The 52500-nt window shown below is 38.2% G+C and overlaps 3 protein-coding genes and 1 non-coding gene across 12 annotated transcripts in view; 1 reads left to right on the top strand and 3 right to left on the bottom strand.

The window, feature by feature from the left end:
- The window catches only part of LOC124949847 (transcription factor collier), an 82351-nt gene extending 77403 nt beyond the window's left edge, over positions 1-4948 (top strand). The window contains exons 9-14 of one of the 6 annotated variants that reach the window (XR_007101178.1): positions 126-280; positions 407-533; positions 669-971; positions 1476-1727; positions 2014-2253; positions 3355-4948. Coding sequence is in view for 3 of the 6 variants with exons in the window: in XM_047495579.1 (XP_047351535.1) it covers positions 126-280; positions 407-533; positions 669-971; positions 1476-1727; positions 3355-3467 (950 nt within the window). In the remaining 3 variants the exon portion in view is untranslated. Of the gene's footprint in view, positions 1-125; positions 281-406; positions 534-668; positions 972-1461; positions 1728-2013; positions 2258-3340 lie in introns of those variants that run through there. The other 5 variants (XR_007101179.1, XR_007101180.1, XM_047495579.1 and 2 more) reach the window with 5 other exon arrangements.
- A 3472-nt stretch (positions 4949-8420) lies between these two features.
- Positions 8421-8504, bottom strand: Trnal-uaa. Its single transcript has one exon. It is a non-coding gene; the product is annotated as a tRNA-Leu (tRNA).
- Positions 8505-9381: 877 nt separating this feature from the next.
- LOC124949661 lies at positions 9382-12584 on the bottom strand. Its single transcript, XM_047495156.1, has 2 exons — positions 11503-12584; positions 9382-9985 (listed from the first exon to the last, which is right to left on the bottom strand). The coding sequence occupies exons 1-2, from the start codon at positions 11854-11856 to the stop codon at positions 9662-9664; spliced, it is 678 nt and encodes a 225-aa protein (XP_047351112.1). The 5' UTR covers positions 11857-12584; the 3' UTR covers positions 9382-9661.
- Positions 12585-17012: 4428 nt separating this feature from the next.
- On the bottom strand, positions 17013-44525 carry LOC124949576. 4 transcript variants are annotated; one of them, XM_047494856.1, is made up of 4 exons: positions 43248-44525; positions 19627-19922; positions 18470-18730; positions 17013-18292 (listed from the first exon to the last, which is right to left on the bottom strand). In XM_047494856.1, exons 1-4 carry the CDS (start codon positions 43375-43377, stop codon positions 17852-17854), a joined length of 1128 nt encoding a protein of 375 aa, XP_047350812.1. In that variant the 5' UTR covers positions 43378-44525; the 3' UTR covers positions 17013-17851. The 4 variants fall into 4 exon arrangements, with proteins under 4 accessions (XP_047350812.1, XP_047350814.1, XP_047350813.1 ...); XM_047494858.1 differs by lacking the exon at positions 43248-44525 and adding an exon at positions 39029-39120; XM_047494857.1 differs by lacking the exon at positions 43248-44525 and adding an exon at positions 37933-38988.
- Between the last annotated feature and the right edge of the window lie 7975 nt (positions 44526-52500).

Raw genomic sequence — 52500 nt, 5'->3', positions numbered from 1 at the left:
TTCTGTATCCGATCGTTCCTTCTTATTTCGTTCGTTCCATTTTACTCACGAGGGTAGCGTTATACGTATTATTATCAACGTAAAAACGACAAGGGTCTTTAACGCTTGACATCTTTTTCACACAGGTTTGTATCAACCCATACCACTTCAGACACCCTGCATAAAGGCGATATCGCCGAACGAGGGTTGGACGACGGGTGGATCAACCGTAATAATCATAGGCGAGAACTTTTTCGACGGGCTTCAAGTTGTTTTTGGATCTATGCTGGTTTGGAGTGAGGTCAGCTTAATTAAAAGAGATCGAATATCTTTGAACGTAGCGACAAGTTATTTTTTTTTTTTTTTTTTTTGTCTTTCATTTAAAAAGATTCGACGAAGCTTTATTTGTTATCTTTTTTATTTACAGATAATTACTCCGAACGCGATCAGGGTACAGACGCCGCATAGAGAGATACCGGGTGTTGTCGAAGTAACGCTTTCATACAAAAGCAAACAATTTTGTAAGGGGGCACCTGGCCGATTCGTTTACGTCTGTAAGTAATACGTCTGATTGATATATATATATATGTTTCAATTAAGAACAAAAAAGACAAGAGAGAGGAAAAAAAAAAAAGGAAAAGAAACATAGCAAGACAGAAAATGATCGTGTGTTTCTTAACGAATTGCAGCTTTAAACGAGCCAACGATCGACTATGGTTTTCAAAGGTTACAAAAATTAATTCCACGACATCCAGGGGATCCGGAAAAATTGCCAAAAGAAATAATATTGAAACGAGCAGCCGATTTAGCGGAAGCATTGTACAGTATGCCAAGGAGCGGAAACGCGGGTATAGCGGGGGCGTCGAGGAGTCCAGGAGCGGGACACCCACCGGCGCCCCCGACTTCGAGTTCGGCGACAGCGTTCAACTCGTATACAGGACAACTCGCCGTGACGGTGCAAGAGAATGGTAGTGCTACAAAGTGGACGGACGGTAAGTAACAATAACTCCAAGGAAGTTTCCTTCATGTATAACTCGTCGCTCGAAGAAAAGGAGGAAGAGACAAGCGCGAGATCAGCATCCGACGGATACATTTTGACACGACTGACAAAACATCGCCTCGACGTCTATCGCATCGATGCCGTTTCATTGCATAATACGCTGTATCGTCTCCGATTTACATTTTATATTTGATATCGCTCGTATGAGATAATTTTCGAAGAAAAAAAAAAAAAAGAAAAGAAAAATAAATAAATAAATAAATAAATAAAACACATCTGTAGATTTAAAAAAAATTATATCGGTATGGAAAAAAAAAAAAATAAAAAAAATAATTCATCTCACTTAAAGAGAACTATAGATCGATAGAGAAATAGTATCGATATAAACTATGTCAAGGATACATTGTCGGTCGTATCAAAGCGAGCCACATTCGACGTACGATGAGCGATGAGATATACTTACGAGTTCGTCTGACGGGCAGGTTTCTATTTCTAGACGGTAGTTCCGTGACGACAGGAGCCGCGGCAGGTGGCGGAGGGGGCGGTGGGAGCGTAGGGGGCAGCGTAGGTGGTAGCGTCGGGGGTACGGCCGATGCTTACAGACAAAGCAGCAGCGCCAGTCCGCGAGGGGTTGTAACCGGTGGTGGTTATTGCGGAAGTTCGGCTAGCACGCCGCACAGCCACAGCACCAACGGCAGCTATTCCGTTGCGAATCCATACACTGGAAGTCCGACTCTTTACACGTCGCGTAAGTTCTATCTTTGTTTAACTTTTCTTCTTTCTCTCTCTCTCTCTCTCTCTCTCTCTCTTTCTCTCCCTCTCTCATTCTTTTTTCACTCGTCCTCTATTTATCACAAGCTCGAGTTCTCGATTTGATTATCCTTGAAACCCGTTGATCTCACCCATGTAGCGCTTATTCACGATTATTTTACACGATTAGCAAGCACGCACACACGCACACACACACTCACTCACACAGTCATTCATTCAGTCTCTCTTTATGGTTTTTTCCTTATGTGGAATTTTCGTTTTAGCGCACGAACAATACGGCATTTTCTATACGTCCGGGGACGGGAGTGCGTTCGCCCCTGTAGTACGACCACCGACCACCTCAGTCCCACCGCACTGGTCCACACAGCACCACCTCGCTACAGCCGCCCAGTAACCGCTAACCGTCCACCATCACCACCACCACCATCACCATCACAACTACCCTACGCGCTGAGATTAAAGAGTTATCAGAGAGACATGCACGAACGACGAGACTCGAGAATGTAGGTACATTCATTTACGATCTTCCTTTTGGCCGGCATTTCTATTCGATCATATTTTTAATTGGATAATCGAATGACAGCCAATTAATAAGGGTAGTGAAAGTCGAACATATGCACCGCTTCTTTTTTTCTTTTTGCCAATTTCATTATTTCTTCCTTGCTTATGTAGGTATCTTAGAAAAGATATCGAACGAGATAACGAGCGAGTTATCTCTGCCTTTTTCGTTAATACGTTTAACAGAACGTTCGAACGTTCGACGACTACGTCATCGAAGTCGTTAGAATGATCGTTCCCGTTGGCACGTGTCTGCATATGGAATCGTGCCCCTACGTACCGTGGAAGTAAGTCGCGTAAAAGACGATGAGAAAGGCCATGAACTCGATGTGTAGGAAAATAAAGGAGAAAAAAAGAAAAAGAAATCCCCCTCCCCCCGAGAAAAAAGAGAAAAAGAGAAAAAATGAAAGATAAAAGAACACGAGAAAAAAAAAAGAGAAAGAAAAATAAAGAGAGAGAGAGAGAGAGAGAGAGAGAGAGAGACACGCACACATATAGAAAAAAAAAAAAAAAAAAAAAAAAAAGAAAGAAAGAAAGAAAAAAAAAAGAAAAAAAGAGATAAAGTCGTACAAAAGTCGCGTATCGCTGAAAATAGTAAAATGAAAGGGAAGCATCGGGTACGGTTCAAGGATAAAATCCCATTTACGTGCTTTATCCCATAAATGGTCATAGAAAATGATGTTCGCTTCTAAATCGCTCGCCTCGCGATAATCTCAATGTATACCTCTCGAAGTTTACCTTAACTTTCGTGAACGTCTCTCACGTTCTTCCTAGTATATATATATATATATTTTTTTTTTCTTCCTTTTTTTCTTTCTTTCTTTCTTCTTTCTTTTACCCTCTCCTCCCCATCCCCACCACTTTTCTTTCCTATCCTTTTCTTTACTTCTCATTTCATTTCATTTCATTTCATTTCCTTTCATTTCATTTCATTTCATTTCATTTGTCTTTCCTTAATCGTTAACCAAGACATATATTTATTCGTTTCGTAAAATATGACGGCAGAGGCGATTACTAACGTATAACCGACAGTGGGCATGTTGTAGGATTAGGAGAGGTGGTCGGCTCACCGTTCAACATGAATCCATTTGTGTTGCCAACATGCAGCCAGGGCTACTCGACCACCGGCAGTCCGCTACTCTCGTCGAACGCCAAATAGTGTTATGAGATGTAAAACTACGATGGATGAAGGGGCTGAGGTGCCATCATGGGAAGAGGACTTTGCGTGCCGAGAGATAAGGACGGATCAAGCGCGATGTCCCCTTTCCTATTAACCTCCTCCTATTTCTATTTCCTTTCTTTTCTCTTTTTCACGCACCATCTCTCTCTTTCTCTATCTCTTTCTCTCTCTCTCTCTCTCTCTCTCTTTCTCTCTCTCTCTCTCTTTCTCTCTCTCTCTCTCTCTCTCTCTCTCTCTCTCTGTCTTTCTCCCTTTTTCTCTCACAAACAACTTATTTCTCAAGTGGACAAATAACGATAAATCAATCGCGTACGATTTCCGTCGTAAGAGTCAAAGTATCTCTCGACGGCGCAAAGAATTATTTTATGATCGAAAAAATTCTCGAATTTATTTTTTCTTTTCTCTTTTTCTTTCTTTCTTTCGTTTTTCTTTTTTTTTTTTTTTTTTTTCTTTTCTTCTATCTTCTTAACTTTATTTCTTTTACGATCGTGATATAATTAACGACGAATCATACATATCGTACAACGAGATATGGTGTCACAACGATGGAATAACATCGACGTATAAAGATTTGATTTTATTATCTACTTTTTGACTTTAATAAGAGATATTATCTCATTTCGATTTTATTAGCTCTTTTCGATTTCTCGTCTTTTTCCTTTCTTTTTTTTTTCTTCTTCTTTTTTCTCGTTTTTCCATTTATATACAACTTTTGTTATAATGTTCGCAAATCAATGCGAACGAAGGATTAATCGATTGAAAAAAAATTTGTTGCATTCGAACGTCATTGAGAGATATTCAACGATACACGTATCTATGTATATCTATGAATGCAAACGTTTAAATGAAAAAGTATTGTGACACCATTATAAGGGACATATCGCTTAGCGGTTGAGCAAACAGACTCGATAGTTTTTAGAGAGCATTTTCGAATTGAACAAAATTTTATCCTCCTAGACCCCCTTTATCCAATTGATCCTTTTACTCCATCCCCCACCCCCAACCCCCACCCACCATCCTCACCTCATATCTTCCCTATAACGCTCCGAACACCCACCCACTCACGCCTACGTTTTAAAAGACTAACCGACTTATCTCGCCTAGATAGAATTGATATTTAACATATTGTAATTTGTAAATTATCTGTAAATATTGTTGCGATGTACAAAAAGACAAAACTATTTGCGATAGCTCGAGCGAGCGAGACGATTATTAAAATGCGATAATATAGGAAAAGGTTATATAGGATTGTAAATATTATATCGTAGAGAGAGAAAAAAAAAAAAAAGAAAAAGAAAAAAAGAAAAAAAAAATAAAGAAAAAAAAAAGAAAAAAAAAAAAAAGGCCCGTAGCTTATCCGTATTATAATTGTACTTAACAACGCCATCCAATTTTTTAACGAACCTATCGGCGATCGAGCGCGAAATTTGATTTTCGCGTTTCGCTCTTCGATCCTCAAACTCGAGCCAACTTAAATAATTTCTTATTACGATCGTCTACGTTTTCTCGCTGTCTATCACGTCTAATCGATTTATACAAATTCGATTGAGGGGAAAGGAAAATATAAAAAACAAGAAAACCAAAAAAAAAAAAACCAAAAAAGAAAAAAAAAAACAAAGAAAAAGATAGAAGAAAATTAATCCGACTGTGACACGAGAACGTTGGAAAGTTGGACCGAGCGCGATCTATAATCGAAGTAACAGTCGATAACGAATTCGTTTGATAAGCCACCCAAATTTACGGGACATACTCACACGAATCACGAAGAAAGTATACGATGCCATTATAAATCAATGAGAAATAAAACTTTCGATTAGCCCAGATTTTACCAATACACTTCAACGAGCACGATGATGCGTGCGTCGTATCGTTTTTGTCTGAACGAAGCGTCGCCGTTGGAATTATTATTGTAAAAAGTTCCTTTTTTGCATATCGACCTTATCGGGAGATTGCAATTTTTTATGGCGATAATAAGTCCATTGAAAATGCAATATCCTTATCTGGGAATGAACGGAACTCAGTCGTCTTGTGATCTTAATTAATAAAATATCTATAGTTCGGTTATATAATTTTTAATTCGATCACGCACACAATCACATCTTAAGTAGGACGCGTCGTTCTTGTACGCATGCGAAATTGCGCGTGTAGACATTCGAGCGTACGAGCACTCTCGTCGTTGTATATTAAAATAAATTAAACTTACATTTTTGAGAATTAAAAAGGTGGACCATATTGTGTTAGCTGACGTCATCAACCTATCTTTATCATTCATTCTTTCTCTCTCACTTTCTCTCCCTCTCTCTCTCTCTCTCTCTCTCTCTCTCTCTTTCTCTCTCTCTCTCTCTCTATCTTTTTTACAATTGTACGCGTGTATATATATATATATATATATATATGTATATATATACGCACGATACGCATAGATTATGCTCTTATCATTTATCGATCAACACATTTAATATCTCTAACATACAATCGAGGATCTACCCTCTTCTTTTCAAGATTGCTAGTAAGTATGCGTTTAAGAATTTACGAACTTCGTACGTCATAATAGTTTGATTTGCGTTATATTTGCAGAATACAAATTAGCTGACAAAAATAGTTTATTAGCTGATGATTAACATTGTTAAGTATCTTATTAAATAAAATGATAGAAATATTATAGCTGGCTTCTTTCTCGCACTTTTTATTACGATGATACTTCAAAAAAAAAAAAAAAAAAAAAAAAAAAAAAAAAAAAAAAATAATAATAATAACTTCGAACACGACGATAACAGCAACAACAATAACAACAACAATATCGAGTCAAAGATTTTACATTCAGTCTAGTTAACGTGATAATAATCGATATCGTGAAAAGGTAATAAGGATTATAGTTAATCGTTGAAAGCGCATAGTGGACGACCCATTCAGTCCCGAGAGAACGCGCATTCGATTTAACAAATAGCGAAACAGGATCTCCAAGACCACTTCGAAACGATTAGTTCACATGGTGTCCTGTTACCTCAGGCCACCAAACGATGCCGTGTATGATGTACGTTATTGTAAGGCTGTTTGCGTTATTAGATTTAGATCGGCTGGAGCACGGCACGTGGCTAGGGCTGCACGTGTCACACTCTACAAACGTTACAACGTGAGTATAATACAAAATCGTTTCTCTCTCTCTCTCTCTCTCTCTCTCTCTCTCATAGTCGGTGTATTGCTTCCTTTTATTCTCGTGCCTAGAGCTAACACTTCCCATACGTATACTCGATTGTTTTTCTCTAGAAGATTACATTGATTTTTCTTTTTTGTTACAATATCCACTTCGATAACGATAACGATAGATCATTATAAAATAATAATTGTAAATGTTGTTTATATATTAGAAAAAAAATTACGTATAGATTTAGAAAAGATTTAGAAAAAAAAAGAAAAAAAAAATTATGTTCCTCTCCTTTTTTATAATACGTACAATTTTTAGATAGGAAAGTCTACAGGTAAATGACGAAAAATACTTTTCACGGGTAAAACTTTGTATCAAGAGAGCATAAGATATACAGAGGTAGTACGAAAAAAATCTTTCTAATTATTTCAATCTCATGTTTTCCTATTACAAAATCGAATTGATAGGAATGTTTGACTCGAGCATTACAAAAAGAATATTATATTAGGAGAACGTAATGTGTAAAGAGATGGCACATATTAAAATTTTTTACATTTTCAAAATTTGCTCGATAGATAACTTATCGACCAATCAAGTCAACTGAATTACCGACATTCTACAATCTTATCGACACCGTATAATTCTCTTGCTGCGTCGGTACAAGTGATGGTATGTTATCAACACTCGTTTAAATTTGTTCTATCGTTGGTAATTTACCGACTGATAGTTGTTACCAACCTTCGTTATAAAATCTTCGTTGATTTTAAATTTATGCTCGATTGGTAATCTATCGAGCGATGATAAGCTATCGATATTTTATGTTCTAAAATCCTACTCCGTAAAATTTTTTTGCTTTGTAAAAGATGAGTTATTTATATGCTACAAGTGAATCTATAAATTGCAAAGACATAAAGATTAAGGAGGTACTACAAAAAATAATTTATACTACTTTTGGATAATGTTTTTCTTAAATAACGTCTAATTTGAGGGGAAAATTTTGGGAAATACCACGAAGAGAACATTTTATCAGGATAACATGAAGTCAACGAAAGTGGCACGAAAAATCTACTACTTCTTATTAAATTATGTTCTTCTAATACAAAGTTCGATTTGCTGGAAAATTGTTGAATGTATCGCTATTGAAAATTGAGAAAATAGCCGTTTAAATGGAAAAATCTAATGAATATAATTCATAAAATCTTTCATTCAATCTTTCAAAAGAAAATAATTATTACAACGCATATTCATATATAGGAAAGAAAGATACACATGATGTAAGAGAATATAGTTATGCTTTCTATAATATATCATAGTAATTATAATATACCATAGTAATTATAGTCTATATTTGACTACAATAAATGATATTATGATTGACACTACAAGTATTTCCTTATACGAATTCATTATATAAATTCTGTAATATGTCTATCAGAACACATATTTTTATTCACCGATTGCTTCTACGACAAATATATTTTGTATCGTCTAATAAATAAATGAAAGATCGAAATTCTATTTATATTTATTTAAATTATAAGATTTATAATTATTTAATTTCTTCGATATAGATTATAAATCAGATACGATAAAATAAAGGAGATGTTTTAAAGTTTCAATTAAGACAAAATTTATGTAAAAAAAGTATCATTAATGTAACATTAATGTAACAACAATAACATTAGAATTGATTAGATAAAAAAATATAATTATGTAAAAAAAGAAATGCATTACTTATAGTTATTTGTAAGGAAAAAAAAAAGAAAAAAAAAAAAAAGAAAGTCATTTGCCAGGTGTGGGGTTCGAACCCACGCTCCCATCCGGGAACCAGAACTTAAATCTGGCGCCTTAGACCGCTCGGCCAACCTGGCTTTCGTATTTATGTTTGCCTTAAAATTGTATTTAAGTCAATGAACTTCTAATTGGAGCAAAATTAAAATTTGTTATTGTAAATTTATGCAAAAGAAAAAAATATTTACACCATAAAATTCATATAACATATGACGTATATTAAAGACTTGTTTTAATTTTTATTAGATGTCCCGTCATCGTCATCTAGATAAAATTTTATTACTATACGAATAAAAATGGATAAATTTGAAATATTGTCGATATATCGATCGACGTGTACGCACATTGATATTTGTGATATCAATTAAAAAAAGAAAAAAAAAGAAAAAGAATATTAAACAAGAAAATGAAAGTATTAAAAAGTAGGTAATAGGAAGAAATAAATGTATAATCACGTGAATCACATTATTGTTATATTAATTATATATATTCTTCGTATAAAAAGTTCAAACATATTAGATATCTTAAAATATCTTTATCCGTTTATAACTTACAATACGAAAAGTCATTTTTAATGTTGCACGATGTACAACGTTCTCGCATATGTATGAAATAATGTCTTTCATGAATAATCCGTAGTCAATATTAAAATACTCTATGGTGGCGAAATAGTATCACATAGTTTGGGCAGCCCTTTAGGACCATTTAACTAAAACGTTAGTCCCATTTTAATCTTAGTCATTAATAAATAAATAATTTATAATATAATAAATAAGTTAGCAATGCGCGCGAAGTGTAGACAATAAATAAATAATAATAATAATAATAATAATAATAATAATAATAATAATAAATATTGATCGTTCCTGAATGAAAAAAAAAAATAATAAAAAAGAAAAATAATAATAATAATATTAATAATAATAATAATAATAATATTAATAATAATAATGATGAAATAAATTAATAAATAAATAAATTACTTGTAAAATCTATGAAAACCTAACGATTCGTAATATTATTTATATGGCGATTTTTAATGGCGACGTCTTAATAAAGATTCAACGATACCGATCACGAACACACGACGGATCCCTAAATTAATCTATATCGCCTTTTATCAACGTTCGTATCGTTTTATCAACGTTATTCTTTGTTACGAATCCTAGGAATTCGCGTCTTCACCTTCTTAAGTCCATACGCACATATATATATATATATATATATATATATATATCTAATAATTAAAAACGTGTCTCCAAGCGTGAAGATAGTCCTTGTACTTAAGTAAAACACCCCAATCACGGACGAGCCTTCTCGTGTCATCTTCTGGATCCCTTTCGATCTTACTCATAACATTTCTTTCAACGCGATGCGGCAAACGTAGAGACGGAAGTACGGCTATATTGCTTTCGACCTCGCAAAGCATTTTCATCAGATAAGATTGCGTTGCTTTTAAAGCCTCTTGAATTTTTGAAATTGTCTCGTCTTCTATCAATTCCTCAAAGGCAACCGCGAATTTTTGAAGATCCATATGAAGTTTCGGCAAATGATTGACGATCTATAATAGAAATAGAAAGGAACAAATTTAGATAAAAGCAAAAGATTATTGTAGATGAAACAATGAGATTTATCGAATTATCGAATACGATTCTAGATAAAAACGCTCGTTTCTTCATTATCAAGAAATTCTCTCTCTCTCGCTCTTGCTCTCTCTCTCTCTCTCTCTCTCTCTCTCTCTCGCTCTTGCTCTCTCTCGCTCTTTAACATTTATCAAAGTTTCTACGAGTGAACGGTTGGATAAAAGATCGATGAATGAAGCTTTGTAACGAACGAAAGAACGTGAGAGTACGTTAAAAGAGATAAAGAGGAAAAAAAGTGGTGGTAATGGTGATAATGATGGTGGTGGTGGTAGTAGTGGTGGTAGTGGTGGTGGTGGTGATGGTGGTATGCCAGTGGTGTCAAAGGCGGTGCACTTGTGTTGACGAGAACTGGGAGAGAAAAGAGCGATAGAAAAAATAAGAAAGAGAGAGAAAGAGAAAGACAGAGAAAAAGAGAGAGAAGGAGGGAGAGAGAGAGAGAGAGAGAGAGAGAGAGAAATAGAGAGGTAAATACGTAAATACATGTGTATATATATATATATATACACATATATATACATATGTGCAATAAACGTAGAAGGATAAGCACGTAGACGGGTAGTAAAACGTATTATCGGTAAAGTTGAGACTTTATCAGTACGCTTTACATCGAGGAGGCAGACGAGCGTGATTACGAAGCAGTTCGACCCGGCAAACATGAGAAGCAGTCGCACGCGGCCACACGGCACGCGCTCGCGTCGCGTCGCGTCGCGTCGTCTCGCGTCGTCTCGCGCTGCGTTATGCGCGCGCAACGTGTATATATACACACACATACACACATATACACACATAGATACACAAACTATACACAGAGAGAGAGAGAGAGAGAGAGAGAGAGAAAGAGAGAGAGAGAGAGAACCGGCGAAACGATCGCACGCCTTCCTGCTACCCTGCTACTTTATAATAATTACCGTCTCATTAAAATTTGTTATTTAACGTTGCGTTAATCAACTGCAATAGAGCGCACACCACTGGGTGTGCACGCTTTACCCAACAACTGCGATACGATTGCGAACGAGAGTATCCGTTTGATCCTTCGCGCCCTTTCGTTTAAAAACCTTTTTCCCGTTGTATTATATATATGTATATATATATATATATATATATATATTCCCCCTCGTAATTAAGTTTCGGAAAGGACCGAGTATACAATATCATTTTTTACGATAACATTAAATATTATTCGTTGTTTTGTAAATATTACGCGTTTAGATCGTCTATGATCGATAAGAAATATGCATATTAGCTTTATGTTTAATTAATGCTTTAATTCGTCGTATTATATACGAATTGATCGATATTTTCAAAGGGAATGATATGTTTCGTAGGATAGTTGCCGATCAATCAAAGTTCGTCGAATTTTTCCAAAGAGAAAATGTAATCTATTTTTATTATAACGTTTATAAATTAACATATATATTATATTGTCCTTCCTTACCGTCTGTTGACTGCTCTTAGCGAGTTTCCGGATATGATTGGAATCCTTCTTTCCGGGTACCCAATTTGGAATGTATTGATGCTCATGAACGCCGATCCTAACGCGGTCGTAAAGATACTCGTAATCACGATTGAGATAATCCTGAAGCATTAGCTGATGCTGCAATTTCAAATCGCTTAAGATCGAGTCTAATTCCTGCTGTGAATCCTCGTAAGAATCTTGTTCGATAACTTCGCCGCATGGCAAGTGCCAAGGAGGAGGAGCCGTCAAAGATCTGACGTTTCTATTCGGTGCTGCAACGGTAACAGCGAGAAGAGTTAAGAAAATCCACATCGTTCTCATTTCGTTACTCATCGTTGTTGTCCTCTTCTTTTCTTTTTATCACAATTGACACGATTTATATCTTCTTCTTATATGTATATATATATATATGTCTATATATATATATGTATATACTATCTTAGGAATTAAATCACACTATTATTTTGTCTTATCACAATATTCGATTTATTATATCGTGTTTCCTTCGATAGATATAAGATTTCGATGATTCGATCAGATCCGAAAGAAATACGTTTTATTTATTTATTTTCTTTTTTTTTCTTTTTTTCTTCTTTTTTTTATCGTCACAGAAAGAAGATATTACTCTCTTCTCAAAGAAATTTCTTTTCTAGAAATATTTTCGGAAGGGACGAAGAAATATTTCCTATACAGTTCGACTTCCCAACTCGACTCGATGTTCCCGATTGGCGTGAGATCTTCAACTGAGATTGTCAAACCCTCCTCCTTACTCCTTATATATGGGATTGTGTAAACAATCGAACATACGTACGCACGTTTGACGTCTCGTGCGGCCCAACGGCCGCTCGGCAGGGTGGCCGTAAAGTTATTGTCCATAGTTTTTCGCCGATATACGCGCGAGACGTTGAAAATCCCGAGATAATCGAAACGAAAATTCTACGAAGTATAGGATCGTTTAGAAGGATCCTGACTTACTTAATACGATCGATACAAGGATGAAGGAGACTATGTTGAGCGATGATTTTCGTTCAATTTCGTTAACCGATTAACAAATTATAATTACGATATTATTCGTTGTATCTTAACAATAATTAAATTCTTTTAACAATAAAGATAACATTTCTTGGCGTATGATCTATGATCTATGTAGGTTCTAATCGATGTGTAAAAGGAAAAAAAGAGAAAAGAAAGGGGAAAAAAAAAATATGTTACAACGTGATACTTAATCTTAAATTTGGATTTTCTTTTTTATCCTTTCTCTTTTTCGATCTTTCCAACGTTGTAACTTAGAAGAGAGAGAGAGAGAGAGAGAGAGAGAGAGAGAGAGATAACGCGCTTTCAGACACGAAGAGAGGTCAGTTTACTCTCCTTTCCGGCATTCCTTTCGCGGAAGATGGTACAAAAGTATATGGAGTTATCCAAATTTATCCGAATGACGTGTTAACATTGGCGCTTAGTAATTCAATAACTTTTCGTGGATTTCGCCCACGTGTTATAGACATATCGATTTTCTTCGAACCCATCGGTCGACCTATCCAGTCACTGGATTTTACTCTCCGTTCATTCGCAACAATCAAGTATACAATGAAATTGTAAAAAATTTTTTGGTTTAGGCATTACACAGACGCAAATATAGCGATTTGTTTGCAATATGATTCAAATGGGAAAGCCATCGAAGAATTTATTAAACCGTCGATATGATTTATTAGGATCAACAAAATGATCGAGAATCGTATCTCGAAAGATTAGAAAACGAAAGAAAAGAAAATAATATTATATACAATGGATTATGAAATCTATGTTTAATGGGGTAAATGGGTTAAGCATTGTCTTTTGTCGGACTCTTCTCATTGATGGAATCTCCAGCGTGTAATTAATAAAATTCTTGACGGACGACATTAATAAAACGAATAAATCGATAATCTGATAAATACAGAAGTACGGTCATTGTCTCGTTAAAAATTAGCAAATATCAAGGAAGGTGTGGTATCAGGATGGAAAGGAAATGACGTGATATATCATATCGTAGATATGTACGTAATATTATTATTTTTCTTTTGTCTAAAGGAAAGAAAAATGTTGATACGTTAACGTTGCATTAAATCCATGGATCCTTGTTTATCCGTATTAAGGAATATACGCTAGGAACATTTGCGTGGATTTAACGCGAAATCCGTACCGAAGACCTGACGTCAAGTAGTCAATAATTTTACAAGGGAAAGAGCTGATCTTGGTAAGTGACAAAAAATTGTGAATGAAGCTCGACGTAACACGATCGTACGTCGTCGACGGCGTTGATCGAACGCGCGTAGACACTTCGTAGGACACGAGCCATATAAGGCGATACTATAATTAGATTCTCCTGCAGATTCAACGAACTAAGATTAGATTCTCTCACGCTGGATTAGCACAATAATGGAGTATATAAAAGAGAGAGGGAGAGAGAGAGAGAGAGAGAGAGAAAGAGAACGAGGGAAAACACACGATCTTTCTTATTATTCCACGTACTCGTAGTTATTTATCAGGGTCAAAGAGAAATAAACTATCGTTATTAGTAAAATTTATATGTTCACTATATTTTCGCGATCATAATGTAATTTCGCGTGACTGATTGAGAATGACTGACTGGTTGGCTATCTGACTGACTGGCCGACTGGATTGTTGGTTGGGTGATTCTGATGTTTGGGTGCATACAACGATGCGTCGATATCCTTTATTGGCGATTCGTAATGTGCTACGAGAAAGGTTTGACGACTTACCGATAGATAAGGAATGCGATAAAAAGAGTAAGGAATAAATTGGGAGCGGTGTATCTTTATCGCGTTATCTGATCTTGATCTTTGCAGGAAGTGTATCTTCCGTTAAAAAAAAAAAAAAAATATATATATATATATATATATATATATATATATAAAATAAAGAAAGAAAGAAAAAGGGAGATGGATTAAAAAAGTTTTGCAATGTTCGTCGGACAAAATATTTTCTACGTCTTGGCGTATAAATTATCAAATTGTTTTTGTAAAACGTGATTCTTGCAAAAATGTTGTTACTGTAATCAAGGTATCAGACATCGTAGTAATATTAATGATTACTTCTTTTAACAACATGCACTCCTATTACTATTTCGGTACTCTTGTAAACGGTTTTCGAATCGATAGTCATTTTCGATACGATCGAAAATAACAGATACCAAGCTGACAATTGAATAACAAAATCCACAATAGTGCTCATTAACTTTTAATTTGACGTTATGCCTAAACTTAAGTATCCTGAGATGCTTATACTTTTCTTATCGTAGGTAACGGGGAAATAGTAGAAATTATTTCAATAAGAGGAAGAAAAAGAAAAAAGAAAAAAAAAAAAAAAGAAAAGAAAAGAACATTTCGTACTTAATGCATATCGGCCAAATATGTATATATATTCCATTATTATACTTGCCAGACTTGACGCATTATTTTCACGCGCGAACGCCTTACGCGACCTTATTGCGACATCTCGGCCATGCGACGCCGACAACTCGGATTAAACTTACATGTTTTGGCCAGACATTCGTTGTTGATAACGTACGACTCGCAAGCAACGCGATTCATGCTTTCCGCGTACTTTCGATTAAAATCGAAATCGAATTGCAGCATCATCGAAACGTTTAAAAAAAAAAAAAAAAAACGAAAGGAAGGTTAATGAATGGTGGCCAAGGAGGCGGGAGGGTTGCGGGAGAGACAAGGGAGGAAGGAAAAAAAAATTACATTTGTGCCGTACTACGGTACAAAAACATCGAATTTATTCGAGACGATTATACGCAAGTAAAAGGAAAAAAAATGACAAATAAATAATATATGCGATGGTAACGTGATATAATAAATAGATTAGAAACGTTATGTAAGTATGCTTGTACGTCGAATAAATATATATATATATACATATACATATATATATATATATATACATATATAATACGTATACTCGATATAATGCAATGGAGAAAAATAATAACTAAGAGAAAGAAAAAGAAAAAAAAAAAAGAAAAAGAAAAAAGAGACAGAAAAATTAATATATGACGGCGCGAGCGTGAAAATTCGCAAAATACCTATGCAGATCGCACTTTCGTCATTGTCGTTTCTTTTTTTTTTGTTTTTTTTTATTTTGTTTTTTTTTTTTTATTTTTTTTTTATCTTTTTTTTCTTTTTTTTTTTTTTTTTTTTTTTTATTTATTTATTTATTAATACGAAAAATACTTTCTAAAATTGTTGAGCTGCGTGTGCGCTGTTTTACTCGATCCTAAAACTTGCCTTTACACGCTACTACAAGTTACAAATACAAAGAAAAATAGATAAAATGAAAGACGAAGAAAGCGAGATAGAGAGAAAGTGTGAGAGAGAAAGAGAGAAAGAAAGGGAGAAAGAGAGAGAGAGAGAGAGAGAGAGAGAAAGAGAGAGATTGAGATAAAGTAGAAATTAAAAATATACCGAGTGTCATATTATTCACATCGGCGTCCAGGTAAAAGGGTAGATACGTATACAAAAAGCTCCGCAGAATTCTCCGCTGAGAAGTTCTGCTTTTTCTCGAGAAACAAAAATTTCGACTCGAGAATACTATTTATCACCTACTACAAAGATTATTATTTTAAAAATACGAGAAAAAGAGAGAAAGAGAGAGAGAGAGAGAGAAAGAGAGAAGGGGAAGTAGACAGACAAATAGAGAAAGAGAGAGAGAGATAGAGAGAAAGATAGAGAGATATAAAGTACACGAGAAAGAGATAAAGTTGTCATGTTCGCGGAGAAGAAAGAGATTCTATTGTGAAGACGAGAAAATAGTAGAAAAAGATAGATAAAGAGGAAAATAGTCTAACGGTTTTAAGTACGTATGGTACGCGTTCGACTATATATATAATATATATATATATATATATATATATATATATATATATATATATATATATATATGATGATACTTATATACATGCACCTATGTATAAAACGTAGGAACTCTGTACGGTCCGCGTACGCTCGGGATATCACAGCTAAACATCAAGCTTTCGCCCGCAGACGTTAAAGCTACAATAAATAAAGTTTGTTTGTTTGTTTTTTTTTTTCTTTTTTTTTTTTTCTTTCTTTCTTTCTTTCTTTCTTTCTTTCTATCTTTCTTTCTTTTTTTCTCATAAATCGTGGTATAATAATCGAGCGATTATTTTCACTTGTCTATTTATCTAACGCGAGAGAACGATGCGTTTTGATTTTTTGACGAACTTTTAAGATTTATCTTAAAGAGACTACGAACGACTGGTCTCTTTTTGTGTTTTACACTTTTTTCCTTTTATTTTTCTTCTTCTTCTTCTTCTTCTTCTTTTTTCTTTTTAATTCCTTTTCTTCTCCTTCTTCCCCTTTTTTTTTCTCTTCATCTTCTTATCTTCTTAAAACGCATCCCTCCTCAGTCTCCCGCGTTTCGACGAGTGTTCCTAAACGTGTGCGCTCTCTCGTGATTATTTGTAGAAAAAAAAAAAAAAAAAAAAAAAGAAAAAGAAAACGAAAAGAAGAAGAAAAAAAAAAAGGAAAGAAGAAGAAAAGTACGTATGGCTACGTGATTTTCAGGTGCATGCCTCCTCGACGCTATATTCTCCGATCGATCGAGCTAATCACCTTCTACTACATATAGCGTCGATCGATAAGTCTCTCTGTGCATCAACGTTATTATTAACCGCTATTATTAGTTATTACGCGTTATTAGATATAATACTGTTTCGAAGTAAATCTCTTAATACTGGTCCCCTAGTGAAAATTACGGCTGGACCGCCAGCCGAACGTATATATGTACGTAGGTATGTATGTATGTATGTATGTATGTATGTATGTATGTATGTATGTAGATAAGTTTATCATAATGTAAAATAATAGAGGAAAAATATTTTCTTTTGAATAATTCGATCGTATTTGAGTTTCTATATTAAATGTCATCTCTTTCTGTCGATCGAGAATGAAGCATTAATGCTTAAAACGTAAAGAAAATTAATGATCGTGGCGATGCAATAAATAGAAGAACATATGCAAATGATGTCAATGTGTATGTCCGTGCGTATGCGTTTAAGTATATTTGTGTGTGTGTGTGTGTGTGTGTGTGTCGTTTGTGTATATTTGTGTCTTCTGGCGGAAGGATAAACGTCTTTTTTGCGAGTGTTCGACATCGAAAGATTAATTAGTCTATAGTTTAAAAATTGAAAAGGGGAGAAAAATATTGAAAAAAAAAAAAAAAAAAAGAAAAGAAATAAAAATGAAGGTGAAAGAAAATTGGATAAGGACGAGTAAGATCACTCGAGATCATAAACTTTCGCTGACTACACTGGTCTCGCCTGTTTCTTTCTCGTCAGTCTTTTCCTTGGGAATACTTTTGGTCCTCGTGTCAAAGGTTGCGTTTGATTCGAGCCCAACGGATGTTTCCTATTGACTCGCTCTTTCTTGATCTTCGGTATTCTCTTCCCTTTAGTACCCATTCCAGTTTTTGGACCCTTCTTGTTGTTCTTCGGTCGTAAGATAAGCGGTTTTATTGTGTTAGGATCGCAGGTACCAGGTCCAGTCGCAGTGGCATTACGAAAGGCACGCGTCCAATCATTCAGAAAGGTTTGATATAATCTTAAAACGCCCCAATCTTGAATGAGCATGAGCGTCAGATCACCTTCCTTGGCCCAGTTACGACTTTCCGTGACGATGACCGCCTTGTGAGCGGTTGGTAATTGCAGTCCTAGATTCAGGATCGCTGTTTCTACTTCGCAAAGCATCTAAGTATCGAAACAAAATCGTATTATTAGAATATAATTAATTGAAATATAATTGACCGATAGAGATGTTTGTTGTTTTGGATAGAAAAAAAGAAGAAGAAAAAAAAAAAAAAGAAAAAAAAAGATAGAGAGAAAAGGAAGAAAGAAAAGAAAAGAAAAAATATTCGTATTACTTACTCGAAGAATTTCGATTTGCATGGCATCGATAATCTCGTTTCGCCTGTTCATCGTAAGATCGACGTTGATATTCGACTTTAGTCGGAACGCTCTAAGATGGTGGAACGTGATGGCGAACCTTTGAAGGGCGTCGTGAAGACGTGGAAGTGCACGCTCCGCCTTCTTACCCTTCTCGAGGCACCAGAGCTCCCTATGGTACCACTCAAGCTGCTTCTCCGGAAGCCAGTTCATTCTGTACTGCTCCTTCAGCACTTTGTACACCTGCGAACGAAAGACGAGATGCCGACTGTTTAGTCTTGACGATCGTTTCGAGGAAGATCGTCGTCGTTTATTCGATTAGTGGTAGTAGGTAACGAGAGACTAAAAAAAAAAGAAAAAAAAAAAAAAAAAAAAAAAAAAAAAAAAAAAAAAAAAGGAGGAAGAAGAAGAAGTCGAAAAAAAAAGAAGAGAAAAATTGCAAGCTCGAAAGAAATTTGAAAGAAATATCGAATTCCGATGTTCGATTCGTTCTCGCGCGAGGTAATTCTTTCGTACGAGGAAAGGAAACCTTTCGATCGATAAAATTTATTCGTGCGATAATAGAAAAAGAAAAAAGAAAAGAAAAGAAACGAACGTTTAATCCCACAAATATTTATATTGACTTAACGTGATTTCTTTTATTACGTTAGATTATCTTACGGGTTTTAACGGAGATCAGAAATTTCTTGGCATTAGAGGGAAAGAGAAAGAAAAAGAGAGAGTTGAGCATTTTATTTCATATGTATGAGAAACGAGTACGCTTGTACGCGATACCTATGGCAGACTGTGCCATTCATTAGACTTTGCATCTAAACGATCTCGTAAGAGAGTCACCGAGAAAATCGAGTCTGCTTTTCGCGACGCGACACGCGTAACGAATGTAAATCGTCGTTGCACTCGGAAAGTAGGACTTTGCGGCATTGTGCCGCACGTGCGGACTTCCCCGGCCGTAGCTTTGAGGCCGCCCACGCGATCTTAACCCCGTGCTCTCTCGATGATTAATTACAAGCCGTGGTATTCGTCAGAAGGTAACAGTTAATTGGACGATCTCAGTCGAAATAAATTATTCCAATCGTTCTAATTAATTAAATTAGATAGAGCACGTACGTAATTCGTAGATGTAGACTTTTAACACTTACCTTCGAATAGATCTCATGAATATCCTTGAGATCCTTCCTAAAGTGATTCTGAGCGACCCTAAGCTGGGTTCGTACCCTTTTCAACGCTCTATGAACGCTATGACGTTGGGGCATTTTTTTCAGAGCTGCAGCAACCGGCGTACCACATGGTTGCAACCAAGGCTCCATATTACTGTTGGATTCCGAGATGGCGGTATGGAGACCGTAGCTGGTCGGTGCTCCGGAAACCGTCCCGCTCAGCCCGGAACTCAGGAAGAAAGCGAGGCTCGTCAGAGTAGCCGTCTGTGCCACCGAATCTGCAATCGTAAGAGATTTCTACGTCAAGACTAATTATCATATATACGTTATACTGTAGATTTTAAATGTCATATTACACCTATACGATCCTTCGCACTCCAATTATTACGTAGAAACGTACATATGCCTGACAGTAGTTTCCTACCATTTCGTTCTTCGAGATATACGATCGAACTCGCTGACAAGTTACGCCGATTTACATAATTTCTCGGATCGTTGATCGATCGTACGACGACGATTAACACGTCGACTGTCAGCATTTGACACGTTTAAGTGCGAACGGTCAGAATTTTTCTTTTTATTTTCTATAGGAAAATGTCGAACGTTCGAAAGTGCATGATCGATTATTATACCGGATATATCTGATATTATCCACATAGATAAATCAACTATGACGGAGAAGGACAAAGATGGAAAGAATTTTTTCTTATTCTTCGTTATTTAATTCTTCAATAAAAATATCTTCTTTAATAATATCAATTGAAATGACTATATTCGTAAAAGAAAAAGAAGAAAGAAAGAAAGAAAGTAACTACACGTTATCCGTAAGTAGATATGTAAAAGGCGTTTTGAACTAAACGGAAAGACGACTAAGAGATGGAGAAGTAAAAGAAGAAGAAGAAGAAGAAGAAGATGAAGGAGAGAAGGGTGGGAGGTACTTCCGACTTTCACGGCGTGCGTGCCTACACTGGCAGGCACACACCAACCACGTAGGTACCTACCATCGCACCTACGCGCCAATTTAACAGCGACCAATCGTCGCCCCCGCAGTAGGAAATGGGTTGCAAATCGGAGAATCACAATTTATTGCGCAATTAAACGTCTTGCCTTACGACTTCCCTCGCGATTTCGCGTCGCCTTACCCCTTAGGGTATCTCGTCGGAGCCCTTTGCTCCCTTAACGATTCTTTTGCTTCGTTATCCTCCATGAAAGATGCCCCAAGCGAAAGAAGAACTCATACGTCCTTCTCTTGGCTGTCTACTTTCTCTCTCTTTAGATCCTCCCTCGTCTCCCTCCCCCCCCCCCTCAATCCCTACCTCTTCACTTTCAAATTTGTCTTACATTTCTTTTTTTTTCTGTTTTTCTTTTTGCAACGTTAAAACGGAATATCGAAAAATTCTATCGTAAATATTTCAAATACAATAAAACTTGTATAGAATATAATGTACTTGTATTCAAGATAAAAGTTTTGCTGAAGTGTCGCTGATAATCTTCAATATGTTCAGTGACAGATCGAGACCCCACTGTAAGCCACACATACTTATGTCGAATGATTTCTAGCTAAACAATGACATAGCTTATTACTAATCGTCAACACGTAGGAATTTGATTTATATGTGTGTATGCGTGTATGTGTAAAGGAAAGAGAGAGAGAGAGAAAGAGAGATAGAGAGAGATAGAGAGAGAGAGAGATTACAGTCGATCGAATAATCGACCATTCGATTGAATCGACGATGAGTCGATAAGCGAGACTCGCGACGATACTTCCTACCTTATCCTATCTCTCTCATGAAAAAGAAAGATAGATAGATAAATAGATAGATAGAGAGAGAGAGAGAGAGAGAGAAAGAGAGAGAGAGAGAGTGAGAGAGAGAGAGATAGAGAAAGGAAGGCCGACTGGAAGAGACCGCCTTGGTAATTAACAAACGTTAATTGGTTGACCGCGTATGCGAGTAATGCGTGTTAATTCTTGATCGTATAGGCACAAAACGAACTCGATGCGATTCGATACGATCACTGCGTGTTTTTCGCACGTTGGTCACGCGCGAACGAGCACGCGTCTCTCGTTAGACGATTCTAGTGGAGGAAAATGTTAGAGAGTTCCCAACCCCACCCCATCCCTCTTATCAATTATAAACTTTCAAATTCCCCTACGTCGTGTTATTATTAAAAAAAAAAAAAAAAAAAAAAAAAAAAAGAAAAAAAATGTATTGGATCGTATTATGATTTAAATAACAAAAAATGAGATTAGTTGGAAAGAAAAGAAGAAGAAAAAGAAAAAAACGCGAGAGAACGACCACGTTCCTTTTTTTCTTCATACATAAAAATATATATTTATATATATATATATATATATACATATATATAATTTTTCTCCTTTTATCTGAACATTTTATCTTCCACTTCGCTGGTGGCTGCATCGATCTTTCTTAGATAGTCGTGCAACAGCCTCGTCGGTATATCCTCCTACCTCGCAATAACTCACGATTCGATTAAGCCGATCTCAGGAGCAAATCCTTAAGGGAAGCCGGTCGTTTCACACGGGTGTATCTTATCGAAACCTCACGCCTTCTCTTCCTTTTTCCATCGCTTTCAGATGTCGGATTGTACTCCATTGTCGCGTTTCGTATTATACATCTGTATATACGTAAGTATATATGTACGTAAACATATACAGATATATTTCGTATATATATATATATATATTTATAAATATGTATATACATACGATATACTCACACAAACGGAACACAAAATGATACACATTGTAAACTAGTACGGGGACACTAGCGTGGGCGTGTACGCAAGCAGTGAGGCGAGCAGCAAAGGTGCTCTCTATATCGTATGCACGCTCGATCTCGACTGTATCAATTTACACTGCCGCTACCCCACTCGTGTAGCTCCCTCAGATATATTCTTTTTTATCTTCCCGCTCCTCTCACTCTCTCTCTCTCTCTTTCTCTCTCTCTCTCTCTCTCTCTCTCTCTCTCTCTCTCTCTCTCCCTCTCGTTCTTTCTCGTTTATACGAAACGTCCGTCCATCGACTTAGCTTAGCTATCTCTTGCACCTAAGTACTCTTACCTTCGATAAAGAAGTTATTGCCGTATTGCAACGTTAATCGTACACTGCGTCTAATCGAATCTGTCGAGAGTTACGAAATTCGTCTGATCCAGAAAAGTCTGGTTACTTAGCCACCGTTCTTAGTTGACTCACTCACTTGGTTGGGAAAAAGAAAAAGAAAAGAAAAAAAAAAGAATGAAAGAAAGAAAGACGGACAGACAGACAGACAGACAGACAGACAGACAGATAAAGATTTGTTCTCGCTCCGGTAACGGAAAATTCTAACGATTTATTGCCACAATAGTCGGCCGTGGTATAAGATTTATAGATCAATCCATTTCATTAAAAATGTTATACGGATGTACATATGTATATGTATGTAGAATAACGTCGTTGAAAGAGAATAAGAGGAAGAGAAAAAGGAATGAAAGAAAAAGAAAAAAAAGAAGAAGAAAAAGAAGAAGAAGAAGAAAGGTAGATTCCCTTTTTCTCTCTCTCTTTTTTGAAACCGATGAACGAAGATTGTTGGTTTTGAGTTGGTTCTCATCGATAGCTCGAGGCCCTAACAGCATTGCTTTCTGTTTTCTGGGAACGAACCCGGCTTACTCGCCACATCGGGAGTAGCGATCGCGTGGTGATTAGACTCCGCCTTCGCTTTCTTCGAGAAAAAGAAAAAGAGAGAGAGAGAGAGACAGAAAAAGAGAGAGGAAGTGAGAGAGAGAGAGAGAGAGAGAGAGAGATTGATATAATGATGTGAGAGCTTCTAAACATCAATCATTTTAACAACAAATCGTTAACACTGTATTATTGTATCGTAGGTAAGATAAAACAATTAATTAAATTATCATCGACGAACGACAAAACAAAACGAAATTCGAACTCAGATACCAGGAGCTCGATTTATTTATTTCTTTTTTAATTATTTTGTTACTATTTGTATTTTTTAGGAACAAAAGACAATCGACAATCGTCGATAGAGAAGAATTTGGATGAAGAATAAGTGAGTATCTACAAGAGGAAGAAAAGAAGAAAAAAAGGGAAGAGAGAAGAACAGAAAAGAAAAGAAAAGAAAAGAAAAGAAAAAGAAAAAAAGAAATAAGAGAATGAAAAATGAACGAGAAGAAAGAACGTTTCGATGGAGCTCACAAAAGTGCGCTCACGCACGCCCCGAGGAGATGCACTCGCTATTTCAAAATGACACACGGATCCGAAACACGCACTCCCGGCTTTTGCTTGCTCGTTCACGTCCATTTTACACGCACGAGTAGATCGTCGTTGGAATATACCTATTTCTCTTCTTCTCTTTTCTTTCACGGGGATCGACGAGGATGCGTCTACAAAGGTATGTGGGACGCGTTCTGCCACGTGACGTCGTTCTCGCGAGTATGTTCGCGTCCACGCAAAACTTGTGAAGAACTTACAGAATGGATCATCCTTCTCCTCCTCCTCCTCCTCCTTCTCCACCTCCTCCTCCACCTTCTCCTCCTTCTTCTCCTCTTCATCTTCCAACCTTCTCCTTTTCCTCCCTCGTTTGTGCACACCTACGACACATTTACGCCAGAAGGAAGAAAAGGATATGCGGAGGAGTTTTCGATGCACGTGCTAAGACCAGAAGGACGAGTCCCGGAAGAATGACGCATAGAGGCGTCGTCCTTCTTCTTTCGTTTTTTTTTTCTTTTTTTTATTTTTCTTTTCTTTTCTTTCCTTTTTTTTTTTTTTCTTTCTTTCTTTCATTTCTTCCCTCCGAAGTGAAATGAGAGAAAGTTCTTCTTTACACGCGAGCTTATTTTTTTGATATCTGTCAAGTGATTACAGCGATGTTAATCTTGATAACGATTATCTCCGAAGATAAATATTCAATTAATTTAATTAATTGCCTTTATCATCGTTACTCCATTTAAGAATATTTATGTTCAATTTTATTAATATTAATGAAATTGACCGATGAGATTTTAATTTTACAAAATAAATTATATAATCCTGCAATATCATTTTCTACCTTTCGCTAACCGGAGACTTTAACGCTTCCGTTCAGGGATGCTCCGTTGGTGGTCCATGACGTCACGGATCCACCAAACGGATCAAACTGATCTGATGAGGATTAAAACTTCGCCTGAATTTTTTCTTCTTTGGTCACACATTAACTCGTAATACGTTATGGAGGGTCGTGCGTGTTAATTTGTATTTCTCACCCCGTTTATTTCGAGGAGAAACTCCATGGAAAGTTGGCTTCGAGCCGTAACGACGATATGGATCACTGATGTCATACTGACGTCATCCATCGTTTATATCCAGAGGTGACAGCCTACCGTCGGCATCGGCGCAAGAGCTGATCGCGTACGACGGCTCTCTCCGTCTCTCTCTCTCTCTCTCTTTCTCTCTCTACAGTTTTATGTAGAAAGGGGGAGAAGGAGAGGAGGTGTCAGGGCAAAGGAATGCGCGCACGATCAGTACCGCGTTCAATGTCATCGTCGATTACGTTCCAACGATCGAACGTCGATCGTATCTTTCTTGGTAGATTCGCCGACGATAGATACATCAACTTTCTTCCACCATTGCGAAATTAATCTTTTGAAGTAACGTATGACGGATACGCATAAATAAAATCGATGGTGAATGGTACGATCAAAAGTTTTCAAAAGCACGGGAGCACGAGAAAGGTGGTGATGATTCAATACAGCAACCATCGAGCTTTCTCTCGCACGTCGTCCACGCGCCTGACCTCGGGAGGTTGCTTCGAAGTTGTCTTTCGCTATAGATCGCCTCCTTTCATGTTTATATGTGTAAAATGTATTATGCGTGTCGCGTATGCTCATTGAATCGAACAAACTCAGACAAGGTAGATACATCTGTCACTTAAGCAAGCCGCTTAACCAAAAGCAATTTTCGTTAAATTAAGAGACACGCTCGATCCGATGGACGCCTCGTAAATACGTTTTATCGAACGATAAAATCGATCGAGCGACGCGATAAAAACTATCGCGGCAAAATATTCTCTTCCTTCATGAGCACGCTCAAGAAGAGAACGAGTAGATATATTGGATACAGATTTAATATCTACGAGTATGTAGATTGTAAGTATCTTTGCATCGTGTAATATATAAGAAATAGAGACGTAGTAAACGAGCTCGTACGACTAGTCATTGATATTTACGTATACCGCGAAGAGATCGCGACGAACAGAAGAAGAAAGGAAGACAGAAGAAAAGAAAAAGAGAAAGAGAACTCGGTGCGTATTTACAAAAGAGAAAAATAGATTATGCAAACGATTGTGAAATTACCCCGTTCGGTGCAATAAAACGGGATGAAAGGAGCATTGTGATTAATGGTCAGTATATTATACATTATTCATTATACGCATTCCTATCGGTCTGGTTCTTGGCGACGAGCGATCTCTCGCGAACGCGAACACGCCTTTCGAAGGATGCGGGGGTAAATACCTGCATTAGTGAGCGTAAGGCGAATGACTTCGCAAAAGGTTACTGGTTTTTGGACGTTATCGAGTCAGCGAGACGGTGAAAGCGATTCTTAACGACTGTCAATGCGAATAAAGAGAAAGAGAAAAGAGAAAGAGAAAGATCAATTAATTATTTTATTACGATTTTCTTACAACATATAATGTCGAGCAATAAACGGCGTACATAAGTTTAAACCAATAACGAGCTTATTCTCGCTAAACGAAGTAAATTGGAGATAAATGATCATTTTGAATGATAAACGTGAAGAAAGATAAAGTCGTACGGTAGCGTATTGCACGTTAACTGTCCCTTTCGGTTCCGACAAATGTATGCAAAATTTCTCTTGGGAGAAAGATCGCGCCGGGATACGGGGAGATCGATACTCGTAAATGCGATAGCTTGAAATATACGATTAAATACACGGCACTGTTCAGGTTTAAAGAGCCGAACACAAGCCGTAGACTTTAACAACCAAACTCTACTCCTACCTGCGAAGAAATGTTTTGCCCGCGAAGAATGCAGTGAACATCGTGCGACTAACGGCAGGCGGTCCCCATTCTCGAAGGAACATAAAATTGAACTCTCGTGCCGCGGCTTATAAAGCCCTTTACGACGACGATCTCGCGCACGTAGTACGTATACAGAGACGTCAGTGAGATCTTTGGACGATTTCAGTCAGAAAGAGGGAGAGAGAGAGAAAGAGAAAGAGAAAGAGAGAGAGAGAGAGAGAGAGAGAGAGAGAGAGAGAGAGAGAGATTCGTCGCGTACCACGCCTCGTCGTCGTCCCTTTCGGCCCTTTACGATTATCTCGCATTGTGAGCCACGATAACAGCTTCGACCTCGGGTAATAAAGTACGCGAGTTCTGTCATCGCCCAGTACACGGCCTACGTCCTTTTCTCTTCTTTCTTCCATTTATCTTTTCTCGTAAGAGACGTACGTACGTACATACGTACGTACTATTCGAATACGATATTACTTACTGAATATCGAAGGTGTTACGAGTTTCGATTTGCTTCCGGTTAGACTTACAAGAATATTGATAGGATATATTTATAGGTACTGAGTATAGTAATAATAATTCAAAAGTTTTTACTACGAATGGTCATAGTAAAGTATTGCAATCGAAATGATCTAAAAGATTATGTTAACAAGGGACCAGAATTGAAGACATTGATAAAGAAGAAAAGAAATGAGACTGAAAGAGAGAGAAAGAAAAAAAAGAAAGAGATAGAGAGAGAGAGAGAGAGAGAGAGAGAGAGAGAGAGAGAGAGAGAGAGAGAGAATAGATGAGGAGCACGTGGTCTCGCAAACGTACGCGCGAGCGTGTTTTGCGTGGCCACTCGCGTGTCAGTCCGATCGTTGAACCGGCTCGCAACAATCGTACTGAATCAAAGTTGTCGGTGGTCAGGCACCAAGAGACCTGGCCCGCTCCACCCACGATCCGTTGTACGAAGCGAATATACGTAGAGATGCGTGAGTTTCTATGTGTATGATGGTTGCCTATATACGTGTAGGTAGGTAGTACGTATGAGTGTGCGTGTGCGTTGCGGGGGAACGGTCCGATACGTTCCAATGATTCGACATACGACGAAACACGTCGATCTTGATTTTGTCTCTCTTTCTCTTTCTCTCTCTCTCTCTCTCTCTCTCTCTTTCTCACTTATAACGTATCTACGAGTTTCTATCGCGAGACGACGCGCGAAGCGATCGTGTCTCGATCGACTTGACCCTATCAACGACGATTTATTCGACTTCTCTTAAGCGATATCGATTTCTACACGTTCGTTTGCCACCTTAGTAAAACCAGTTCGTTCGAAATTGAAGATGGTATCGTATATTCCGTGAATAATTTCTAAGATAAAATCTTAAAGATTAGATTTTTAATAATATAACGAAAATGATCCCATTCTCTTTGTCGTCTATATATATATATATTGTACAGACTTTACTTATTTTCACAAGCCTCTTATCACGGAGTTTGATTAATTAATGATTTGACCTTTTTTCCGCTCGACATTAACTCCTACCGATGAAAAATCGAATAATAATCGTAAGGAAAAAGGAGAGAAAGAAAGGAAAGGAAAGGAAAAAAGAACAAAAAAAAAAAAAAAAAAAAAAAAAAAAAGAAAAAAAAAGGAAAAGAAGAAAAAAACGAAAAAGAAAAAAAAAGAAAGAAAAAGAAAATAGATAGGTGTTCTTTAGCTTCGCAAGCGAGGCTAAAAGGTTCTTATCTATTTTAAAAATACGTGACTTTTTATCAAAGAAAAATATACTTTAACCTACGTGTACCGCGAGTCGTGTTTTCCCACGATGTTTAACCTATATATAACGAGGATATCTAATAAACCTCGATATTTTAATTAATGTACAAAACTACGAGCTAAATATAGAAAGAACTTTAATACCCTAATCCCTCTTGGCCTCTCAATGCCCTATCAATGTTGTTTTATTACGATCGAATGTACGATACAATTAAAGTGTCTCGGAAATAAAGATCATCAACGAAGAAAATAAAAAAAAAAGGAAAAAGAAAAAAAAAAAAAAAGAAAGGAGGAAAAAAAAGAAATAAGGAAAGAAAACTTATCAATCCTTATTTTATGACTCTCCTTCGTCTCTCGTTGATGCGTGTACATCGAAAAATTCTCGTATATCTACGAAATAAACCACTCGTTATATCTACTACTTGCTCGCACCTGATATTCTCTCGAGGGCGAGGGTAGAAGAATAGAGAAAGAAGAAGAGAGAGAAAGAGAGAGAAAGAGAGAGAGAGAGAGAGAGAGAGAGATTCAAGGGATCGATCGATCGCCGTGTATCACCATGGTTATATATTACGAACTACTCGTACGTTTACAATGTACACCTACACATATACGCACACGTGTAAGGGAACCGCGTGCATCGGCATGAATGAACGCATCGCTCATTGCGCACGAGAGCCCCGAGGTAAAGAATAGCAATCGAGGGAAGGATGGATGGCGTCAGGTGGCCAAAGAGAAAGAGAAAGATACTGCTCCTGGCAACTTCGGTAATTGGCCGGACGGCTTTTAAAATCAACACACCCCGGGCTAAAAGGGATTCTCTCTCTACCCTTCCCTATCTATCGTTCTTCTCAACCTAAAGATTTTCGCTCGTTCGAATAACTAACTGTTCGTCGTCATTCGTCATCATCGTTATATACTCGATATATTTATACGATGTCGCTCTCGAAAAGACGGAAATCTTTATTGGCATCGCCAAGGACGCGTATCGGTTTTCCAACACCTACGCGTATTAATTCTCACCTTACTCGGTGTTCTGGTTTCGTCGAAGAAAATAAAAAGAAAAAAAAAAAAAAAACGAGAAAACGAATGAAGTAAAGTAAAATAAGATTAAAAAAAAAAAAAAGAAAAAAAAAACAAAAAAGAAAAAGAAAAAGAAAAAATGAAAAGACAAAATCATTGGTTTCGAATCGATAGAAAAATCTTCGAATCTATTTCCATCTATATAAATAAGTATTTACATATATTAATCCTATATGTCTGTTAAGAGAATCGACAACACGAATAAGAATAGATTCCAAGTTGGAAACATAAATCAACTATGCTATGCGTCATCCTGCTTGCGACGCGACGTCGCGTACCGCGTGCTTGCGGTTTACTTCGGGGCACCGTAATTGCAGAACGTAGGTGGAGAGGAACGGAATACCGTGGTGTGCGGACTCGTCGTAAAGCTCGATTCACTATGGACCGTGAAATTTAAACATTGCCTCACTTTCTTCGTTGTACCACCCGCACCGCGTACGGACTTACACGATTCCACCCGCAGAACCGCGCAACGCTAATAAAACCAACGAAAGATTGGCCGGTTGCTTCTTCTTCTCTCGAAAGAAAGAAAAAGAAAAAGAAAGAGAAAGATAAAGAGAGAGAGAGAGAGAGAGAGAGAGAAAAAGAAAGAGATGTTTCGGCTTCTCGCGATTCGAGTATCTCGTCTACTTTACGACAACGAACTCGCGATATTTCTAACCGTACGATCTTACGAAACTATCTTTGTTCAAGTTAGATTTTTCAATTGATCCGTGTAGATCTGTGAATCTGAGAATCCGTGGGATAAAGGAAAAGCCCGTCGTTTAGAAAATAACACCGTAATCGAGAGAAGGGGAGAGTATCTCACCTTGGAAAAAGGAAGGCGAGAACGAAACGCCAACACGCACTACTCTCTTTTTCTCCTCTATCTCTCTTTCTCTTTCTCTCTCTCTTTCTCTCTCTCTCTTTCTCTCTCTCTATTTCCTCGAATAGATAGAAAGAGAGATTTACCGATACTGTTTAGCTTTCGTAAATCGGAGCAATTAGCGACTCGTTACGTATAAAGAAAACCCATGTGGTAATCCTAAATTATATTGCGTGGGGAACGTATTACCTCCTTCGTATCGGATTAAACGGCAAGAGTTTACTACGATCTCGTTCGATTCCGACATCGTGATCGACTATATGCGTGTATATATGTACGAAAGAGAGAGAGAGAGAGAGAGAGAGAGAGAGAGAGAACGAACGTCTATAGATCCTGCGTGTACATGAGAAAGAGAAAGAGAAAAGAAAAAGAAGAAGAAGAAGAAGAAGACGAAGAATGAGAAGACGAAGAATAAAAAGAATAAGAAAAAGAAGAAGGAACAACGAAGAGAATCGACGCGAGCACGTTCCGCGAACAAGCGTAACATCGTTAATGCCCCTTAATAACTACACGCGTTCCGATAAATCCTACATGTCGTTACGATCCGTTTATCTCGTATTTATACCTCGTAAATGGCAACGAATCGGCATTTCGTATTTCTCCTTCGACGTAATGGCTCGAAACGGAGGAGACTCTTGGCGAGAGGAGCCGAAACAGCGTGTGCTTTTCTTCCTTTTATTTAGCGATCTGTGATCACCGATAAAAAGGGCGACCGTGTTCGTCGTGGTATTATCGACGAGAAAGGAGCGAGCTAACTCGATTCTAATTAAACGAACGAACGAACGAACGAACGAACGAACGAACGAACGAACGAACGAACGAATGAACGAACAAATGTAAGTAAGTAAGTACGTATGTACATAAGTGCTATATACGTATTTACGTACGAAGGAATATTTCGTTTCTCGCGTGTAACGCGAGGACGAATAAATTTTCGAAAGCAAAAGACTTTCCGAACGATTACTCGCAGACTTCGTTCGCGAGAGATCGAAAAACTGTGAGAGAAACAGCAACCGGTAGCGACTCCAAGGGAACTCGTCAGAAAACCAGACGGGAATGTATGAAACTGAATTTATCTCTGCGGCCCCGGTTTTACTACGGCCGGCAGCCTCCATAAGTCCCTCATTCTTTCTTTCTTTCTTTCTTTCTTTTTTATTTTTTTTTTCTTTCTTTCGCACGAGCGAACGATTTACGTCGTCTCTCTCTCTCTCTCTCTCTCTCTCTTTCTTTTATTTCTCTCTTTCTATCTCTCTGTCTTTGTCTCTTATGTATCTCTGTCTTTTTCACTTCTTTACTCTTTCTCTCGTAAGTAGTAGTAAGTGGACACCGATTAACAAATTGACGCAAAAAGTAACTCCGGTGCTTCATCAAGGTTTCTATCTACCTCTCGTCATTCGTCGTTGTCGAGGGACAACTTGTATAGCTGACGCCGTATAGACGACGCGACGTTCAGATCTCATGTCTCTCTCTCTCTCTCTCTCTCTCTCTCTCTCTCTCTCTCTCTCTTTTCTTCATCGAATCCCGTAACATCGCGTTTTTAAACTGCGACGATAAAGACGAACGATACGGAACGATTTCTTTTATTTCCAGTTATAGATCGCAACGACGATAAAATCATCGACGCGAAACTGTCTTCGCTTCGTTGGAAATCTAAATGGCCGACTTTGGCCTACAGGGAGACAATAAATGCCGCTTGAGAAACGATAAAATCCATGAGAAAGAGAGAGAAAGAAGGAATGAGAGAGAGAGAGAGAGAGAGAGAGAGAGAGAGAGAGAGAGAGAGAGAGAGGTAACAGTTATTAGGATGAAAAACTTTAAATGGTACGATGAATGCGTGATCTAATTACGGGAAGTATGGACGTTAATGTGTCGGCAATCGGAATCTGAAATATATATATTTCATCGTCGCACGGGAAAGCTTTGACGCATTAACGATGAACGAAGGACGACTCGCAAGGTAACACGTAACGAATTCAATAATCATTAAGGTCCATTGGATATGTATAATTTTCATCCGATGACGTTTACGTTCTTTGATCGAGTACTGTCACGAAAGTGTTGGATGATAGTTTGAAGAAAATGCCGATGGCTATTAATGGGAAAATATAACGAAACTTACATAATTTCTCTTTTTCTTAATTCGAACGAGAACAAAGCAAATAATCTACTATTCGATTCTTTTGAACTGTTACGAGATAGTTCGATCGACTTCGACCACTTTCGACCTTTCCACGATTATCCCGAATCATGCGGTATTTCGAATATCGCCTTGATATTTTCATCCCACGCTATAATATGTAAGTAACGTATCCGGTACGTAAAACCTTTTGAGATAACGATACAACGTGAAATTTAATGAGTAAGATCGGAGGTCGTAAAAGCTTCGAAATATCATCTAAAGTGTTACGGTTAGAAATGTCAGATGAGAGAAGTCTGTTCCTAAAAATAATTGAGAAATGTTTCGAAACAACAGAACGCGCGAACGTGGAAGCTAATAAGCCGTGTGAACGTTCGTTACGACGAACGAAAGGATTCGAATATGTTCTTCTCGTCGACGCCCTTTCAAAGGGCACGTCGCGATCCTTCGATGTGTGGCACGGGGCCGGCACCACTCTGGGCGCTGGCATAATATTTTCATTTCACGCTGGAGTGCCCGCCTGTCCCATAATATGTCCGGTGAACCCTGCTGAACCCGAAACCACAGACAGAAAGAGAAAGAGAAAGAGAAAGAACATGTACGCGCGCGTCCAAGTCGCTTACGGACCTCGATCTTTTGCCCTTTCTTTTTTTTTCTCTCTTTTTCTTTTTCCTTTTCTTTTTCTTTTTTCTTTTTTTCCATTCCTTTTTTTATTTCTTTTTTTTCATTTCTTTTTATTTGCTTCGTAGGACGTAAGTCAGCCGGGCGACAACGAAAGGACGACGTAGGAAGAAACCCCTCCTTCAGAATGGGCTCCGCCGTCAAGGGCTCGGCTCGTCCTACGAGTATCCATCCTATACTCCTGCCAAAATATTCCTCTTCCTACGTCTTTCTTTTCTCTCATTTCTCTTATTCCAATACGATACGATATTTCCAATGTTAATTAAATACGCGATCGAATGAGAATATAAATCAGAACGTTCATCGAACGTTCGCCCCTAATCCACGTCGACTTTTTGATCCCTAATGATACTTGAAAACTCGTCCCGATCGCGGAGTGAAAGGGACGAAACAAAAACGAGACAAGGGACTCGCAATCGGTACAATTTCGAGACTCGTTCGATAGCGATTCCCTTTCGAGCAATTCGATCGGGCCACGGATATGTAATTTTGTGTATCGCCAAATTGCCTCTCAACTTTCTCCCTCTACCAAAAGTTATAACTACTTCTCTTGTCTTTCTTCTTTTCTCTTTCCTCCCCTTTCCTCTCTATTCTCTCTCTCTCTCTCTCTCTCTCTCTCTCTCTCTCTCTTTCTCTTGTTAAGGTAAACGAACATACGGACGAAGGTACACGAACTTCTCTTCGGTCGCACGGTTTATCATTTCCCACGGCATACATTATTTCTCAGTATATCGACCCTCTTTGCTCTTCGTGAAGCCCTACTAGAACGATTAATCATCCTCAACGTGGTATTACCTTTATAATCGGAGTCTGGTTTCGTTTATCGACCACTCGGAGGAAATGCCCGTTCATTTTCTTTCAATTTTAAACACGAGGACTCGTAATGAACTCCTAAGAGAAAATATAATGGACCGAATTTTACTAGTTAAGGTTGTACTAGTTAACGATGCCCGAACGATAAACTAACACTGCTAGTTTCAAACGCGGTGATATACCAAAGTAAAGATGAGGAGAGATGAAAAATAAAGAGAAAAAAGAAAGAAAAAGAAAGAAAGAAAAAGAAAGAAAGAAAAAGAAAGAAAGAAGAAAAGAAAAAGGAAGAAGGTTTGTCCCGACTGTTTGACTCCTCCTTCTTCCGCTCCTCTCCGCCTTCGCGAACGATCATCGGGGATCTTTTCCTTCGAACGAATATAAAAAGAGATAGCGGGAGAAAGAGAGAAAAAGAGAAAGAGAGAAAACAATCACGAAAACGTAAGATAGCGGACGCGACAAGACGACGAAGTCGTCATCTTCGTCGTTAACTCTCTTTCTTTCTCTCTCTCTCTCTCTCTCTCTCTCTCTCTTCTTTCTCTTTCGTCTTGTCTCGTGCTTTCAGCAACGAAAGACCACCTTCGGGGCGCACGAGTGTTTGATAAACCGGTTAAGGCCCGTCCCCGGATCTGTTTGCCTTTGGCTTTTGTAACTTTACTAGTGTTGTGACTCGACTCGCGAGAGGGACTCTACGCGGGACCAGAAAAAAAAAAGGGATCCGCGATGGTACCCCGAGCAAACAGTCCGTGTGTGTCCCGAACCAACAAGGCGTACGCACGCCTCTCTTTCTGCGACCCGCGTCGAACCCGACAACGATGACTGTCGATGGACACGCGGATGGAAAGCGGTCGGACTTTGCGTTTCTCGCGCCTTCCTACACCCACACGCCCTTTCGAACTACCCGACCCTTCTCTCCGATCCTCGGACAAATTCAAGATCGATATAGTTCTCATCGAAGAAAGAGAAAATTCGAAATATTTCTTTCTCTGACTTTATCCTATGTTGTTCATTCACAGAGGATCAAACTTTTTCCTTTTTTTTATGCAATTTAAAGGGATGAAATGAAAAGAGAAGAAAAGTGAGAGAGAGAGAGAGAGAGAGAGAGAGAGAAAGAGAGAAAGAGAAAGAGAGAAGCGAGTGGGATGCGAGTCGGTCTCTTATCCAACCGCATCTGCCGCTGTAACGAGCGGTTGCGACGAATGTATTTGTCATGTTACCCGATGGAGAAATTCGATAACAATTCTTTTCGCTACGCGATTTCATTGTACCTATCTTCGTGTTTAAGTCCGTCGTTATCTCCTGACGATCTAAAAAGAAAAAAAAAAGAAAAAGAAAAAAAGAAAAGAGAGAAAAAGAAAAAGAAAAGTAAACCCCGTAGAAACAGTATTCGCGAACGGTCAATTCATTCTCCGGTCTGGGCTGTCAGTTACGGCCACATCGCGATTAGATTCATCAACATTCGCATTGCCAGGTTGAATGTTCTATGCTCTTGGCTATGCGTATACATATCTATCATTAAGTAGTTATTCATTTTCCCGATCGATAATAGGACTCGTCGAAAGCTATGGACATTCTAAATGTTCCATAATTTGTCTATCGTTTTAAATCAAATAAATGTTTATACGTCGAGACGACATCGAGAAAGAGTGGAAGGAGAAACGAGATAAGGGAAATAGGAGTCACAACAAAATCGAATTATCAGGCAGGAACGAATGAAGAGGAAATCTTAGACGATTGCGATCACACCCACCCACTTCGGTTCCTAGAGCGAAGCCAAATAAACACACAGGCGTGCTATCTCTCTGAGCCCTCCTCCACTGACTCAGTTTATTGCTTAGTCATTCGACCGCTAATTATTCCATATAAACGTCGATTATATAAATGAACGATCGACGAATAACGAAGCAAAATGAAACGACGTATCGTGATAATTTCTCGAACGGGAGATCTTTCGAGATAGTCGCTCTTATTACCGAACGAATACAGCCTGTATTTCTTTTGGTTATCTATATCTGAAAAAAAATGAAAAGAGAGAGAGAGAGAGAGAGAGAGAGAGAGAGAGAGAGAGAGAGTATTCTATTTGTAGGTGGACGTGCGTTTTCCAAGATATCATTTTTTTTTTTTTTTTAATTTTTTTTTTGTTTCTTTTTTTCGTAATAAGTATCTCATATATACGCGAAGGATCGAGCTTTCGAAGAACGATTTGAAAACGATTTTAAAAAATTTTGTAAAATAAGATCGATAGAGATCGACGACGAGTCGTTCGCTACCGATATAACGTGTCTAATGAAATTCTTCAAATTATTGTGACATCATTGGCAAAGCATTCGCATATACGGTATTATGATGTCACCGATTATGATGATAGTCCGAATGCTTAAGCCGCTTATCGTAAGTGTATAACAATCATGAGTATGATTTCTTTTTTTTTTTTTCTTTTCCATTCGAACGTAAGATTTCAAATATAACTTCTCGCATTTGGTTCGTGACTGACAATTATCAACTTACTTTTAATCATTAACATTGACAGCAACATCTTTCGCACGTAAACAAATTATACGGAATGTTCGTGCGATCACTTTTCGCGAGTGAACCTCCCGGTAAACTATGATTACCGCGAGCGAGCGCGCGACCGCAAAGATAATGTCGCGAGATAATAAATTATTTCGATCGTTCTAACCGACGGCTACGTTTAGTCAACAAGATTATCGTATAATTACAATCTAGGAAGTCGAGACCCGGTCCATGATCAGGAGACTGTTTCCAACGGTCCACCAAGCCGAAGGGTGGACGTCTAGACGAATGACCGTCGATCCTATCCCGACGAAAAATAAAGAAATGGATGCTCTCTCTCTCTCTCTCTCTCTCTTTCTCTCTTATCTTTTTCTCTCTTCCAGGACCACAAAGTTCTATTTTCGAATTAATGACACTCTCCGAAGATGATGCTACGAGATTGAAAAACCTGACCAATCGCAATTGCATTGTCTAACGTCGCTCGAATTCTTTCCAATAATCGATCGAACCTGAGAAACTTGTTAGATGGACGATTAATTTTCTCTTCTTTCATTCTAATATATGCACGCATATAATATTTTGAAAAATTATTTTAATAAATATATATCGTCTATAACGAAAAATATATAAGCAAGATCGTTCGATTAATAAATTTCATTAAGATCGATTATTATATTGTTTATTTCTATTTATATCTATTGAAATCTTTCTACTGTGTGAAGTTTTATCTATTCTCGATCCTTCGAAAGAGTTAAAGAAATATCGACTTGCTAATTCACGGAACTCGATCAATAGAAACCGCGAGGGAAACGGTACTCGCAAGCCGTCGCATGGAATCCTCACGTGTCATTGCGTCATTAAAATACGTCCCAACGAAACTCGTTGTCGAACGTTGGCCGATTCCTCTTTTCTTTTCCTTTTCATTTTCATTTCTTTTTTCTTCTTTCTTTTTTTCTATTTTTTTTTCTTTCTTTCTTTCTTTCTTTCTTTCTTTCTTTTTCTCTTTTTCTCTCCCTTTGCTTCTACGTTTCTACGAAGACTATCTGTTGGACATGATTCGTCGCATTTCCACGCGAGGCTACGATCGAAAAACGAACAAATAAAATAACTATTCTATAACGAGAAGGATTTAATTTGAACGCATCGAAAGTGACTTCGCGGAAAAGTATTTCTTCTTTTTTATTTTTTCTCGATGACGTTGCAAAGAAAATTAGTGATACGTCTAAAGTAATCTCGAATGGATACGATAAGAAGAAGGATAAGAATTGAAAGGAAAGAGAGACAGAGAGAGAGAGAGAGAGAGAGAGAGAAAAAAAGAAAAAGAAAAAAGAACGGAGGAAAGGAAAAAGAAAAGAAAAAGAAGAGAGAGAGAGAGAGAGAGAGAGAGAAAGAAAATGAAAAGGATCTAGCAATGTACACACACCGCCTTAGTGTGGCAAGGGCGAACGCTGAGGCCATCAATAGCTCGAAGATCATCTCTTCCTCGTCCTCCTGCAGGAGATACTCCTGGGCTTCTCCCGGACGATCCAGCTCGTGTTCTGTGATCCACCACTCGCGCACTTCCGCCTCCCTTAATCGAGGGGGCAAGGGAGCCTCTACGTCGTCGTCGCGACGGCCGTCAACGAATGAACGCCTTTATTCTCTTTATACAAATGTAACACGCTATAACGCGTACTAGATTATATCAGAGTACGATATAAAAAAAAAAAAGACTAAGAAAATAGACAACGGAACGAAAGAAAAAGGAAAAAAAAAAAGAAGAACGAGAAAAGATCATCAATGGAAAGAATATGAGAGGATAATATCGAAAGAGAGAGATAGAGAGAGATAGAGATAGATAGATAGAGAGAGAGAGAGAGAGAGAGAGAGAGGAAGAAAAAAGAAGAAATGTAATCAATGTAAATTATTGAGAAAACTAATAAGAACGAATTAAATTGATCGTCGATCAATAATGCGTCAGATCGACGTCAGAGTGACGTAACATCGCACCAGGAATCTCCACATGTCCGTGCAAATCTACAGTCAAATCTATTCCCACCGATAACAATAACAATAACAATAACAATAACAATAATAACGATAACGATAACGATAACAATAACAATAACAATAACAATAACAACAACAACAACAACGACAACAAAAATGATAATAACAACAATAACAATAACTAATGGTCCCTTTTCTTCCGTTCTTAATATAATCTCGAGGCGTCGCGACGCGGCCGACGCGATGAGACTCCGTTGACATTCGAGGCGCCCTTTGCGCACGCTCCTTTTCTTTTTTCCCTTTCTCTCTCTCTTTCTCCCTTTCTCTCGCTGTCCCGCGCGTACTTTCTTCCAAGCCGGGAGGGTATCGGCGCGGTTGACCATTCGGCTTGCCGATCTCGTGCTGACTGAGTGGCTCCCCCGACTTGCGACTCCCAGTTACTCGAGAGACTAGCTCGCTGCTTCTCTCTCTCTCTCTCTCTCTCTCTTTTTCTCTCTATCTATCTCTGTCTCTCTCTCTCTTACTCACCGTCCGTCTCTCTTTCTCTCTCTGTCTCTGTCTCTGTCTCTCTCTCTCTCTCTCTCTCTCTCTCTCTCTCTCTCTCTCTCGCACCTCGCCGCGCCTCGACTCGACTCGGCGGTGGTACCACCTCCTCCTCTTCCCTCCCTCTCCCCGCAAACCACCTCTCCGTCACCAGCCCACTCTACCTGACGCACCACACACCACTCTACTCCACGAACTCTTCTCTTTCCTCTCCTCTTTACTCTGCGCCGCGCCTCTACGAGCCAGTCTGTCTACCGTTCCTTCTTCTTCTTCTTCTTCCTTTTTCTTCTTCTTCTTCTTCATCTTCTTCTTCTTCTTCTTCTTCTTCTTCTTCTTCTTCCTCTCTTTCTTCTTCTACTTCTTCGTCGTCTTCGTCGTCGTCGTCGTCATCTCCGTCGTCGTTCGTAGTTCACTTCGTCGTTTCTTTCTTGTACACTGCTCCCGATGTTCATCCTTCTCGCCCCACTCCCTCGCTCCCCCCACCTGTTCTTGTACCACCCTCACGGCTTCCGCCGTACACGTAGGTGTACAGACTCGTTTCTCCTGTTCCTCCGGCGATTTCAATCCCGGATTCAACCCTTTTCGACTGATGGTAAAGTACAAGAAAAAAAGAGACGAAAAAAGAGAAGGAAAAAAAGATAAGAAGAAAGAAACGAAACGAGAGAGAGAGAGAGAGAGAGAGAGAGAGAGAGAGAGATAGAGCGCGAAAGGAAGAGGAACGAACATTGTACGAGCGTGAAATTATTTGCGAACAATCGAAAGCTCTTCCTCAAGTGATATTGAAATATCTACTCGCTCTCGGTTTGTAATCGACAAGCAAGAGGAAACAAAAAAAAAAAATAAAAAAAGAAAAGGAAGAAAAGAAAAAGAGAGAAAACGGAAATGCTGATAGATCGTCGGATACGTCACCGATAAGATATTATTACGATCCGAGATAACGTTCAGCCAAGTCAAAGACTGACGTTTCGTCAGAGCGACGATCAGATGATCACTCTTAATAATATCTCAGGTACATGTTTTAACAGTTAATAATAATAACAATAATAATAATAATAATAATAATAATAATAATAATAATAATAATAATAATAATAATAATAATAATAATAATAATAATAAGGAAATGAAGAACAAAAAAATTTTGTCGAGATGTCCCTTTAAGTATCGGAGACTGGTGATTGGGACATTAGTCCGACGATGGTTACCCGATGTAATCCCCATTAGCGCCGAGCAAATTATACGAATATTATGCGCTTACAAATTGGAAGCTCGCCCCGTGTCTCGACTAAGGAGCCAGAACGGTCGACAGGTTGCCACGATGGCGCACCTCGCTCCTGCAGGATTTTAATTTAACGACGTGCGCGAGCCGCCGTTCCTGCAAAGGGGATCGAATTACCCCCGCCAATTACGACGTCACGTCGTTAATTAACCCACCTCGCTCTGCCGCACGCTACCAGCCGGTCGGCCGATCTTCGGAAAGCGTTCAAAATGCGATGGATCTCGTTTGCTCACCGACGCCAAAAAATATGAGTACCATCCGTTCTCTTCTTTCTTCTTTTTCCTTTTTTTTTTGTTTGGTCTTTTTTTTCTTTTTTTCTTTTTTCTTTTTTTTTTTTTTTTATTCCTCTTCTTTTGCACTCCTCTCTTCCAGATTTTCCCCAATCGTCTGATCTCGATCGTTATTTTCGTTCTTTACAAGATCATAATCTCGTAATAATCCATATACAATTTATTATATTGTCGATCTTAATATATTCGAAAGATCTTTTTTAACGTCGACGTAACGCCAATTGAAATTTTCTTTAAACCTTCAGAAATTTCCTCTTCTTCTTAGCTTAGCCGCAGATCGCGACTCGTATTTTCCGATAAGCATCTAGATACGATGAAAAAAAAAAAAAAAAAGAAAAAAGAAAAAAAAAAAACTCATCGGGATTTTCTCGCGAGGGAATCCCTCATAGTCGTTTTCTACGTCATCGACGACGACGACGACGACGACGATGATGTCGTCGTTGTTGTTATCGTCGTCGTTGTCGATCGATTACGTAAAACTAAACACGACGTCGAAAGGTGCGAAATCTTGAGAGGATTCAAGTCAGCGAGAAAATGGAAAATCCTGGTCACGCTAGGTTACCTCGACGAGGATCTCCAAGCTGAATCTACGGTGAATTATTTTTTCGCGAGTCATCTAAACGGAAGTACGATTAGCGTCAAACCGCGTCCGTCTCGAATACGGTCCTTGGCTTTCATAGATATTTTTTTTTTTCGGCTTTGGGAACATCCTTCTTCAGTCTTCAGAACTCCGTGATTCCGCGTACTTTTTCTCCCTTTCTCCCTCTTTCCTTTCACTTCTCCCTCGATCCGTCCCACCCACCGTCACCGCCCTCTCTTTCTCTCTCTCTCTCTCTCTCTCTCTCTATCACTCTCTTTATCTCTCTCTTTCTCTTGAATGCATCCTTTCTAACGTGATCACGCCATTTCTAAAGTACTCTGGTGCTATTATATTAACGAACTTTCGGTGAAGTCCTTCCCTCGATTTCCATTTAACTTTCGATACTCAGAATCGCGATTGACGTTTTTACCTAACGAGTAGGCGAACTTAATTAACTTAGCACCCTCGCTGTGTAAGCGAATGCGTTCTCTTCGCTTCAACCTGTGCACCCACGCGCACTTGGTGAAGTTTCAGGAACAAATCTGTACGTATCTTTCGAAACGACGACAATATTTTCGCGCGTTGCACAGTTGAAAAACTTTTGCATCGAGATAACGGACGATACACGGACTAGTAACAAGTGGCATAATCGGGGCGCCACAGAGATGAATCATACCGATAACTATTTGACTTGAGAGCGTTGCTTCGTTATGAAATCATCGATTTTGTTCCCGCAAAGATCTCTCGACATTTCTTTTGGAACTGACGTAATTCATTGACGCGTTTCAATATGAATTTTCTTTAGAGAATTTGTACGACCTTTTTTTCTTTTTTTTTTTTTTTTTCTTTCTTTTCATTTCTTTTTTTTTTTTTTTATCTTTAGAAATCTATACGCGACATATTTAAACTTTCTTCCCTTCTTCTTCTTCTTCTTCTTCTTCTTCTTCTTTTTTTTTCTTTTTTTTTCCTTTGTTTTCTTTTCTTAATCTAAGAAAAGTAATAGTAATAATAGTAGTAGTAACAGTAAGGAAAATTATTTTTGCGGTACGTCGTTCGATAAAGACTCCGACGATGAAACAAGAAAGAGAGGAGATGTGAATCTCATCAAGTAGGAGTTACGAGTGGTCGTGGCACGAGCGATTTGCCACGCAGAGGCGAAGGAAGAAGAAAAATAAAGCGAAGACGAAGAGAACGAAGAAGATGAAGAAGAAGAAGAAGAAGAAGAAGAAGAAGAAGTAAAAGAAGAGAAGAAGTAAAAGGAGAAGGAGTAGGGAACCCTTGAAAATCCATTAGTTCCGTTAACGATAAAGATCGGAATCAAGCAACCACCCCGAAGAGGTATCGCAAAGGATTGCAAAAAGTTGTGCGACGACTACCGAGGATGAAGCGAACTGAAACGTCGTCAAAGGGGAGAAAGGAGATCACGGTAAAAGGGACAAAGTTTTGATACGAGGTGCAAATAAAGATGTAACAGCCGGAGGAGCGGCTAGAGTTCGAGTTAATTTTATCCGCGGACGATGGCTCGTGGATACAAAAAAATCGATGAAAGGTTCTCATCGGAAAAGTGTACTAACCGCTAACTGCACGGTCTCCTTTAATCCACCTGTTCGTAGCTTTATAGCTTCCAACCGACGTAAGTAAAGTACTTCAGATACACGAAATGAATCGCAAATGATGCGGAATCAGTTAGTTATTAACGTAACTTTAAATTAAAAACTAAAGATAAACGAAATTGAACATGTCGATTTAATAGGGACGGGTGGAGGTGGAGGAGGGCGGGGGTGGGTAAAACAAGAAAAGAAAATAATAATGTACATTAAGGGAGATAGGAGAGAAATAAGCAAAAAATCAAAAAAGAAAAAAAAAAAAAAAGAAAAAACAAGAAACAAAAACGAAAAAAAAGAGTGCGAAGAGAGAAAAAAACACAGAGCAAAAGAAAACAAAAAAAAAAAAAGGAAAAAGAAAAGAAAAGAAAAGAAAAAAGAAATTAAAAAAAAATTAAAAAAAATTAAAAGAGAAAAAAAAAGAAAATATCATTTGGATCATTGGCCTTACCCACTCGCATTCTCCGTAAGATAGATGAGTCCAAGCTTGCTCGTAGCCAATATCCTTCTCCCTTTTCGAGTATCCTCTCTCTCTCTCCACGATGTAATCCACTCGTAGTAGAGAGATACACGGCGCACATGCACGCACGCGCGTATTCGCACGCAAACTCGAAAAGCAGGTCAGCACAAGCAAGAGAAGTACGATATAAGCAGGAGAGAAGGGCTCTCTCTGCGTTCTCTTTCTATCTCGTATATCTCGTATATATCGTAGCGCACGCTCCGTAAAGATACACCTCCTCTCTTGCCTCTTCGTCGTCGGTAGTCTTCGTTGTCGTTGTATCGTTACGTCGTCCTCGTCGTTGTCGTTGTCGTTGTCGTTGGTGGTGACGGCGACGGCGGCGGTGGCGATGGTGGTGATGATGATGACGGTGGCTGTGATGACGGCGGCGGCGGTGGCGACGGCGGCGGCAGTAGCGTCGTCGTCGTCGTCGTAGTTATCGTCGTCGTCGTCGACGTCTCGTGCGTATACCGGATTAATGAATGACTAGACACCGGCGTGGAACTATGAATGAACTCTCGCATAGCACTAGAGTACTATATAACCGTGCACATTGTGGGCGTCCGTCGGCTGCTCTCTCTCTCCCTCTCGACCAATGAGATTCACTCTTGGTGACTTGCACGCGGTCTAATACGATTACGTCGCGATTTAACTCCGTTCTAACCTTTTCTCCGAAATTTTAATTTATTCCCCCCTGTTTTTTCCCTTTTCATATTCTCATCGCTTCTTCTTCTCTCTCTCTCTCTCTCTCTCGTCTTTTTCTTTCTTATCTTTCCATACAAAACTTTCCTATGCAAAAACAAACCAAATGACGATTTATCTATAAACCCTTTCCATATTACCCATTAACAAAATCTAAGAACTAATAGGCACGACAATTTATGGATAAATCAATCGCATAATTTAACTATAAACCATAACTCTTCCGTTTTTCCACTCCTTATTTTTTCTTCTTCTTCTTCTTCTTTTTTTTTTTTTTTCTTTTTCTTTTTTATACGTCTATGACGTTCGACGTATTCGACGAAATGACGTGCCAATCTAAGCGTAAAATCTCCGACTAGCCGAGTGTCGAGACATCGTGCCGACGTAGACCAGCCTCCTCGGACAATTTCTGATATCGTCGTACTGTAAAAAAAAAAAAAGAGCAACACCCTCACACGCGACATAAACTTTTTTTTTCCTTTTCTTTTTTCTTCCTTTTTTTCTCTTTTTCTTTTTTTTCTTTTCTTTCTTTTCATTTTTTTTTTCTTTTTTTTTTTTTTTTTACATCATCGCGATCTAATCTCGCGTGAATCATAGTACCGTCGGCGTCGTTACGAACTCCCAGTAATACCATATCTCTATCTCTTTCTTTCTCTTTCTTCATTTTGTATTTTACTTCCTTTCGGTCTCTCTCTCTCTCTCTCTCTCTCTCTCTCTCTCTCTCTTTCTTTCTCTCTCTCTCTCTCTCTCTATATATATATATATATATATATATATATATATATATATATATATATATATTTAATTTTTCTTCTTTTTCTACCAATTACATCACATTGATCATACTGTGCCAACTAACTCGTTAAAAGAAAGCTTTCGAGTACGTCATCGATCACAATCACGATAACGATTACGAGTGTCTCGTGCAAGCACCAATTCAATAAATGATCTGATTGAACTTTGGAACTTATGTGTTGTATATATCTATATGTACGAATTTTTCTGAAATTGAAAAAATAATCACTGCTTAGGTCCGAAAAGATTCGATGACAAATAAAGATACGCCATAAACCGTTAATACGATATGTTAAATAATGATATATATATATATATATATATATATATATATATATATAAATGCCAAATATGTATTTATATTAATGAACCTGTTGGTTGGAGAATTTTACGATGCTTTTTATACTTGCCTATGAAACAACTGATCGTAAATTAATACGGAAATGAAAACGTCGCGTACATATCGAATGATGTCGAACGATTATTAAATCTATCCTGATGTAATAATTAAATATCGATTTGATAATTAACAACAAGCATATTATTTTGCCGATAGTTCTGTCAAAAAAAAAAAAAAAAAAAAGAAAAAAAAGAAAAAAAAGGAAAAAAAAAAATAGAAAAGAAATAAAAGGAAACAAGAAAAATTATAGAATTTTAACGATCAACGTGTCCTATACAATGACATAGAAATAAAATCATCGATATTATTAATCAAATTTATGTAAATTATTTGTTACTTCCGGCAGATTTCGTTCGAACGAATAATAGTCATTGAGTGTTTATTATCTCTTTGGATATGTTCGATTTCGAACGATTCAACCGATCTCTACGTAGGTGGCAAATACAGACGATCCGTGAGAAAAGTCGTTTGTAGCTTTCACGCCCTGAAAAGAGTATTTTCCCAGCATAGCTGATTTTCTACTCTCTCCCACTTTTCTCTTTCTCTCTCTCTCTCACACATACATATGCATACATACACATATATATATATATATATATATACTCTTTCATTCCCTCTCTCTTTCTCTCTTACTTCTCAAAAGAAAACAATGTCGACGAATTCGGTGAATGATGCGTCGAAACCGTGAAACGATCTTTTTCTTCTCCCTTTCCTACGTTCTCTTCTACCTTTTCTCGCGACGGCGATGTCGGTGTAGCCCGTTAGAAGAGCCGTTTTCGAGCTGCGCCGAAGCAGAAAGAAAAAGACCGACTAACATACATAAGAAGACGAAGACGAAGACAAGGACGAGGACGTGAACGAGAATGAGAACGAGGAAGGAGAATGAGTCGAGTTCAGCTAAGAAGTACCGAGCGTATAGTAGTAGAAAGGAAATGCGTGCGAACCGAGGAAGATGAAGCCGATCGGTTGGTCGGTTTCTCTCAAACGCATCCTCCCTTATCTGATCTGCGCTCTCCACCGCTGGCTGCATGGGCATAGGATATATAATAAAGGGACACACTACCGATCGCGCGTTGTCAAAGTCTATCCCAAAAGCAAATCTCTTCTCGAAGAAGACTGGGCCTTCCCCCCCGTCGTGAGACTCTCGGTCCATTGTTGTTGCTCGCGTACCTTTCTCTACCTTCTAAGAAAAAACACCGATCGAGCCGCTATAACTTATTAATATCCGAAGGAAAGTCATCTCTCTCTCTCTCTCTCTCTCTCTCTCTCTCTCTCTCTTTCTCTCTTTCTCTCTTTCTCTTTTCTCTCTCTTTTTTTCTCTTTTTCTCTATTTCTCTTTTCGTCGGGTCAGCCTTTTTGGTATACCGACGTAGGCAAATCCTGGCGAAAGAATGAATATTTTAAAATTTCCGCGTTTATCCCGTGGGAACGAAATCGGCTTTTCGAATGTTGAAAATTGTTTGTCAAGAATCGGAATAATACGAGAAAAAGAATCGGAGACAGGTGGAGGGATTATCGTTTTCTAAGAAAAATCTTCGCGACGAAATTCCGCACGAGTTATTTCACCGTTTCTACCCTTTTCTTCTTCATCGTGTAATTACGAGCGTGCGTGCTCGTGAACGAAGAAAGAAGAGAAAAAGAAAATTATTAAGAAGGAGGAGGAGGAGGAGGAGGAGGAGGAAGAGTAAGAGAAGGAGGAAAGAAAGAACATGATTTATTGTACTATGGACACGGCTTTTATGAGTATTGAAACGAGAACGATATAGTATGAGAAGATACGCGCATAAGCGTAAAACATATTTTTCTTCTCGATCACTATAGTTAAAGGGGTGGATCACGCGAGAAAGAAGAAAAAAAGAAGAGAAAAACAAATAAGAAAAGAGAAACGTATTACAAAATTATTGACAATAATTCGATCATTGGATCAAATCTCGGCGATATAATTGAATAACATTATCTTTCGATCCTTTACAAATCACGTCGCTCGATAACAAAAAAAAAAAAAAAAAAAAAGAAAAAAAGAAAAAAATAGAAGAAACGAAAAGATACGATATATCTTTAGATTGATATGATATCGATCTATCTATCGATTAGATATCGATAGATCATTGTTTTTCGTGAAGGACCAGTTCAAACTATCGTTATAAATATTTCGAAGGTAATGATCTCCCTACGACAATGTTTTGCAGGTACGCGAGCGCGTAAAGTGCTATATCCTTTCATGCTCGTCCTCGCAGACCGAGATTCAATTTCTCGCAAAAGATACGATCTGGTATCGTGTAATGGATTCCACGAACGGATGCAGATGACGGACATGGAACACGGCCGATAGTGCTACTGCTGGTGCATGCGAAAATGCGTGCGTTTTGCCTCGCGCCTCGAGCTACAACAAGTATGACCCGCGGCTAAGTATTTATCCCTACTCTTTTCCGTGAAAGAAGAAAAGAGAAAGAGAGAGAGAGAGAGAGAGAGAGAGAAAGAGAGAAAGAGAGAAAGAGGGAAGCCGGAGGGAGCTGTCGGGTTAAGACATCGGCGCGGCAGCTAGACAGCTTGACAGGGGCTGAACCAATTACGCGGAATATTATCCGTCCGACGATTTGCACTACCCTCTCTTTCTCTTTCTCTTTCTCTTTCTTTCTCACTCCTTCGTTGACTCGTTCACATACTCTCTCTTTCTCTCTCTCTCTCTCTCTCTCTTTCTCTCTTTCTCTCTCTCTCTCTCTTTCTCTCTCTCTCTCCCTTTTCCCGCTTCAACGCAATCACTGTGATTAGCGTTTCGCCGACACTTGCGCGGCACAACACGTAGGTACCTCGTAACCGCGGCTAATTTGTAAACTCTCGCACGTATTACGTGGTCGCGTACATGTTATCCACTACGCGCCGCTGACTTACATAATTGGATAGGATCCTTCTTCTCGACAGGGTAGCCAAGCTTTTCGAGATCTATCCGGATAAATTTTGTCGAGATAAAGGACGACACGCGTGAAACATCTACGATATCGTTTAAACTCTTGGAAACGTACATTTTTGTTATTTTTTTATTTCCTTTCTATTTTTTTTTTTTTGTTTCTTTTTTTTTTGTTTTTGTTTTTTCCTTTCTTATTTATTCATTTATTTATTTACATTTTTTTTTTTTACTCAAGCCATTTACACACACACATATATATATATATATATATGTATTTAGATCAATTAGTTTCTCGAATATGATACAATTGAAATCGTCAAGTATTAATTAACGAATTAACGGAGAAACAGCACGACAAATAAAGAGAGAGGACAAAAAAAACTATACAAGGAGAAATAGAAGAAGAAGAAGAGAGGGAGGAAGAGAAGAAGGAGGAGGAGGAGGAGGAGGAGGAGAAGGAGGAGGAGGAGGAGGAAGAGATCAATTTTCCTCGCTCGAATGAATGCTTATGCAAACGACCTATAAATCTACGAATAGGTGTCACGTATGTAGACGTTTTTGTTTTAACGACGTGTTCGTTTTCTGTGAAAGAAAGAGAGAAAGAGAGAGAGAGAGAGAGAGAGAAATAGAGAGAAAGAAAGAAAGAAAGAGAAAGAGAGAGAGAGAGAGAGATAGAGAGAGAAAGACACCCACGCTCCTTCCACGCGAGTTTATTTCGACAAGTACGCGTGCGGTAGCGGATTTAATGAATCGCTCGGTTTATGTCGGAGAACGCTCGATACTTGTATTCAAGAAGAAAGATAGAGAAAGACGAAGAATGGAGAACCCCACACCGGTTGTAACGTTTAATCGTCGCGCTATAATAATTCCAGGGTAGCTCTCGTCGAGTTACTCGTCTCTTTCTTCTCCTGCCGCGACGTTCCGTGGCCGACGTGAACGATTTAACAAGAGGAAAAGAGAAAGAGAAAAATAAAAAGAGAGAGAGAGAGAGAGAGAGAGAACCTTCGGATACCTACCTGGAAACGGCTAACTACTTATTGTCACCTTTAACGAGGCCGCGATAAAAAGCAAACTATTCGCAGGTGGGAATGCCGTGGCAACTTATGAAAGTATCAATTACCTTCTACGTCGAGTTCCCTAATGAGGGGAACCGAACCACTCACGGATTACGAAGCCGTACTACCCCACAGCTAAGATCCGTTTGAAAACTTTTTAAGGAATCGAATGGCGGTAATTTCAAGACTTACATATATATATATATATATATATATATATATATATATATATATATATATATATACTATTTAAATACAGCTTCTCGTGAAATGTTCTTATCGTTCTCCATTGCATATTTTCATATATCGATGTTTAACGTTAGGGTAAGGTATGTTTGGATATAACTGGATAATAATTTGTCACGTGAATCAGTGGTCCGGCATCGTTATCACTTAAAGGGAATGATCGTAAAGTCCCAAGTTGAAAACCATAGAAGGCGAGGTCTTAGCCAAAGTGACGTCACTTTCTCTCTCGGTACCCTATTGTTCGCGAACGGGCGTACCAATGTATATATTGTGTTTACTTATATGTGTATATATGTATGCATGCATCCATGCATGCATGCATCTATCTATGTATGTATGTATGTATGTATGTATGTATTTTAACCGAAGAGAGGGAGACGAGTAGTATGTCGTTGAAGTTCAAACGACAGACCGGTAAGTTCCTGCGGAGGAGTATAGGGTAGGTTGGTTCTCGTTTCCTGCTTCGGTCACCTAGCTAGCCTAATCACCGTGCATAAAGCATTATCGACGTAAGAGACGCGCGAAAAAGACACACGTGCCGGCGTAGCAATTACGATTGCTAAGCGTTTAGCTTTACTGGATAAAAATTCTTCGGGTTGACAACGTAAGGAAGGAGACACCCGTTGACTCTCGATCGTGGATAAAATACCGAAAGCTTCGCCCATAGAAAACGTGGTTGCGTCGGCGTTGGAGGGTCGCACGTGGGCGAAAAAGGTGGAAAAATCTACTCGTAGCTCGCGGAGAGAGAGAGAGAGAAAGAGAGAGAGGGAGGGAGAAAGAGAGAGAACGTACGGAGGCTCTCTTTCGTCCTTTTTATTACGAAGACGTGTTCCGAAAAATAAAGGCCATAATATAACAACAATTTATTCAATCGTATTACGACTTAAATGCGATTTAAACTATATTTACATTTAAGAAAAAAAAAAAAAAAAAAAAAAAAGAGAAAAAAAGAAGAAAAAAAAAGTGACATTATCCTTAATATTTATCTTTCCCATATTACCTATAAATTAACCAATTTATTATACATTTTTCGACCATACCTATGAACCCTTCATTCTCCCTTTTAGATTAAATGTCAAACTTATAGATAATATCAATACACGAGTTATTTCATAATTTTATGGCATAACCGTTAAAGGTTAATCGTTATCGTTATTAAATTTCATTAGAGAAAGGCATTATTAAAATTCCGATCGCCTAAAGTTCAATTCGAAAAATGACGTCAATGTCATAATCGAATCAGATCGATTTTACATACAGCTCATATTATTTTCCATTCGAACGAATCGATCGTACTCCTCCCGTTTTCCTTTGTGATTGCACTTTTGATTCAAAGACCATGACCATGGTAGAGATGATGTCACCGGCCGATCGGGAACTTTCTCTTCCGCGAACTTTCGTATAGCTAACCGTGGACAGGAGCACCATACGGAAAGGTGCGAGTGACTCCCCGACGAGCCTTTCCATTCATGAATTCAGGCTTTGCGCTTAAGGAGGTGGGAATAATTTAAACGGCGAGTGGGTGATATCGCTACGCGCACACGTACACACACACACACACACATATATATATATATATAACACATGTATGCAGGCGTACATAACTGCCTTGGCACGTTAAAGAGTAGAGAAAAAGAAGTACCCGTGATAGATAGATAGAAAGAGAAAGAGAGACAGAGAGAGACAGAGAGAGAGAGAGAGAGAGAGAGAGAGAGAGAGAGAGAGAAGAAAGAGATAACAATTTTAGCAGGAGATAAGAAATCTTCATTGAGTCATACATCGTTTCTTTCGTAAATATCTAAAATACGAATATATACGAGTATGGCAATAAAATATATGAAAATTTCGAGCTCGTTTATTCCTTCGGAGATATATTTTTCTATATACCTTTGATGTCTCACGTTTATGATGAGCTTTAAGAAGCACATTATTCTTTTATCTGATCGAAGAAAAGAAGAACCGGTCGGAGAAGCGTGGGGTCACTTTTGCTCGACGTTTAAAAAAAAAAATTATAAAAAAAGGAAAAAAAGAGAGAGGAAGAGAGAGAGAGAGAGAGAGAGAGAGAGAACAAGGGAGAAAGAGATAGCGATAAAGAAATAGAGGATAGAAAAGAAAGATAGAACGATGATCGATTTGAAATTTGTCGAGTGTTGAAAAGCGCGAGTAACTTCACCGTAGAATCCTTGATTCGTTTCATTAACCTCGATCGCATCGAATGCCACAGCTATCGGCCTTTCTTCGACATTCTCTGTGCTTAATGGCCCGTGTTAATCGGTCGGCATGACGATTATCTGCGTCACCGTTCGAAACTTGACCGAAGCTACGCTCATGTGCTCGTGCTAGGTCGTAAGCCAGTACGATTAATAACGAGCATCGATGAGTCCATTAACTCGTTCTTTTATCTTCTCTCTCTTTCTCTCTTTTTCTCTCTCTCTCTCTCTTTCTTTCTATCTTTCTTTCTTTCTTTCTTTTTCTCCTCTTTCTGTTACGGTGCATTGATCTCTCCTCTCTTACGAGAGGATTACGCAAATCGATACTTGTTCATTAATAACTTCTTCCTCTCTCTCTCTCTCTCTCTCTCTCTTTCTTTCTCTCTCTCTCTCTCTCTCTCTCTCTGTCTCTTCTCTCTTTCTTTCTATCTTTCTTTCTTTCTTTCTTTCTTTCTCTCTTCTTTCTTTTTTTTTCTTTCTTTTTTTTTCTTTTTTATAAACGATGGATAATAATCTAATACCTGCAAAGAAAGAATTATGCGAGTCGATATTCCATCGTTATCTATTAATAGCAAAGAAAAATAATTAAAAATACTCGAGCCATCGGCGTACATAAATAGTTACGTCCATGAAAACGTACGCGCGTGCTTCTCCGCGAACGGTTACGAAATCTATAAAAGAAAAGAGAGAAAAAAAAAAAAAAGAAAAAGAAAAAAATGGAAAAAAGGAAAAAAAGGAGAAGAAGAAAAGGAAAACACGACGACAAGAAAAAAAAAAAAAGATGAATAAAAGAGAATAAGATATTATAAACAGCAGGAAAAGATCGTAAGGAATGATTGCAAGATGAAATCGATTACATCGATCGTTATATATATATATATATATATAT

The sequence above is a fragment of the Vespa velutina genome, chromosome 6 (genome assembly GCF_912470025.1).
Source record: "Vespa velutina chromosome 6, iVesVel2.1, whole genome shotgun sequence".
In the NCBI taxonomy this organism is placed as follows: Eukaryota; Metazoa; Arthropoda; class Insecta; order Hymenoptera; family Vespidae; genus Vespa; species Vespa velutina.
Note: the sequence above shows the minus strand (reverse complement) of the source record. Positions and strands in the feature narration are given on the sequence as shown.

Bases quoted from the DNA above. Each gene is read 5' to 3' on its own strand.
- LOC124949661 (XM_047495156.1), bottom strand. From the start codon at position 11,856: ATGAGTAACGAAATGAGAACGATGTGGATTTTCTTAACTCTTCTCGCT. The intron at 9,986-11,502 runs GTAAGGAAGGAC...TTTCTATTATAG, and splicing joins CTAAGAGCAGTCAACAGACG to ATCGTCAATCATTTGCCGAA.
- LOC124949576 (XM_047494856.1), bottom strand. From the start codon at position 43,377: ATGTGCGCCGTGTATCTCTCTACTACGAGTGGATTACATCGTGGAGAG. The intron at 19,923-43,247 runs GTAAGGCCAATG...TTACGATTGCAG, and splicing joins CTTACGGAGAATGCGAGTGG to ATTCGGTGGCACAGACGGCT. The intron at 18,731-19,626 runs GTAAGTGTTAAA...TTTCGTTCGCAG, and splicing joins TTCATGAGATCTATTCGAAG to GTGTACAAAGTGCTGAAGGA.